Raw genomic sequence first — 58,956 nt, forward strand, 5'->3', positions numbered from 1 at the left:
GATAGCTGATTTCACATGTCAACCTGACAGGGCCCCAGTGCCGAGATTAAAATTACTCTGGTGTGCGTGTGAGGGTGTTCCCAGGAGAGATGAGTCTTAGAGCCGGTGGGCTGGGCCCTCCCGTGTGGGTGGGTATCACTCACCGCCCCCCACCAAGGCCTGGACAGAACAAAAGCGAGGCAGAGGGCACCCTCACGAGAAACGTGTATGCACACGTGTCCTAACACGCCAAGAGAGGGTGCAACTCCCACCGGCGGTCCACCGCTCACGGGATCAGAGGTTTTCTTTAACACAGGTTCCCTGGCACACACAGCTGCAAACCAAAGACAGTTCTCTCTCCAAGCAAACAGATGAGTGTGGGCTCCCAGAGTCCCCATCAAACCTCTGGTGCCAACACTGGACCAGCTTAATGAAGTTCTGCAACCAAGGTGACAGTCACAAACACCATGTGGGGCAGAGTCATTAACCTGTGAGGGTCCAGGCCGGGGGTGGGAGGGGAGGGCCTGGTGTGGCGTGTATGCGCCCTCACCAATACCCACGGACTCTTCGTTACACTGTATCACCTTAACAGGGCACCTATCTCACGCTCTTACAAACATCTTAGGTAACAAATGTCCAGCCTCAGAGAACTAGGTAGGTTTTCCTTTTGCTTTTATTACAAGCATATAATATCAATTGGCAAAACACTGAATACAAGCTTCACTATCATAAAATCAAAACAGTTAAGCAATATTCCAAAAAAGATTTTAGATAAAAACTAGCCACCAAGAGTACAAAAAATTACACACCAACACAAAGCATAAAAAATGTAAACTTCCAAACTAAACAGTCAAAAACATTTGTCTGCAGCGTCACCTCCACAATCCCCCAGAGCCCCCAATCTCCACACGGGATGCCAGGGTCGGCAAGGGCTCTCGCCCCTGAACGCTGCATCACACGGGAAAAATGGTTTTCTTGCACCCAATGAAGCTGTTGAAATAGACATTTACGCTAATGCTACACACGTTCTAGGGGACACGTAAACTTCAGATGCACCCATGGACGCGGAGACTCACGTGAGCTGGTGAGGGGCCCGGCAGTCCCCAGGAAGGGACAGAATCTCAGTGATGATTTCGGTGTCACTTGAATCGTTTTCTAACCGACTTACCCTAACCTATTCAGTTTGTTTAAATACCAAGGCAGAGGAACACATTGGTTTATCACACTAAGGTCACATGTGATGTGCTGAGTGTAAGTGATTTCCTGAGGAAACAGAGACACTGAACTTCTTGTGATTTATCTGCACTAAATGTGTTTTCAGCGTTCTGAGAGCACATCAAACGTTCGCGTACAAAGTAGAAATCAGCTGGCTTGTTCCCATAATATTCAATCCAATGACACACTTCAAAATCACTGTAAAATCCATCCTGTGGGCTTTGAAGAAAAAACAAACGAATTTCTAAAGACCTCAAATGCCACGAGGAGGCATCAAGGCTGCACGCCCTGGCGGGCTCAGGAGCCTGGGCAGGTAGCACCGTCACATCTGTGGTCGACACAGGGGTGCGTCCCGGGCCACCAGCACGCGGGGTCTGAGGCACGAGGCCAGTCTAGGCCACATGTCACCTTGCGGCCGCTGGCCGGTCACTCACTCTTACCGATGGCCCAGGCCCCTTGCACAGGCCCACGCGCACTCCCAGCAGCAGTGTTTTCATGAGAACGACGACGGAAAAGGAAAACCAAAGAGCTGAACGTACATGTTCTGAGAGTCTGCCTACACTGCCTCAATTCAGCAGAACAGACGCTACGGACAATGCAACGTAAGTCTAGTGAATGCGCGCTGCAGCCTGTTGCACAGAAGCGTAAACTGCTCCTCATCCACGTACAACAACACACACAAATGAAACGCTACTCAAAGTAAAAAGAAGAAGCTTGCCAAACACCTCACAACTTTATCTTATATGCCTGTAAATAAAGCTGGACCACTGAAACCAAACAATTGGATGGGAAAATATGATAGAAGGCTTAAAATAGAATAAATAATTTTATAAAGTTAAGTTTTCTTCTTTTTAACCCCCCAAATCTTAAATTCAATATTATATATTCTATCTGAATCTTCTATTTTCATGACGCCTGGACCTAGTGAGACCCTGTGCTGCTGACGGGCCCACGCTGCTGATGAGGGTGCCGTTCGGTAACTGACAGCGTTTGTTTTACCAGCATAAATAGCTGTGAAAACTACTTCACAGTAACTCCATCTGTTAAAAAAAAAACAAAACTTAATAGGATCCAATCTCTAACTGATCCTGGCTTTCATGCTGGAAAAGATAAAATCCTGCCTTTGATGTTAAACGGACATGAGAGAAAAGTGAAAGTTTCCCTCTGACGGCGAGGCCCCCAGCTCCGTCCCCATAAGGCTGTGGTCAGACCAGAGGTGGCGGGAACAGGGATCTCCTGTGGTGAAGACGGTCTGCACGAGGACATCTTAGAAAAATGGGTACTTCTGCTGCTGAGGTTTCATCAGGGTGACACGGTTACAAACGTGGGATCAGCAGGTGGTCAGGGCGCAGTGGGGGTGGTGACGCCAGCTCTGACTCATCTCCACCTCTCTGTGTATTAAGTACATCAACTTAGCACCATAGCAAATTCAAGTGATTGCAAAGATAGCTGCAAAGTTATAAATATATACTATGAGATTATACAGCCAGGTCCATTTTAATCTGACCTGTGAATTAATTTTATTTGAATTTGGACGCTCATACTGTTTAATCCTTCCTTACTTTCATCACACAGGAAAATACCTAAATTCTAATGTTACACTTCAACTGCATTGAGAACACATGGTTTTACAGAATGCTTCAGCAGAAATGTGTATTTGAGGTAGACAGGTAATACTTAGTCATACACATCTACTCACTGAACCCTTGAATAGTAACCCTAAAAAATGATCTGGACGAACAGCAAGCTCAGGTAACTGAATAATTCAAACAGTCCCGGGAATAACAGGCTGAAATAAAGAGATGAATTTTGACCAATTCCTAAGAAAAACTTGGTTTTATGCTTTTGAAAGGCCTTATATTAAAACCACTTGGACTGAGTTAATTTGCTTTTCCCATCACTAAGGAGCTGCTTCTGACATTTATAAGTATGAAACAGGAAGCAGAAAAAAACAAACAAACTTGAATGTCGATGAGCCCAACCACCACTGCCAAAGCAAGTTCAAGAAAAATTCTAGTCACCAAGGCGAAGTTCTTCATGGAAAACCCGGCTCTCAAGCCACTGTCAGGACCACCTACCAAATGAAGCGGCCCCAGGACCCCAGGGCCCTGGTGATGCAGGAGGTGACAGAAAGGGAGGAGCCCAAAGGTCAGGCAGAAACCACCGGATGCGGACAGGGACGGCCACGGAGCGGGGACCAGCTTACCGCCCGGAGAAGGCCCGCCTCCTTGTTCCTGTCTTCACACGTTCCAAGTTACTACCTTAAAGGAACAAAAATGGATGTGCTGGCAAAGAGTTTATTCTCCAATTCCACAAAAATATTAACATTTGGGAGGAGAAAGGGCTAACAGAGGGTGTGCTGCGTCTGCCCGCGCTGCAGGTCATTAAGTCACTGGACAGGCAGCCGCAGCCGCACAGGGGCCCGCCCGCCCGCCCTCTGTGGCTCCAGCGTCCCCGCCAACAGCGGCCAGAGTGCCAGCTGCTCCGTGCCCACCTCCGAAGGCGGGCGCGGTGGGACCCGGGGTCTGCACACGTGGGGCTTTGGTGGAGGCACGCCCCCTGGGCACCAGCCCCGCCGCGGACGGGGGCGCCGTCTCGGGAAAGGCCCCCCGCCACCACCATCAATCTCTTCAGCAAAACAAAAACGGGAAAGAATAAGCGGGAAGTAAAACGACGGCACTGAACCACCTGTGCCCTATTTAAGAGAAGCAATTTTTGAGAACAAGAATCGTCCTGCGAACTGTCGTCTTCCGGCCCGCCCTGCTGACCGGGCGGGGCGGCCGCATCGGGGTCAGGGTGCAGCCCCCCAGCCGGGCCGCGGGCCCCCGGGAGTCAGGGCAGCCCTCGGCTTCACGTTCCCTGACGTGGAAAATGAAATACCATGGTTCACTCACGATACTCATGGAAAGCTCTTTTGGTATGCTTTTAAATTAAATTTTTATATATCTTCTAAGTCTTCAGGAAGCTAAAGGCAACATAAATATCGTCATTCACCGTGAAAAGACATTTTGTCAATAACTTAGGAAGGATTCAATAAACGTACAAGTATTTTGGGGGCTTATCGTGAAACCTAATTCATAAACTGAACGGAAGTGACCGAGATTTTCAAGACCTGGACAGCAAGCAAAGGGCACGGGTCGGGATGAAGGCCGTCGCCGCACCCGCCCGCTGGTCGGCGAGCCGGAGCAGAGGTGGCTCCGGCCGCGAGGCGCGTCCCGCCTGCAACCCTGTGCCGGGGCGTCTCGGCGAGTGCGACTCTCATACAGAAGTGATACGTATTCTCTGCTCGGGATCCAGTCCAAACGGCGCCCAGGGCAGCACCCTACGCGTTGGCGGCCCCGCCTGGCTGCGTCCTCACGGGGCCCCCAGGCGGCTGAGTCTTTGCTGTGCCGCGGCTCACAGCAGGTCCATCTTGGGTCTGTAGTGCAGCAGGAGCGGTGCTTTCTGCAAGACAAAGGGGCGAGGGAGCGGCACCGGTGACCCCGAAGGGGACAGGCTGGCGACGGTCCCACACTCGTCAGCGGCCGAGGATGGGCCCCACGCCCGTCCCCACACCTGCTCCTGCCCTTTCTCTCTGTGCCCCACTCGCCCTCAGACCTCGGCTCCAGCTGGGGGTGTCGGCCAGGCTGTCTCTCCCCTGCTCCCAGGCAGCCCCTGAAGATGGGGTCCCACTCATCTGCCTCCTGTTCCAGAGAGAGGCGCTGTGGCTCGAGGGGACGTGTCCTCTGATTGCAGCGGCCACTCCCTCCCAGGGCATCGGTCACCTCAACCAGGAGGGGTGGGGCGAGCCAGGGCCTGGAGGCCACGCCTTCCCCGACCACACAACTCTGAGGCCGATGACTTCAGAACGGCTGCGTTCCCGACAACCCCGTGCCTGGTCTGGTCGTCATTCCTAAGCTCCAGAAAACAAATGTGCCCACAAAAGCAGCTGCTGTTCCGAGCAGACTCTGAAAATCACATACAACGTATCATGTCAAAGTCTCACCTTGAATCTCCACCTTGTGACAACGACGAATTTGAGCGTGTGGTCCTTGCCAAGGATCTCCTCGTTGCATAAAATGTCCAGCTGGCGGGAGAACAAGACCTCGGTTAGCGGGGCCAAGGGCTCGGCGCTCAGGACCCGTGGTCTCTGGTGCCGCAGCAGTCACGCCAGTCGCTGAAGGGCCACCTGCCCTCCTTCTGGGGCAGCACAGGTGGGAAGCAGCGCCTGGAAGGCCCATCCCCCCCAGAGGGCCCAGAGCACCGGGGGGCCTCCGTCCGCACACAACGAGGCAGCGCCCCCGTCACGGGGCTTCGGCGCCCAGACTGCCTTCACTGAAGAGCACGCTGTCCCCCAACATCAGTCCGCTCTTGGTCACGAGTGTCCCTTTCACCTCAGTGGAAAAAGGTAACGGGCTCCACACACAGCTTTCTCGTTCTCAGTTTTAAAAGAGTTTTTAGAGCGGTTTTAGGTTTGCAGCAAAATTTCGCAGAAGGTACAGAGTTCTCATGTATCTCCTGCCCCCACCTCACAGCCTCCTCCACCATCAACATCCCCGATGAAAACGTTCGTTACAACCGATGACCCTCATCACCACCCACAGCCCGTAGTTTACACGAGGGCTCACGCTCCGTGTTGCGCCTGCTGGGGGTCTGGACAAGCGTATGACGACGTGTGTCCCCCATGACAGCATCACACAGAGTAGTTTCCCTGCCCTAAAAATCCTCGGCTCTGCCTGTTCCCCCCTCCCCGGCAACCCCCGGCAACCACTCACCCTTTCACTATCTCCACGGCTTTACCTTTTCCAGAATGTCACAGACTTGGAATCACACAGTGTGTACCCTTCTCCTATTGGCTTCTTTCACTCAGTCATATGCACTGAAGGTTCCTCCACGTCTTTTCGTGGTTTGATAGCTCCTTTCTTTGTAGTGCTGAGTAATATTTCTCTGTCTGGATGGACCACTGTTTATGTATCCGTTCACTTTCTGAAGGACACCTTAGCTGTTTCCAAGTTTTGACAACTATGACGACAGCTGCTATAAACATCTGCGTGCAGGTTTTTGTGTGGACGTAAGTTTTCAGCTGCTCTGGGTAAGTACCAAGGGGCTTGATGGCTGAACCGTATGGTGAGAGGGGGTTTAGTTTTGCGAGAAGCCACCCGGCTGCCTTCCGAAGCGGCTGCAGCGTCCTGCGCTCCCGCCAGCAGCGAGGAGGGTTCCTGCTGCTGAGCATTCGTGTTGCCAGTGCTCTGGATTTTGGCCATTCTGACAGGTGTGGAGTGGGATCTTGTTGTTGTTTTAATTTGCATTTCCCCGATGACAAATGCTGTTGATGGTCTTTTAGTTTTATAAAAGATGGTCTTTTATTTTTATATTTTCTAGTTTTTTCTGGCAGCACCGCACGGCTTGCGGGATCTTAGTTCACGACCAGGGACTGAACCCGGGCCACCTCAGTGAAAGTGCTGAGTCCTAACCACCGGACCACCAGGGAAGTCCCCAGATGGTCTGCTAAACTTCTCCCTCAGGGCAACGGAAGAAGGGTCCGGCATCTGTGTCTCCTGTGGCTGCCATGGAAACACCATAACTTCGGGACGTGTAACTCCAGAAACGCAGCCTCAGAGTTCGGTCTGGGAGCCCACAGGCTCGCACCCTCTGGAGTCTCCAGGGTTCCCTGACCTGTGGCTGCATCCCTCCAACCTCTGCTTCCATCCTCAGGTGGCCCTTCCACTCTGTGTCTCAAAACTCCCTCTACTCTTTTCTCTGTGGGTATCAATAGTTCATTCCTTTTTATTGTTAAAAAAAACTGTGGTAAAATACACATAAAATTTACCATCTTAACCATTTTTAAGTGCACAGCTCATTGGTATTAAATACATTCATAACGTGCAACTGTCACCACATCCATCCACAGACTTTTCATCTTGTAAAACTGTAACTCTGTCCCAATTATAACTTCCCAGCCCCCTGTCCCCAGCCCCTGGAAACCCTGATTCTACCTTCTGTCTTTATGATAATGACTCTAGGGACCTTGTATAGTGGAATCAGACAGTATTTGTCCTTTTGTGACCAGCTTATTTCATTTAGCATAGTGTCCTCAAGGTTCATCCATGCTGTAGCAGGTGTCAGAATTTCCTTCCTGTTTAAGGCTGAATGTTCTATTGTATGGACGGACCACATTTTGTTCATGTATCACCCACTGATGGACACTTGGGTTGCTTCCACCTTTTGCCTACTGTCCATGATGCTGCTACGAACATGGTACAAGTATCTCCTTGGGATCCTGTTTTCAATTCTTTGGGGTATTACCCAGAAGTGGAATTGTTGGTGCTCATGGTAGTTCTATGTTTAATTTTTTGAGAAACCTCTGTACTGTTTTCCAGAGCGGCTGCACCATTTTACATCCCATCAACAGTGCACAAGGGTTACAATTTCTCCACATCCGACTCACCAGCACTTGTTTACTTACTTTTTTTTTTAATTTTTTAATTTATTATTTATTTATTATTTTTATTTTTGGCTGTGTTGGGTCTTCGTTTCTGTGTGAGGGCTTTCTCCAGTTGCGGCGAGTGGGGGCCACTCCTCATCGCGGTGCGCGGGCCTCTCACTATCGTGGCCTCTCTTGTTGCGGAGCACAGGCTCCAGACGCGCAGGCTCAGTAGCTGTGGCTCACGGGCCCAGTTGCTCCGCGGCATGTGGGATCTTCCCAGACCAGGGCTCGAACCCGTGTCCCCTGCATTGGCAGGCAGATTCTCAACCACTGCGCCACCAGGGAAGCCCTGTTTACTTACTTTTTACAGTAGCCATCCTTCTGGGCATGGGGTGGGTCTCATTACAGTTCCGATTTGCATTTCCCCTATGATTAGTGATGTTGAGCATGTTTTCATGTGCTTATCAGCCATTCGTATACCTTCTTTGGAGAAATGTCTACTCAAGTTGTTTGAGTTTGTGTTGAATTTTAGGAACTGTCTATATATTCTGGATAGTAATTCCTTGTCAGAAATATGACTTGCAAACACTTTCTTCCATTCTGTACAATTTTTTTTTTTTTTTTAATTTCAAGGAAGTCCAAATTGTCTGTTTTTTCTTTTGTTGCCTGTGCCTTGGGTATTCTATCCAAGCAATCACTGCCAAATCCAATGTCATTAAGTTTTGGTCCTATGTTGTCTTTTAAGAGTTTTATTGTTTTAGGTTTTACATTTATATCCCTGATACATTTTGAGTTAATTAAAAATATATATATTTATTTACTTATTTGGCTGCGCTGGGTCTTAGTTGAGGCATGTGGGATCTTCGCTGCGGCACGCAAGTATCTTTAGTTGCGGCATGTGAGATCTAGTTCCCTGACTAGGGATCGAACCCGGGCCCCCTGCATTGGGAACATGGACTCTTAATCACTGGACCACCAGAGAAGTCCCTTGCATTAATTTTTGTATATTGTATTAGGTAAGGGTCAAACTCCATTATTTTGCATGTGGATATCCAGTTTTCTCAGCACCAATTGTTGAAAAGACTGTCCTTTCCCCCACTGAAGGGTCTTGGCACCCTTGTCAAAAGTCAGTTGACCACATATGTGAGGGTTTATTTTTGAGCTCTCTATTCTGCTCCATTAGTCTGTTTGTCTTTATGCCAACACCACACTGTTTTGATTAGTGTTATCTTTATAGTAAGTTCTGAGTCCTCCAGTTTGGCTCTTTTTCAAGACTGCTTTGGCTATTTGGGTCCCTTGAGAGTCCATAAAAAATTTAGAATGGATTTTTTTTTTTTCTGTAAGAAACATCTTTGTGATTTTGATAGGAATTGCATTGAATCTGTAGATTACTTGGGTAATATTGACATTTTAACAATATTAAGTCTTCCAATCCATGAATGTGGGATGTGTTTCCACGTGCTTGTCTTTCTTACAGCAATTTTCGTAACTTTCATTGTACAAGTCTTTCACCTCCTTGGTTAATTCCTAAGTATTTTATTCTTTATGATGCCATAATAAGTGAAATGAGTTTTGTCATTTCCTTTTCAGATTGTTCATTGCTCATGTACAAAAATGCATCTGATTTTTTTTAACATCTTTATTGGAGTATAATTGCTTTACAATGGTGTGTTAGTTTCTGCTTTATAACAAAGTGAATCAGCTATACGTATACATATATCCCCATATCTCCTCCCTCTTGCGTCTCCCTCCCACCCTCCCTACCCCACCCCTCTAGGTGGTCACAAAGCACTGAGCTGATCTCCCTGTGCTATGAGACTGTTTCCCACTAGCTATCTATTTTACATTTGGTAGTATATATATGTCCATGCCACTCTCTCACTTTGTGCCAGCTTACCCTTCCCCCTCCCCGTGTCCTCAAGTCCATTCTCTACGTCTGTGTCTTTATTCCTGTCCTGCCCCTAGGTTCATCAGAACCATTTTTTTTTTTAAGATTCCATCTATATGTGTTAGCATATGGTATTTGTTTTTCTCTTTCTGACTTACTTCACTCTGTATGACAGACTCTAGGTCCATCCACCTCACTACAAATAACTCAATTTCGTTTCTTTTTATGGCTGAATAATATTCCATGGTATATATGTGCCACATCTTCTTTATCCATTCATCTGTCGATGGACACTTAGGTTGCTTCTATGTCCTGGCTATTATAAATAGTGCTGCAGTGAACATTGTGGTACATGACTCACTCTGAAGTATCGCTTTCTCAGGGTATATGCCCAGTAGTGGGATTGCTGGGTCATACTAATTTTTTAAGGCACCTCCGTACTGTTCTCCGTAGTGGCTGCATCAATTTACATTCCCACCAACAGTGCGAGAGGGTTCCCTTTTCTCCACACCCTCTCCAGCATTTACTGTTTGTAGATTTTTTGATCATGGCCATTCTGACCAGTGTGAGGTGATACCTCATTGTAGTTTTGATTTGCATTTCTCTAATGATTAGTGATGTTGGGCATCCTTTCATGTATTTGTTGGCAATCTGTATATCTTCTTTGGAGAAATGTCTATTTAGGTCTTCTGTCCATTTTTGGATTGGTTTGTTTGTTTTTTTGATACTGAGCTAATGCATCTGATTTTTCCATTGACTTTGTATTCTGCTACCTTGCTGAATTAATTTGTTAGTTCTGACAGGTTTTTTTTCATGTCTCTGTGTGTGGAATTTTTAGGGTTTTCTACATATAAAATCATATCATCTGCAAACAGAGATAATGTTTTAAATTCTTCTTTTCCAATTTGGATGTGTTTTATTTCTTTTTCTTGTCTAATTTTTCTGGCTAGGATTCCCAGTATTATGTTGACTAGAAAGGGTAAAAGTGGACATCCTTGGCTTGTTCCTTATCTTAGAGAAAAAGCTTTTACTTGTTCACCACTGAGTATGATATTCATAACAGGTTTTTCATATATGGATTTTATTTTACTTTCATATATGGCTACTATTTCTAGTTTGTTCAGTGTGTTTATCATGAAAGGGTATTGAATTTTGTCAAATGCTTTTTCTGCATCAATTGAGATGATCGTGTGGTTTTTCCTTCACTCTGTTGATGTGGCATATTATATTAATCAATTTTCATATGTTGAACCATCCTTGCATTCCAGAAATAAATCCCACTTGGGCATGGTGTGTAAAACCTCTTAACATACTGAATTCTGTTTGTTAGCATTTTGTTGAGGATATTTGCATCAATGTGCATATGGGATATTGGTCTGTAGTTTTCTTTTCTTGTAGTGTCTTTATTTGGCTTTGTTATCAGGGTTATGCTGGCCTCGTGAAATGAGTTGGGAAGCGCTCCCTCCTCTTCGACCTTTTGGAAAAGTTTGAGAAGGATGGGTATTAATTCTTTAAATGTTTGGTAGAATTCAGTGAAGCCATAAGGTCCAGGGCTTTTCTTTGTTGGGAGATTTTTGATTAGTGATTCAATCTTCTTATTAGTTATAAGTCTATTCAGATTTTCCATGTCTTTATGATTTAGTTTTGATAGGCTTTGTGTTTCTAGGTATTTGTCCATTTCATGTGCTTATCCAATTTGTTGGCATACAATTGTTCATAGTGCTCTCTTATAATCTATTTCTGAAGAATCAGTAGTGATGTTCCTACTTCCATTTCAGATTACATAATTTGAGTCTTCTTTCTTAGTTCATCTAAAAGTTTGTCAACATTGCTGACCTTTTTGAAGAACCATTGATTTTCTCTATTGTTTTTCTATTCCCTATTTTGTTTATTTCTGTTCTAATCTTTATTATTCTCTTCCTTCTGCTAGCTTTGGGTTTAGCTTACTCTTCTTTTTCTAGTTCCTTAAGTTGTAAATTTAGGTTGTTGATTTGAGATCTTCCTTGTCTTTAACGTAAGTGTTTATAGCTATAAATCTCCCCCTTAGCACTGCTTTCACTGTATCCCATTAGTTTTGGTATGTTGTGTTTTTGTTTTCATTCTTCTCTAAGTATTTTCTAATCTCTCTTTGATTTCTTCTTTGATCTGTTGGTTGTTTGAAACTGTGTTGCTTAATTTCCACAATTCTGTGAATTTTCCAGTTTTCCTTTGGTTATTGATTTCTAACTCCATGCCATTGTGGTCTGAGAAGATACTTTGTATAATATGTATCTTTTAAAATCTATTGAGACAATTTGTGTCTGCCCTTCTCTTATAAGGACACTTGTTATTGAATGTAGGGCCCACCTGGATAATAAAGGATGGTCTCTTCATCCCAAGATTCTTTATATGTCTGCAAAAATCTTTTTTTCAACTAAAGTCATATTCACATGTTCTGGGGGTTAGAAGTAGACATATCTTTTGGCTGGGTCACCACTTAACCTACACCACTTAACATACTACAGTCTGCCTTCTGACCCAACAAAATCCACATCCATCCCACATGCAAAACACATTCACCTAACCCCAACATCTCCGAGAGACCCAATCTACTCGAGCATCAACTCCAAATCCCCAAATCTCATCTACACACCATCAGCTCAAAGTCCCTGATCTTATCTTCTAAATCACAGGAATCAGGTATGGGTGAGACTCTGGGTATGATGCCTCCTGGGGCAAATTCCTTTCCAGCTGTGGATCTGCGAAACTAGAAAACACATTATCTGCTTTCCAAATACAAGGCTGGGGCAGGACAGATATTCCTAGTCCAAAAGGGAGACACATTAGAAGGCATAAGGGATCACTAGTCTCAATAAAGTTTGAAATCCAGCAGGGAAAATTCCATGAGGTTTCAAGACCTGAGAACACGTCACTGTGGGTCAAGGTTCTGCTCTCTGGGCCCGTGATGGCTTCACCCTCTGGGCCCCAGGCTCTGCCTTGGAGTCATTCTTCCTTTTTCTTTAGGGGTAGCTCACCTTGGCAGCTGAGCAGCTCTATCAGCCTCTTTCCCGCGTGCAGAATTTTGGAAGTCTGATAGCCTTCTCTCATTTCTTCCTGTCTCTGTCCCCTTCAGCACGAGTTGGTGGTGTTTCTGCTGATAGCACATTCTTAGAAACCCTGTGAGTCTCCCATGTGTGTCAGAGGTCCAGGCTCTGCAGATCTTTCCTGGATAACTCCTCTCTATTCCTCCCATGAGATGGCTGAGCCACCATGAGTCAAACAACTAATCCCTTTAGCAAAAGGCTGAACAGCTACACACTTGGCCTTCTCTCCAGAGCATGTTTTTCTAACAGTCAAACTCCTAATATTACCATCTTTTTGCCATCTGGATAGGCTGTGAATTTTCCAAATCATCAAGTGCTGGTTTCTTTTTGCTTAGCAGTTCCTTCCTGAATTCATCTCTCTCCTCTGACATTTTATTACAGGCAGCAAGAAGAAACCAGACCACGTCTTCAGCACTTCGCTTGAAAACGTCCTCAGCTAAATATCCGTGTTCATCACTTCCAAGTTCTGTTTTCCACACACCGTAGAACACAACTCAGCCAGTTTTCTGCCACTGTGTAGCTAGAATCACTTTTCTTACCATTTCCAATACTATGCTCCTTCTTCCCTTCTGAGCTCTCGTCAGTAGCATCTTTAATATTCCTATTTCTACCAACACTCTGTTTGTGTAACATGTACCTTCAAAGATGACGGGTGCTTTCTCTACCACGCTCCTCGCTTCCTTCTGGGCTATCACCAAAGTCACCTTTAATGACCATATTCATACCAACAGTCTCTTCAAGGCAGTTAGGGTTTTTAAAAATCATGTTTCTCAAAATTCTTCCAACCTTCCAACCTGTGGCACCGCCACATTTTTAGGTATTTGCTACAGCAGCACTCCACTTCCTGGTATTGAAATCTGTTTTGGTTTCCCACGGCAGGTATGCCAATGTACCACAAACCTGGTGGCTTAAAACAACAGGTACTTATTTTCTCACAGATGTGGAGGCCAGAAGTTCAAAATCAAGGTGCCGGCCGGGCTGTGCTCAGTCTGGAGGCTCCAGGGGAGGATCCTTCCTGCCTCTTCCAGCTTCTGGGGGCTCCAGGCATCCATTGGCTTGTGGCCGCATCGCCCCCATCTCTCGTCTCTGTCCTCACACCATCTTCTCCTCTGTGCGTGTCTCGAATTTCCCTCTGCCTCACTTTTGTGAGGGCACATGTCACTGAATTTAGGGGCAACCCAGATAATCCAGGATTATTTCATCTCAAGATCCTTAACTTCAGTATATCTGAAAACACCCTTTTTCTGGCAAAGACCATGCTTACAGGTTACGGGGTTGGCTGTGGACACACGTCTTTGCGGGGCCACGTCCAACCCACTGTTCTCTACAGCCCACCTCAGAAGTCAGCCTCGTTTCTCCATCCTTACCACACTACCCTGGCCCGTCTCTCCTGGGACTTCTGCCACAGACTCCCCTCAACTGGCCACTCCTGCTTCCGTCTCGGAACCCCAGCAGCCCACCTGCCTCACAGCCTCAGGGCTGTTCTCATCACAAGCCCCCGGCTTAAGGCCCCCCAGGGCCTCCTCTGACACTTGCTGGTACACAGCCAGCTCCTGCTGACAGCTTATGTCTGAGCAGAAGTGAACGCCCTCGGGAGGGTTCCCCAACGACCCCTAAGCTGATGTGCTCTCTCACCCCTCTGTGCATCGCCCTGCTCTGCACCACTAGGGCACACGTTTTACTTTATTCTCAGCATTTATCGGAACTGGGAAGTATCTTCTCTATCTACCCACCCGTCCTATCCATCCCCATACACCCATCTATCCGTTTGTGAAACTGAAGAGCAGAACTTCTCTTTGTGGTGAAAATATTTAACATATCTTGGGCTTCCCTGGTGGCACAGTGGTTAAGAATCCGCCTGCCAATGCAGGAAACACGGGTTCGAGCCCTGGTCCGGGAAGATCCCACATGCCGCGGAGCAACTAAGCCCGTGCGCCGCAACTACTGAGCCTGCGCTCTAGAGCCCGCAAGCCACAACTACTGAGCCCACGTGCCGCAACTACTGAAGCCCGCGCGCCTAGAGCCCGTGCTCCGCAGCAAGAGAAGCCATCGCGGTGAGAAGCCCGCGTGCGACAACAAAGACCCAACACAGCCAAAAATAAACAAATTAATTAAAAAGAAAAAAAAAAAAGAAAATATTTAACATATCTTGTTGTAGCCCCCTTGGCATTTCCTCTTCTCTTAACAGTGGCTTCCCGTGTTTGTGGGCTCTGGGCCTCCACTGTCTTCACCGCTATTTACTATCACACTATCTGGGGGTAGGCAAAACAAATTCAGATTTTTTTTTCTGATTGAAAATGTCCAAACAGAACCGTAAAAAGCAAACAAACCCAAAGAACTTCAGAAGTATCACTTTTACAAATAAGAAGTGACTCGTTATAGTTTCTATTTACCTCGTTGAAAGACGAGAGGTTGAGTTTTTTGGCAATGAACTTCTTTAGGTGCAGGACTGTGGCCTGGGCTGAGCAGCGGATCCATTTCCGTTTCAAGCCCCGCAGTTTGCTGCTGTTGCATTCCAGACAGATGCTCACCTTCAAGAGAAAGGACACAGCTGGGCAAGCTCATCAAGGGGGATCCTACTGGGCTACTCACTGGAGGCTTTCTTAGATATCTACTGATTCCATTAAATCTAAGAATGCTGACTTTTTTGAAATCATAAATCCGTTTTGACCTAAACACCGTAGAAAAAGAATTTTACTTTAATCATTTTACATACACTGTGTTAAAATCTGTTTACTATTTGCCATTTTGTGAAATAAAAATCTAACACTATTAATTCTGTCTTATTAGCACAGTACTTTAAAGTAAACCCGAGAATTATTTATTTATTGTGGCAGTATGTGCTGGCCTCAGAGTTAAACCGACAAAGACTGGAATCCTGTTCTAAAAGCTTCTGGCCGATGGGACACACACGCGTCTCCCCAGAGGCTGTGCTAAGTGCTCTGCAGAATGACAAGGAAAGACACGCCACACACATGGCAGGCACCACGGACCCTTCACCGAGGAAGGCCTACAAAGGAGGCACATTACGCTCAGCCTTGGAGAAGACAGCAAACTCACTAGAGAACAGAGCACTCTGAGCAAAGGCACAAAGTCTGAAGCTCACAGTTCTATTCTGGAAGATCAAGAGTTCAGTGGGATTAGAGTACTCAGTGTGTGACAAGGAACTTCAAGAGAACAAACTAAGTAAAAGTGATTCTAGGATCAGGTGGTGCCTGGCAGATGCAGAAGGGAATCTGCTGAGGAGGGACAGCCCTGGCCACAGTTGAGAAAGTCCCACCTTTAGACACCTCACCTCACCCCACTCATGGGCAAGTAATTCTCTAGCAACAGCCACAAAAAATGGCACAAGCAGACCCCAAAAATTCAGACAAAAGAATTAACAAAGGAATTAACTGAAATATGTATGTCTAAAATTACTAGAGGTACGAAAGAAGGAATTAAAAACATAACACACTAAGAATTAAGAACAGGCAGGTATAAAAGATAACCAAATGTAACTTCTAAAAATAAAAAACCTATTCACTTAAATTAAAAATTCAATGGATGGTCAAATCACAGATTAGTCTCAGCTGAAGGCAGGTCAATTTTCTGAAAGATCAATTTGAACAAATTATCCAAAAGAAGTATAGAGACAAAGATATCAATTAAAATAAGAAAACAAAAGAAAGGTAAGAGACGTGAAGACAGATCAAAGAGTCTAACAGACACATCACAAGAGTTCCAGAGGATAGAAGAGAAAATAAGGGAAAGGCAAAATTTGAGAAATAATGACTAAGGATCCCCCCAAACGATGAAAGACATAAGTCCTCAAATTCAGGAAGCAAAAGAACCCAAAACAAAGGAAGTAAGAGGAAACCTGCACCCAGACAGACATGGCGACCCCTCAGAACACAGTGGGCCAAGGCCCAGGGCAACCACAGAGGTGGGCCCACAGGCAGGGTTGGCGCTCACGCCACTGAGCCCAGACACTGAGCCGACAGGAAGGAAGAGCTAAATTATCATTCAGAGTGGAAATGAATAAAGTCATCTGCAAACGAAAACAGAACATAAGTAGGAGAAGATGTAGCTCAGGAAGAAAAAGGCTGAAGTGGACAGACGGGCTGGGGTTTAGGAGGTGCCCAGGCAGCAGGCAAGCTCTGGTGCTGTTTAGGAGGGACAGGAAGAGACTCATTAATTCTGGACTTTTAAAAAATTCATTTTAGAATTTCATTGGCACTAAAATAATAAAAATAGGACATATAACCTGCTAATCAGAGGCAAAAAAGAGATTAAATAAAATTTATTAATTCTACAGAAGAGACTCAAGGGAGGGGGCATAAAAAATATAAATGGAAAGCACAAACTAAAGCAGAAATAAACCCAACTTTACTAGCAATCGTGGTAAATGTAAAATAACTTGCCAGTTAAATAAATTTTCTGATTTGATTTTTAAAAAACCCCCAGCTCTCTGCTGTAAAAAGTGTCACATTTAAGAAAGATGTTAAAAAAACTGAAATATCAGGCAAATATCAGCCAAAAAGAAAACAGACAGACCTGTATTATTACATAAAACAAATTTCTTCATAAGAAAAAATGCCCTAAGGATGGGAAACATTTCTAAAATTGAATGCACCTAGTAACAAACTTAAGTTGACAGAATGATGAGAACTAAAGTCCCCAACGCAGCGGGGATTTCAGAGTCTCTGTCAGGGATGCTGAATTCTGCCGGCCTCAGGCACATGGACCAGATGGGCGTCTGTGTCCAGGCCCAAAGCAACAGGCACAAGACCCCGGCAGCAACCAACCGCACACAGAACCCTAAACTCAGCACCGGTAGCCGCGTGTGCATGGGCAGGGCCGCCGGCTGCACTCCTGCACCCCAGCCGGAGAGGCCTCGTGCCCATCAGAGGTGCTGACCAGGTAAAGAGGGCACAGGCTCCCCAAGTATGGGCGTGTCACCCGACGAGGAGGCTCAGTTTGTGTGAACGCAGGAGCGACCACAGAGTGGGACCTACGTGGGGGAACTCAGGACTGTGACACGTTTAAACCTTTCACACAGTGTTAACCTCTGGACTGTATGAATGTATTACCTATTTAAACGCACCAAGATAAAGCATGTTTGTAACTTTTGAATCGCTTCACTGCGGTATAATGTACACGTATCTGCTTTAAGTATACCATTCAGTAATTTTTAGTAAATTTAGAGAGCTGGGCAGCCATCACCACCATCCAGTCTGAGGTCAGTCCCATCAGCTCAAAGACTCTCGGAGCCTTGGCGGTCAACCCCACCCCACCCCAGGCGGCCACCCCTTGGCCTGTGTCTGTGGACCGGCCTCTCCTGGACGGGCTATAGATGGGATCATACAAGACGCAGTCTTCCCGTCTGACTTTCCTCACACAGTAAAGCTGTGTGAGACTCAGGTGCACGGCAGCACCTTGCACCGCTGACCAGTTCCCACTTCTCCACATCCCCGTCAACGCTTCTTAGTGGCTGTCTTTTTGACTGTAGCCATCCTGGTGAGTGTAAAATGCTACTTCATTATGCTTTTAATTGGAATTTCCCTAATGACTAAAGTTGTTGAACATCATTTCACGTGACTATTAACCATTTGTAATTCTTCTTTGGTGAAATGTCTACTGAAATCTTTTGCCAATTTCTTAATTGGATTGTTTATCTTCTTATTGAGTTGTAAGAGTTATATATTATAGATACAAGTCCTTTTCAGAAATGTGATTTGCCAATATTTTCTCCCAGTCTGTGGCCTTTTAAAATTTTCTTACTAGAGTCTTTTGAAAAGCAGCAATTCTTTTTTTTTTCTTTTTTTGGTGGCACTGCCATTAGTCCCGACCAGGGACTGAACATGGGCCCTCGGCAGTGAGAGAGCGGAGTCCGAACCATCGGACCACAGGGAAGTCCCCAGAGCAGCAGTTCTTTTTTTTCTTTTCTCGAAGTGCTGCTTGCTTTCATGTTCTATTTGTCTTATTCTCTGGCCCCACCATGCGGCATGCAGGATGTTAGCTCCCTGATCAGGGATCAAACCCACACACCCTGCAGTGGAAGTGTGGAGTCCTAACCACTGGACTGCCAGGCAAGTCCCAAGAGCAGCAGTTCTTAACTTGATGAAGTCAATTTATCAATTTTATTTCCTGAGTTGTGTTCTTGGTTTTGGATCTGAGAACTACAGGCCTAACCCAAGGCGCTAAACAGTTTCTCTCATGTTTTCCTATAAAAGTTTTCAAGTTTTAGCTCTTATATATATTTTTTAATCAATGTATTTATTTTATTTTATTTATTTCATCTTTGGCTGCGTTGGGTCCTGGCTGCAGTGCGCGGGCTTCTCGTTGCGGTGGCTCCCGTTGCGCAGCACGGGCTCCAGGCGCGTGGGCTTCAGCAGCCGCGGCAAGGGGCCTCAGCAGCTGTGGCTCGCGGGCTCTAGAGCGCAGGCTCAGTAGTCGTGGCGCACGGGCCCAGCTGCTCTGTGGCATGTGGGATCCTCCCGGACTAGGGCTCGAACCCGTGTGCCCTGCATTGGCAGGCAGATTCCTAACCACTGCGCCACCAGGGAAGCCCTAGCTTTTATACTTTGAGTTAACTTTCGTATGTGGTGTGAGGCAAGGCACAAATGAACCTTTCTCCAACTGTCCCAGCACCATTTGAAGAAGACACTATCCTTTCCCCAGTGAAGGGCAGTGGCACCTGTGCTGAAAACCAAATGACCCTAAATCTAAGGGCTTATTTCTAGACTCCAGAATTGGTTCTATTGACTTAAAAGTCTACCTTAACGCCTATAACAAACGTCTTGATTACTGTACCTTTTTAGTAAGATTTGATGTTCTAAATTTTCAATGCATGCTTTAAAAAATAACTAGTGGGTCAAAAAGAAATCACAATGAACATTTCAAAATATTTAGAACCAAATAGTATAATGGAAACTATATGAATATTCAACTCAAGAAATGAGAGAAAGAACACGAGGGAATGCAGAAAACAGCAGAAGGAAGGAACGACTGGCAGAAGAGAACGTGGTTCAGCCTCTGGCAACGACGACCAAGAAAGCGGGAGGCATGCTGTGACGCCAGGGAGAGAGACGGAGAAATAGGGGCACAGGTGGCAAGGCCCGAAGACAAGCAAAGAATTCTAGGAACCGTTTCATGCCCCAAACGTTGAAAACCTAAGTCCAAGCAGAAAGTTTCCTAGAAAAAATATAACTGATCAAATGAACTAAAAAAGAAACAGAAGATGTGAGTAGGATTAAAATCATTAAGGAAATTTAATTTGTACTGATAGTTAAAAATCTTCCTACCCCTCTCCAAAAGAATTAACCAAGATCTGATGGCTTTATATAGGAAGTTTAACCGAAACATTCAACAAAACTGATGCTCTTAATCTCATACAAACTTTCCTAGAGAATAAAAATGGGAAAAGAGAGCCTATCCCCAGCTCTGAGACTTACTACCTTGATACCAAAACTAAACAAATGCACATGAAAAAGGTGTAGGCCAATTCCTGCAAAATGATTGAGAAAAGGTCAAAACACCCAACACACAGGTCCATGAACACAACAAGCGATCTGCATGTAAAGGAACCCAGAGAGCCGCAGCCCCTCCCCAGGAGCTGGAGATGGTCAGGAAACAGACCTGCAGAACCAGGGAGTCTGGCATGGGCAGCGTGGGGAGGACGTGCTCGGGGAGCCTGGCGCCAGCACCCAGGAGTCCGCGAGGGTTGGAGTATTCAGAACATCAGACAGAACAGTGAAATCCTCATCCTGCGGCGTGTGCTACGCACGCGACACAGGACACACTGCCGGTCCTACAGCTGTTCCGTGTCACACGGCACCTCCAGGAAGCGGCTACATGACGCACCTCAAAAAACCTCAAAAGTATAATTTTACCTGAGAAAAGGGAGCTGCACAGAGACACCTGTTCTCGGGCTCTGTGGTTTGTGGCTACGTCATAAACGTGAAGATTCAGGACCCTGCTCGGTAAACAGTCTCTGTAGAGCCCAGCAAGTCCCGCGGTTGCTTCCTAACCCATCCCGGGCTGAGCGCTCGGCGCCCTGTGCCACGCGCCTGGCCCTTCCCTCCCTGGCAGGCCCCGCTCCCCGGCCTCGTCTGACCACCCTGCTCCAGGCCCGGCCCACCCTCTCCCCTCCTCTGCTCCCCACGCCTGGAGCCCCTGGCGCGCCCCCGCCCCATGGCCCCGAGGGTCCCGACCCCAGGGCGCCTCAGCCCCACGGGGCGGGGGTCCTCGCGGGCAGCGCGTGGCACGTCCTGGGGGAGGGCAGGCCGGGCGCCGACCGACCGGGCGCCCCCCTCCTGGCGGCAGGACACCTGATTCCCAAGGGAGCCGCGGGGCGGGCGGCAGGGACACTGCCGAACAGGCGGCTGAACAGACCCCCTTTGAGCCCCACCGTGGACAAAGCCCCCGGAAGGACAGAGTGTCCTGCAAGGAACAGGACCGGGACAGCCAGGAGCAGATAAGCCGACAGGGTCCTGATGCCAGAGAGGAGGCGGGGTGACGGCAGCAGGTGGGGGGGGCGACCCCACCCTCGAAACTGCCTGTGTAATCAACAGCAACCCACCCCCCGCACAGGCTGAGGAGGAAGGAGCTGGCCCTGCCCGGCGGGCCTGCAGCTGCCCTGGAGGATGGAGGGGGCAGACTCTCGGGAGGAGCGTCCTGGAACTAAAGTAACAACAGAACAACTTATTTGAAAAAGAGAAGAACAGCTGTGAAGGGGTCTGAAGTTGAAGCCCGGGGGCTCAGGGTCCCAGAAGGCAGCGCGGAGAGCAGGGTGCCCGAGTGGGAGGAGAAGGTGGGACGCCAGACACAGGATGGTAGCAGAGACGGGCTCCCGAAACCCTGACCCCCAGGACAGAGATCCCGCCAAGCTCCGAACGGGGGCAACAGCGCGCTCCTGAGGAAGGGGACGTCGGAGGAAACGAACGCCCGGGTTACCGGGAGCCACCTGGTGACAGCACGCGGCTCAGAGCAGTGACAGACCAGGTGCGCGGCGCTCGGCCTGGCACTGACTCTCGCCCCACAGCGACGCAGCGGGGCCCGCCCCCCGGGCAGGCTGCTGGCTCTTGAAAGCAACTGATCAGAGAGACAAATCTTCGGCATGTTCGGGGTAAAAAAGAAAAGGGAAAAATTAGGAACGATAAACACAGACGCTGGAGGTTAAAAACTGACGGAGCAGGGGTTGAGCGAGAGGGCCCTCCCTGTGCCTGGAGGGGCCGGGCCGGCGGCTCTGACCCCAGATCCCGGCGGGGCCTCCAAGCCCAACAAGAGGTAACTCGTCAGAGCCCAGGAGAGGGGACACGCGGGCCCCAGAGGGGTGCCCTTCACCCCAGTGTTTATTCTTCTCTCCATTCACGTGAAACGTATCTGAGCACACCCAGCATTCCACACAGACGTGCTTCTACTCCTGTGATGCTCGTAGCAATGTTTTAACAACACAGAAGCATATAAACTGGAAAATTAAGGTTCCGTGATTCCATTCTTATACCCAAACCACACTATTTAATTATGTCTTTAATAAATATAAGTGTACACATACACACGTTTTACTTATTAAATATATATATACTGACTAGAATATATATATATATAGATAGCTAGATAAAAGCAGACCTTGCTTTATTGTGCTTCGCAGATACTGTGTTTTTTATGAACTGAAGGTTTGTGGCAGCCCTGCGTTGTCAGATGATGATTACCAATTTTTAGCAATAAAATATCTTTTAATTAAGCAATGTACGTTGCTTTTTAGACATGACGAAACTGCACACTAAATATACTACCGCACAGTGGAAACGTAACTTTTATATGCACTGGGAAACCCCCAAAATCCACAACCTGTTTTATTACAGTGGTCTGGCACCGAACCACAGTGTCTCCCGAGGTGTCTGTCTGTGTAAACACGTGTGTGGGTAGCTATGCTACATATATTCCCTGATACAGCCAATACCCCTACGTTTTCATGGCCATTCCCGAGCTTTTCCTCTCCCACGTGAGGCTCAGAAGCAGCTGGTTAAATTCCTATTTATAATAAATGGTTAAAATCACAACCACTGAGATTAATCTGGGGAGAACTCACATCTTAACATCAACCTTCCATCCAGAAACATCCAACTCTTCAGCTTTCTCTTATGTTCTTCCATAAGAAGAACGTGTCTTTGTTTCAGCCTCACACATTTCTCGTTAGGCGGCCTCAGCGTTTTTATTAGTTATGTGAACAAGGCCGCCCACAGCGTCTGAGTATGACACACTGGTCCCATCACCCAAACGAGCAGTTTCCCTGCGCTGTCCGAGGTGCCACGTCACAAGACGAGTAATCTGAGAGCCATGGCACGCCCGGCTCACGTTCTCCCATCTCCTAACTGTTCGGGCTGGATCCCCCAACTCATGCTGAGTGACAGCTGAGAAGGGACATTTTCTTGTTCTGACACTAATGAGACAACTCGGTTCCATCATCAAGTGTGACGACGGCCGTAGCTATCGAGTCAAGGTACTCCAATAAAAAGATCCATAGACATGGATACGGGATTTTATCAAACTCTTATAGCAGCACTGTGATGATTTAGTTTTCCTTTTCTAATCTGATAAGGTAGTAAGTGACATATGAATAGCGCCCTCAAGGTTACATTCTCACCTTATTTTGCATGGAAGATGCCTGCCCCACATTCTCCACACGACAACCCGGGGTTGGGGTCGGGGGGAGCTGAAGATACCCACGGGGGGTGGAGGCTGAACTTTAAACTTTTTATACCTAAAATGTTCTACAGTGAGTATGCGTTACTTTGGCAATTAAAAAAAGAAGGAAATGGGAACTCCCTGGCAGTCCAGTGGTTAGGATTTGGTGCTCTCCCTGCCAAAGGCCCGGGTTCGATCCCTGGTCTGGTCGGGGAACTAAGATCCCGCAAGCCACGTGGCACGGCCAAAAAAAAGGAAAAAAGGTAAGCAAAGGAAGGAACTGGAAGGAAAAACTAAGAAAGCTGCCGACACTGTAACGTGTGCACTGCCTGCTGCGCTCGGCCTGCTCCTCTGTCAACGAGAAAGCGCCCGCGCGAGGCTGGGGGCCGAGGCCGCGCCCACCTGCTCGTCGCTCCTGTGGTAGTCGCCGTCCTCCTCCTGCTTCTCCTCGGCCGCTTCTTTGTTCGAACTGTCATCCGCTTTGGTTTCTCCTTTTAGCAAAAACAGAAAATACCGGGTCATGAATCCAAAGTGTTAAACCATTGTTTTTTAACTCTACCGTACACTCGAACGCTACAAAAACCCACGGTATTAAGAGTTTGCACACGTGAGAGTCGGGGGAGCGCTGCTCTCCACGGTGCTTTACGTGCTGCGCCCTCGGGGCCAGCGGCACGTGCCCGGGCAGAGGCGCCCCGCCAGCCCAGCACCACCGACGCCTCGCGCCTCAACTACGCCAGGCAGCGAGCCATCCCCGAACTCTCACTGTTCCAGCACGGCTGTAAACGTTAAGACCCCACCTAGGGAAAGGCGGGATTCCTGGCTCCCTAGCTGCCTCTTGGCCTCGCCTCCCCGGGGGCCCCGAGCTCACACAGTCTGCAGCCCCCGCGTCCCCAGGCCGACAGCCAAGCCTCTCCCTCCTGCTCACGTTGTTAGAAATGCACACGGCGGACTAAAGGGGCTTCGGAATCTGTGTGGTCCACGGCGTCAAAGATTCAAATAAGTTGTTATGATATGTACAGATTCTAAAGCACCATTAATTTTACGTCAAAGCCAAAGTGGAGTTTGGCCATTCTGCAAGAAAACAGACAAAGCCGGGAGAAGAGCCCTGGGAGGCCGGCCGTCCGCATGCCCGTGCTCCCTCCACACCCCACCTCCAGGCACCTTCGGGTACCCCCTCAGGCTTCCTCTCACTGGCCCACCACGTAACCCCTCGGTCAGAGACCACATTTCTCAGCACCACCTGCTACTGTCAGCACCAAGTGACGCTGACACCTGCCCACACCTCTGTCAAGAACCTGTGTGGCGGGAGGGGGGAGTGGGAGGGACACAAGGGGCTCTTAGCAAAAGGTCTAGTAAATAAAACCCAGCTCACTCACCATTTCGATGGGAATCTAGGTGCTGTTTTGCAGAACAGGTCTCCCCCTTGACGTCTCCAGGCACTTCCAGGCCTAATTTGTGGTAGAATTCCCTCTGTTTTCTCATTTCCGCTATTAAAAATTAATACATAATCCTTAATCTTAAGTAGGCAGTGGATCACATTAAAATTCTGCTCACAAATATCACATGAAGAAAACTGAAGGTTTGGATTAAAAGTCTGAAGGCTTCTACTCGTGAGAAAATAACAACTGTGGACTGTGCCCCCTCAAATTTTGGAGCAGCTGCCAGCTGTGGGCCGTGGGCCGCGTCCCGGGTTGGGGCCTGAGCCCCCCGAGTGGAGGTGCTGCTGGTTCTCTGGACGCGCGTTCACAGCCCCGCGGGCCCCCCCCAGGCAGGGCTGCCGTCCCCACCCCTGCTGTGGCCGCCCGTAGGCGTGCCCGACGGGGGGAAACCAGTACCCTTGGTGTCTGCGGCTGGTGGTCACAGCTCGCTGAGTCCTGGAGGCACGGAGCCGCCCACCACAGGGGAAGGGTCCCTACTGAACGGGGGCGACGGGCACCACGCGGCCTCCTGCCCTGGCCGTCGGCCTCCAGCCACTGAGTGGGGACAGGGCCGGGCGGCGAGAGGACAGCTGGTGCAGGCTGGACCCTCGCACGTTCCTGGGAAGGGCCGACTCTGTGACACAAGGTAGCTACTGACATACAGCTCACGTGCACGTAACGAAGCAGCGGTCACTGCCCAGCGCCACACGGGACGTAGCAAAGGAAATTTAAACCCAAGCTGCTCAAACCAATAACGTATAAGTCACGCTGTGAAAAATATTTATGTGCAGGTGACCAAGGAAAGCTCAGTGGCACTTTTCGCCTGCACGTCTGTCTCGCATAAACACCGCGAGCTCCGCGAGGGCCGGGAACATGCCTTGGTCACGTCCTGGACCCACACAGACATTCCAAAATATCTGATTGTGCAGCAAAAAACAAAAGTGTGAGGCAGCGGACTCGGACGGAAAGAGGGAGGCCTCTCAGAACTGAACTGATGGGCGCAGGCCAGCCCAGAGCCGGCGGCGTTGGAACCAAAGACGGCGAAACCACGAGTCTGGAAAGTCTGGGATCAGCTTGAAAGCAAACATTTCCCTTAAACAGTCACATAAATGCCGGCAGAGGAATGGAGGTCTGAAACGCACCGCTGGTGGTGGGAGCCCGTTCCTATCTGTCCTTCAGGGAGGGCGGGGTCTGCAGGTAACAGCCCCACTGGTCAACGCAAAGAGGGACTCCTCACCTGACGGGTGACAGGATGCAGCTTCACACACGGGCAGACACTGCACCTGGAACGCAGGGAGGGTCTGTGGCCGCCCCGCGTCAAGCGAGTCTGTCGGCACCTTTTTCCAACAGCATCTGCTCCCTTTGGGTCTCTGGGTCCCGTTTTGGTAATTCTCGCAATATGTCAAACTTTTCCATTATTGTTTTATTTGTTATGGTCTCTGTTATCAGTGATCTTCGATGTTACTACTTTAATTGTTACTTTTATTTTGTATTTTTAATGAAAAGATGTATATTGTTTTTTAGACATAATGCTATTGCACATTTAATAGACCACAGTACAGTGTAAACATAACTTTTTTATATGCACTTTTATATAATTGTGCGATTCACTTTACTGCGATATTCGCTTTACTGCGACGGTCTGAAACTGAACCTGTGGTATTTCCAAGGTCTGCCTGTACCTGGTTTTAATTTCCATTTCTTTAATTTTCACCTATAAGAATGAAAAAGGATTGAAAAATAACAATACTCAATGTCAGATATACAGAGGTGTAGAAATGTCAATTGGGATAACTTTTCAGGAAAGTACCTCGGCATATATATAAAAAATATTTAAAAACTTAACTGCTGACCCAAAAGTCCCTACTGCTAGTAATCTATCCCAAGGAAATAACCAGGTAAGGGCATAAGGAGATAAAACCTTATTTGCAACACTGAAGTATCAGAAACAACCTAAATGCTAAGTGTCTGACAATGTGGGCTGGGCCAATCAGAAGAGCTGACCCCCTGGGGCTTCTCTGGTGGCACAGTGGTTGAGAATCCCCCTCCCCGGGGCTTCCCTGGTGGCGCAGTGGTTGAGAATCCGCCTGCCAATGCAGGGGACGTGGGTTCGAGCCCTGGTCCGGGAGGATCCCACATGCCGCGGAGCAACTAAGCCCGTGCGTCACAACTACTGAGCCTGCACTCTACAGCTCGCAAGCCACAACTACGGAGCCCGAGTACCACAACTACTGAAGCCCGCACACCTAGAGCCCGTGCTCCACAACAAGAGAAGCCACTGCAATGAGAAGCCCCCGCTCGCCACAACTAGAGAAAGCCCACGCACAGCAACGAAGACCCAATGCAGCCAAAATTTAAATAAATAAAATGAAATTTATTAAAAAAAAAAAAAGAAGAGCTGACTCCCCGCCAGCCTCATTCCGTCCCAGCAGACATTTCCAGACAGGGCCACAGAGCCTCAGAACCCTTCTCAACACCACACTGGAGATACCACCACCATCCACTACTGACAGCTGACATGCAAGATAAATCTAACTTATCTGCTACGCTGGGGTAAGAGAGTGGGCCATTTACTCAGTGGATACTTTGCAGCCAATAGGAAAGATGACAGAGATCATATTTATGGATGCGGGGCAGCTCTACAACAAACTGTTATGAGAACATTATAGACAGAACATGACCCCATTTTTGGGTGAAAGTTATGATAGTGGTATGACTAGGACGCCGTGAGTTCCGGGGAGGGAGGAAAGGCTTATAAAAAGTAACACTGCCCTGGGCACATGTATTTCACTGCACCATAAACCTCGGGATCATCACAACAGATGCAGAAGAAGCATCTGATGGAATCCAACATCCACCCGACACACAGCGGCCGCGCCTGATGAAGGGCATGCGGGAGCCTGCAGCTGACCTCAGGCTTGCGGGTCAGAGACTGAACACCTCCCCAGGATCAGGAACAGGAAGGATCCCACATCACAGAGTTCTAGCCCAGGGCTGGCAGACGCTGCTGTGAAGGACAGACAGTAAATATTTGGGGCTCTGTAAGCTAAACATCAAAACTGAGATATTTTATCAGTACTTACATAACAGAAGAGAGAACAGAATTTTTATTGAGGAAACTGAAATAGACATATATTCAATACAATATGTACATAGGCATACATATCGGGTGCATTGCTGCCATTATTATTTTGAACAAACTGTTATCTATTACATAAATGAAGAATAAGAAAATTAAGCGTCTTCGTTTTGCTTTCACTTATTTCTTCTTTGATGCTCTTCCTTTCCTTAGTAGATCTGAGTTTCCGACTTTATCATTTTCCTTCTTTCTAAAAGAACTTCTTTTAACAACATTTCTAGAAGGCAGGTTTACTGGCAACAAATTCTCCCAATTTCTCTTTGTCTGAGAAAGTCTTTATTTCTCCTCACTTCTGGAGGGTAATTTCTCAGGGTACAGAATCCTGGGCTGCTGGTTTTTCTCTCAACACTGTAAATATCTCACTTCACTCTTTGCTTGCATGGTTTCTAAGGAGAGGTCAGATGTAATTCTTATCTCAGTTCCCCTGTAGGTAAAGTGTCCCCCTCCCCCCCCACTCCCTCAGCTCCTTTGGGATTTTTTTCTTTATCTTTGATTTTCTCTAAGTTGAAACCGACATGCCCAGGTGTAGTTTTTCCAGCATTTGTCCTGCTGGGTGTTCTCTGGGCTTCCTGGATCTGTGGTTTGGTGTCTGACATCGATTTGGGGAAATTCTCAGTTAAAATGTTTCAGTATTTCTTCTGTTCTTCTCTGTCTTTTCCTTCTGGATTCCCCATTATGTTACACCTTCTAACCCCACAGGCCTTAGATGTTTTGTTCTGTTCTTTTCAGCCTTTTCTCTTTGCTTTTGGGTTTTCAGGGACTCTGTTGAGATGTCCTCTCACTCAGAGGTTCCTTCCTCAGCCGTGTCCAGTCTAATCAGCCCATCAAAGGCAACCTTCATTTCTGCTGCAGGGCTCTGATCTCTGGCGTTTCTTTTTGGTTCTTCCTTAGGATTTCCACCTCTCTGCTCACATTCCCCATATGTCCTGCATGCTGTCTACTTTATCATTAGAGCCCTCAGCACATTGACCACAGTTGTCTTAAGTCCCGGTCTGATAATTCCAACATCCCTGCCACGTCTGGTTCTGATACGTGTTCTGTCTCTTCAGATTCTGTTTTTTGCCTTTTAGTATGACTCACAGTATTTTTCTTGTTAGCTGGACATGATACTGGGTAAAAGGTACTGCTGTAAATAGGCCTCAGTGCTGTGGTGGTGAGGTGTCGGGGAGGGGACATCCTACAGCCTTGGTGAGGGTTGTCCTTGGTGAGCTTGGGCCTCTCGACTGTGAACTTCGCTTGTGCTTCTCGGGTTTTCCTCCCCACTCGGGTGGGACAAGGTGGCTGGAGTTGGGTCTTTCCTGCCCCCAGGCCAGTTTTGCTCTGATAATAGTCCAGCAGACAACGTTGTGGTAACTGGGTCCCCGGAGGTCAGGTCTTCCTCAGACGTACACGGGGCTCGGGGCACTTCTTTCCCCTCCCCTGCTGGGGGAACCTGGTCGAGTTCCTGGAGGCGAACCTCACAGCGTCGCGAGGCCCGCTGTGACAGCCCCCGGGCAGGTCTCAACTCTTGGACTTGTCCACCAGGAGCCTCAGCGACCCCTCAGTCACAGGTCAGGCTCTCCTGCCCAGGCTCTGCTTCCTGGGCGTTTCCAGTCCCGAGTCTGCGGCAGGCAGCCGTGTGCCCCCACGTCCGTGGTCAGTCCCCCATGTCGGGGGCAGCGGCTGGCCCTGCACCTTCCTCTCTTACAATCTAAGAACTGCTGATTGTTCAGTGCGTTCTGCCTGTTACTTGTCGTTGGGACGAGTGGAGACTTCTAAGCTCCTTACGTGAGGCACCAGAAACGTGAAGTCACCAAGTTAAAAACACAGTAGTAATAACTGAGCATGGAATTTGCAGTGCAGGCCACTAACGAGAAGAACGGACGCCTGTCGGGGCGGGGGGATAACATTTGTTTAGTGGGGTAAAAAGTGAGTGTCGCTTATCGTCAAAATTGACTGCTCATGTTCATCTGTAATGAGATCTTACATATTTCACCTTGAAAATGTCTTTGCACACAGAAATACTGACCTCAGTCCAGAGCAGTCATCACTCAGAAGGCGTTGAGGGAATTCCATTAGATTCTTCTCTTGGGACTTGCCTGTGTTCTGCAGACTGACCACTTCCCAGTGGAGATCAGGTGGATGGCCCTCGACTGCACAGGTATATGGATTCTGAAGCACGGAAGCTGCTTCCCCTGCACCAGGCCCCCGACTCCACCAGGGCTGTTTGCTGGCGCTCAGCAAACAGGTCTGCTGTGAGTCCGGGGGTGGTCTCCGCCCCCCCTGAGCCGCCGACAGCCCGGGGCGTCTGCACGGCAGCTGGATGGGGCTTGTGATTCGAGAGACGTTAGTTGTTGGAAACTTCCCACGTTGTAGGTTTTGCATTTCAGTATTGCTCTACCTTATGACATTAGGCTGGATTCATCAAGAAACATTATCAGGTCTTTAACAAAAGCAAATTTCCAAAGCCATTCGGTTTGACGTTGTTAAAGGTGTTTCTTTTCATTCAGAAAAATTTCAATCTGCCCTTAGCTCAAAAAAAAACCCCCCAAAAAACAAAAAAACACACACACCAAAAAACTACCACTGCCAAGGCATCAAAATATTGTGTGGCTGTGATAAGGAAAGTCGGGATATTCAGGTTTTAATTCTGACAAAAATTCACGCAAACGATTACATCCAAAAGCGTGAATGAATTCCACCGTGGACACCACTGGTTCAGAACATACGAAAGATCCAAGTATTTTCTGCCAAGTATCTACGGATGAGTATCGTGATGAGCTTTCATTTAAAACCTAACGTTTTCACAAGTTTAGTTAATTTGTTCAACCAAGTATTTCCCTGACCCCCACACACGTTCACCAACACGGCTGTAACACATCTCAACAGAGCCCGCTTCAGGTTGTACTGAATTAGCATTTTCTCAACTTCCTGGAAAACCCTCTCTCCTGCGGCTGTGCCCCGTAGACTCTGCGCAGAGGCCCATCCGCCCGTCACATCAAACGCACCCAATAAGCACCGCGCAGACTCGGAGACTCCAGAGCCAGGGAAAAGCCCTCAAACCGCCCGCCTCGCTTCTCAGGGTCGGTGCTGCTCCTAGCTGTCCGCTCCCTGAGCGACGGCTCGCGCAGCGGCTGCTGCCCTCAAACAAGCTCGCTTCCTCCGGACAGACTTCCTCAGCTGCCGCAATCAAACAACATTTAATCAACTTACCATCAGTAAGTGATTTTCCTTGCGTGACCAACAAATGAGCCAATCAGAAACTTACTCTGATTGCAGCCTTATAGGTTATTCTTATTTTTGTGAAGAACTCCTGCTATGATGAGACATTCCATTTTAAATTTTCAATTCTTTCTAAACGTTGCTTTCCCCTGAGTGTTCAGTCTGATGCCTACACGTATCATAACTTTTTATTTTAACACAGATGTAGGGTCACCGCAAGATAAACAGGATGCTTCCCTGGCTGACAGTGACAATCCAAGGACAAAACCATCCACCCGTCACCATGGCTGAAAAGCTGGACGCTTCTCCCCTTGTTCTGACGTGGCGGGTGCTGGTAATGCAGCCTCCACGGCGTCTGTGCCGACGGGGCGGGTCCATCTGCCGCAGATGCTTCCCCCGCCGTCGAGTGTGAGACAAACGTGCGTCCCTGAATGAGCGGGGCTGTGTTCCAGCGAACTATCCATGGATGGTGACATCGCAACGCAAAACTTGCACGTCACAAAATATTCTTCTTCGATTTTTTCCAACTATTTAAAAATGTGGAGACTTCCCTGGTGGTCCAGTGGTTAACAATCCGCCTTCCAATGCAGGGAACACGGGTTCGAGCCCTGGTCCGGGAACTAAGATCCCACATGCCGCAGGGAAACTAAGCCCGCGCTCCGTAACAAAGAGCCCGTGCGTGGCAAAACACAACGAGGACCCAGCACAGTGGGGAAAAAAAAATAAAAGAAAAAAGTGAAAAACACTGTTGGCTCAGGAGCTGCATATGACAGGCAGGGGCTGGATCTGGTCGGTGGCTGGGGTTTGCCGGTCCTCCTCCGGCCAGCGCGGAGAGGCAAGAGAAAGAAATGCAGATGCAGATGCTTGGCGGAGCAACCCTACTTCCAGAATAAAGCCCACAGACATACTCACCCACGTCCACAAAGTTTGTAAGAGAACGTTCACTGCGCCCCCTCCCCTAGGTTAAAGCAAAAGATGAGACCCACATGAGTGTCAGTCAGGAGAGGACCCTGGACGAACAGGAGGAACCCCAGCAGCCACGGTCGAGACCCTGGAGAGGAGCAGCTGCGGCCGAGCAAGGGGGTGTGACACACAAAATAGGTCACTGCATAAAGTTTACAGATAAAGACGCTGCCTCGGGGAAAACAGGCTTTTTTAAATTATAAAAACAAAAAGAAACAACAAACAACTGAAAAACTCATTTTCCACCTAAAAGGCTTCATCTACAAGGGAAAAGAAAAATAGTCTACCGGCCACCTGCGGGATCCAGAAAGCCAAGCCGCTTTTTATTTCCCAAAATTCGTGAGAGGACAGATGCCAGAAGTGAAGCCCGCTGCCACGGGGTGGGGCAGCTCGAAGGGGCTGCAGAGCGCAGAGCAGGAGGGCGTCCTCCAGACACCGCCAGGCCCCCAGGGTCACTGCTCTGTCTCAGCACCACACGTCATGGTGAAATGTGCTCTAGATTCTCTGGAGGACCAGGAAGAGGGCCCATCTGAGAAATCAGCTTTACAACACTGGCACAAAACCAGAGAAACTGCAGACAGCCCACCTTCAGAAAACAGCCCGCTGCTACGGACTTGGACACTACAGTGATCTTTTAAAGAGCAACGAAGGACTGAAAGTCTGAGAAAACAGGGGAATGGATTATTTGCCTACCCAGAAAATACCCTGGACTGAGGGCAGAGCTCAGGCTGCCTTGGGCATTAGTGTGAACTTGGGGAATTCTGGACTCTCTCCAATTCTTCCACTTCAGGGCGGTGTTCACGGCTCCACGCTGCCTGTGGAGAGGACGAGGGGACGCATGCACAGGACAGACTCGGCAGGGGTCAGCAGTCTTACACCTGCCCTCTCCCCTCACAAGCCAGAGCTCCACTAAGAACGCGTCACCGTGCTCCCCACGCGCCGACTGCTGGCCTGAGACACCACCGCCCCCAGGGGTGAGCCCAGACCCTGCAGACCGGCTCTAGGGAGCCAAGGGGCCAGTGCCCGCCAGCCACAGATCGGGGAGGCTTTGAACTTCAAAAAGGACAGTAAGTGCAATAACGTGAGAACAACAGACGCTCAAAGCCATCTGATCGTGACCGGAGGGGCCGGGAGACCAGCTCATTTTCTGTAAACAAATGAAGGAAAACGTCACGCATTTGCTCTGCTGTTCTGTACAGAGTGGATCTCGGGAAACCAAGTCAGGGAGCGCGTCCTGATGGAGGCCTCCCCGCCATCAGTGGAGGCGGGTGATGGAACAGGGGGCGCGGTCTGGGTGCCTCCAGGCCTCACGGGCTCTGCGGGGCCTGGCTGCCAGGACCGCATCTGCGAGAGCCCCGTCCGGACCGAGGGACACTGGAAGGTGCCAGAGTCCGACGGGGCCTCTTGGTCCCACCCACACACAGGAACGTGGAGACAGGCGGGGCGGTGGGGGGGGGGCCTGCGTGGACCCTGGACCAACTAAACCCCGAGAGACGGGAACGCCTCACCCACTAGTACCTGACGCTAATAAGGAATCAGCACTGTCGTCTCGGTTTACAAAGGTGCTGTAGCTCCGTGTTTTAAGAAAAATCCTTCTCTTTGGGGAACAAATGGCAACGTTTCCAGATGAAACAACAGGAAGGGTGGGGGAAGGAGAGGAACAGGTTTCACCACAAGCTGACAACTCCTGACTCTGGATCATAAATACATCGAGTTCTTTATGAGATCTTGACTTTTGTACGCTGAAAATATCCTATAATGATTTTTAACGGTGTCAGCATTTTATTTTCCTGCGTTCTTTGCCTTTCCCCAGCACTAGAAAACCCTTCAAATATGCAAATATGATTCTTTTTATCTACATTTACTCGAGAAATTTAAACTCTTCTTTTATGAATGAATTCTATGAACAATGAAAGAAGACTTTAACAATATCACTCCCTAGGTTGTGTCTTAAAGATCAGACGTGACATCCACTGACCTAACAGAATAAGCCTGTACTTGAAATTATAACCCTCTTGTGAAACACAACAGTGAGAAAACACTGCCCAAATGAATTGCTAACGTATCTTATCTTTGAAAGAAAGTTGTGCCTAGGTTTTATCAGCTGGCACTGCTTCACCAGCCACTGCCCACACTGAACAGATTTCTGAGGCCTGTGTCCCCACCACCCCCCCCCACCCGCAATCACTGCCCCTCAACAAGGGCAGGACAGTCTCAGTGTTCAGAATTGCAGAAAAGTTTTAAAAAGAACAGCCGTTTCCACTTTCAGGATATTTGTACCACACGATATTTCTTCTCAACTCTCACAGATTTGACTTCAACTGCAGTTAAACTTTACTGACACAGAGTTCCTGGCTTCACCTCCGGGCGGCACGAGTGAGAGGTCACCCTGCACCTCCTGAGCGAAGCGGGAGGTGTGAGTGACGATGGATGAAACCGGCCAGCACATGGCCGTGAGCTCAGAGCAGGGTCGAGCGAGACGTCCAAAGCCAGGACCCCGGAGAGAAAAGCCCCTCAAAGGCCGTGCTGCGGACGCAGGGGTCCAGGTGGATGTTCTGACACTTACCTTCTTGGAGGCCTGGGACCAATTTGTAAACAATATCTTGCATGGTTCTGTCATGACTGGCAAAAAGAACAGAACAGGTGGGTTAGCCAGAAGCATCAATTCTCTAATTCTCGAACGTTTTCCATTTAACGATAATAAGCTCCACAATCACAAATTTGGAGTTTTGGTTGAATTTTGCTTCTAGTTTGCACTTCAAAACAAGTCTGTGCTAGCAAAAGTTGACATATGGCCGGAAGGAACCCGTTGCTGAATTTGGGCTCTAGATGCTTGTGAACATTTCAGATGAGGAGGAGGACACAGGCAAGGTCCTTCGGTGACCAGCTCCCTCTGCCCCTGGGCTTCTCAAGTCCTAACAGGTATCAGGCAGCCTGGGCTGTGCCAGACCAAAGGGAGTTTCTCACACTTTCCTGACCAGGGTCCGCGACAAGAACTACCTTTCACACTCCCATGTACGTGAACGTGTGGCGCGCGCGCACACACAGAAGCATAAAACACAGCTGGCCTCCAGCAGGCACGACACCCTCCGTATTTCCTACTAAAGCCACCAGCTTCTTAGAAAGCTCGTCCGACCCACAAGGACAGGACGCTGGGTAGAACCGCTGCCACACGGCTTGACATCCGGGCCGGCTGGTTCCTCGCTCTTAACCAGAGAGCGGCCTCTCCCGCCCACGACACACCTCAACTCGGGGGTGAAAGTGCAGCCGGCCCCCTCCTTCAGCCCCGCCCCTCCTGGCAGGGCCCCCACCTGCCCCGGGCCCCAGGCCAGCGCCTCGGCGGAACGGCACCGACGGGGCGGGCCGGCCGAGCTGAGCGGGGCCTGAGGCGGCGCCGCTTACCCGATGTACTGCAGAGGGTGGCTCTGGTGGATGACGATCCTGCACGTGGGGCACGTGTTGTTCTCCTCCAGGTACTTCACCAGGCAGCTCCGGCAGACTGCAGGGAGCGCGCACGTCAGGGGGATATGCGCGCGCGCGTCAGAGGGGACGGGAGCGCGCACGGCAGGGAGCGCGTCGCAGGGGTCTCCGCTCCTCCCGGCGGGGCTCCCCGAGGCCACGACGGGACACTGGTGACAGGCCCGCCGCCCGGGTCCACCACCACGGAGCGCGTCAGCTGCCCCTGGACAGAGCTGAGGCCCAGAAACAGGAGGGGAAACGGGAGGAGCAGCTGAGGGGGCCGCAGACGCGCCTTCTCGTCCTGTCACAGGGGCTCCGCCACAGGGGCGAATAGTTACATTCTAGAAGTTAGCCTGAAAGATCACCGGAATTTCTTTGTACGACAAAATTAGATAAAATTCGCTGAATATAACATAAAATACTGCCAGCCAATATCTAAAAATACAATTAACTTTAAAATAAAAATTCTATCAAAACTGGCAAATATTTTATTTTCTAAACTGAAAAATACAGGATCAAAACTCGTCAGTGTTAGAGGATTCGCTGTACTTTAGGAAGTGCGCCTCGGCATCCTGGGCCGGCCTCACAAGAGGACCCAGCCTCCAGGTGAAGGCTGCAGCCTGCTGGCAGGGGCAGGGGCGGCGGGGCGTAAAGAAAGGCGCGCCCAGCTCAGCGCCAACCCGGAGTCCAGACCTCCCGACAGGCCACTGGCCCGAGGGGCAGACGAGCAGACTTCTCTGTCTACAGAGTTTAAGGAAATCATTTGCAACCGGCAAAAATAAGCATTTCTGCCCCCTAGAAGCGAATATTCTGTCATACCACACGTCATGGTTTAGTTGTTATATCGAAATACCTAAATTTTCCTGTTTTTATTTGGCTTTCTTAAATGACATCTCTACTGAAATTACCCAGTGTTTTGACTTCAGACAATTTTTCTCATTTATCTTCAAGATCTCCTTTATTCCTGCTGCCGTGTCCTGCCCTGTACTTGAGCTAAAAGCTTTTGGTCAAAAAAGCCCAAGTATTAAAGAGCACACAGAATATTCCGCACATACATGTGTGCAGATGCTTGGTCAGACACCGCCCCCCCCCCCCCACCACGGCTGTCTAAGGCCACGTTCTAGAATATTCCACACATGTGTGCAGTCACCGCCCCCCCCCCACCCCCGGCTAAGGCCACATTCTAGACTATTCCGCACATACACGTGTGCAGACACTCGGTCACCGTGGTCGCGTCGATGAGATACCCGCTGCATAGGCGGCAGGTGATGTGGGCGTTTATGTCCCAGAGTTTAATCTTTCTGGTCAACATCTTTGGCTTCTGCAAGAAAAAAACACGTATTAACTAATACATGAAATGGTGTGATGTGTCATCAAAGGTTCGGGTTCAGCGGAAATCGAGCTACAGTCTGTGTGTCCAGGAGGAGCTCAGCGTGAGCAGGGCTGAGGCCAGGTCCCCGCCCTGCGGCCCTGCTTCCACCACGAGACAGGCAACCACCCAGCCGCCCCGGGAGGACTGGATCATCCTGCCCCCAGGGCAGCACTGGGCCGCAGACGTGCTGCCGCTTCTCCCCCTTCCGGGCGCCCGGGCCCTCTCTTCCTGCCCAGAACCCCGCGAGGCCGGCTGGCGAGGTGGCGCAAAGCAGGGGAGGTTTGTGGAGCAGCGGGAGGAGAGGCCAGGGGGCAGGCGGGCCGAGCTGAGTCTGGGTCCGGGCAGAAGAAAACGTGGTCTCTCTGGAGCTCTGGTTCCTCCGTAAAGCTGACCACACGGGAGCAGCTAAGGCCCCCCCACCCTGGGAAGCACAGCCCACAACACGGCATCGTAAAAGTCCAAGCGTCTGTGCACTGAAGTGTGGACGCGTCGTCTCTGCCGCGGTGGGCGGGTGCCCTCCAGAGCTGTGGTGGCTCTGACTGGCTCTCCTGCCAGACCGCAGGCGCACGAGGGCAGGGTCTTGTCATCTGACCTAATACAATGCTGTGCAGCAGGGGAAACAGTCCCCAAGGTACCACGTCCTACCCAAAACCTGTGTGTCACCTCACATGGCAAAAGGCCCCTGAGGCGGGAGATGGCCCTGGAAGCCCCAGGGGGACCTCGGGTCACCGGAGGGCCCTTACGAGGGAGCAGGAGGCTCGCAGGCGACAGAAGCTGCCTGTGGGCTGGGAACGGGGGGGCGCTTCTGGGGGATGGAAGGAGCCTCTCCGGGAGGAGCAGCCCTGCCCACACCTGGACTTCAGCCCCGTGAGACCCGTTCTGGACTCTGGCCTGCAGCGCTGGCAGGTGAGACGCCCATGTGGCTGCAGCCGCTAGATTGCTGGGGACTCCCTGCAGTACAAGCAGGAGGCTCGCCGGATGCTGACGCCCTGCAGGGTCCCGGAATTTTCAAGACAAGCGTCACTAAGAGCACTCCGCAGAGAGAGACAGAAACACGCTCCGGGAGATGGAGGGGCTCCGCATCCGCGGGGGCGGCAGGCCGGACAGTGCCGCCTCGCCCAGCGGCCACAGCGCACGTGGCGCACGGGCTCCCGCGGCTCAACACTGTTTGAGGGAAGGCAGAGGGAAGGAGACGGCTGGGTGGGCGGACAGGCCGAGCGGGACCCGGAGGGGCGGGGCCCCCTGGAGACTAAATCGTCAGCTGCGCTGAAACCCAGCAGAATCGCGTGTCAGCGCAGGTGACGCAACCAGCAAGGCTGCCAGGCTCAGCTCACCTATAACACGGGAGAGCCTCTAAACCAGCAAGAACGCCCTACGACTTTCATAGAAAGTAAGACGTGAGGCAGACACTCGTGGTTCGCACCCAAGTCTCTCCTCTCCCCTCGGTCACAGGCGTGAGCCAACACGTGGTCCCCGCGAGAGACACTTCTCCCTTGGCCCCTGCAGTGGGTTCTGAGCTGTCAGGAGAGACTAAAAGGGGTGGTTCTCACAGGGGCTCCACGGGCCAACCCACGGGAAACGAGCCCACGTCTGCAAGGCCCACTCGCTCTGGTGTCATGGTCACCACGTGCTGTGCCAGGCCCGGCCTGACCACTCGGACCCACTAGGACCGGCTCCGTGAAGAAGGGCCCACACGCCTCGTGGAGCAGGAAGTAATGGGAAATAACCTACAAGAAGAGAAACCCTAGTCATTCCCAAGGGAAGCAAGGCAGAGACGGGAGAGAGCTGACCGGGCAACGTCCCCGCTGGACGCCGAGGCCCAGGCTGTGCCGTCCACCACCGGCCCGACCGAGCCCAGCACTGTGCCCTCGGCTCACTGGGCGCTGTTTACACACTGGACATGTTCACACACGTCACCAACCCAACAGCCAGACCAAAACCAAAACCAGCTCCGAAGTCACACAGACCAGGGGTTGGGGTCAGTGTGAACTCATGTTTAGTGGCAACCAGGCAAAACAGACACACAGATGTGTCTGCACACGAGTGTGGACTCACCCACTCACTCCCAGCTCTGTCTGCTGGGAGCGCCCGGGAGTGACCACTCCGGGGCAGCCCTAGGACCCGGCGTGTCCACACCACGTCTGCCGCAAGGGGCCAGTGCTGCCTGGACACGCAGCCAGCTCCGGGCTGGGCAAGGAGCATAGCAGGACCTGGGGTCCCCCTGTGCTCAGACAGGGGACATCTACCATCACTGCTTACTACAGCAGGATAACACAGAAGCCCATGAGGCTACACAGACAGACAGACAAGGGACACCCTTCCTCACAGAATGTGAGCTGATGAACGGAAGGAGGGCTGCAAGGTCATCACCCAAGGACAACTGCAGTGACCACTCGCTTAGGAATCCTCGGTAGGTGGTCAGCAGCAGCGAGACTTCGCCAAGGAAGTGAAGGTTCATAAAGGCTCCAAGCGTCTCCCCACCAAACACTCATCAGCCCCAAGGGAGGGCGGGACCCTCGGGGGAGAAACCCCTAGAGGTCCCCGACTGGGTGACCAGGTGACACCCAGGTAAGGACCGGCCAGCCGTCACGTGGAGAAGGACACAGCACCCCTGGCAGGACTCCTGCCAGAGGGCCCCCCACCCCGAGTCCCCAGGGGAGAGGTCACTCTGCAATGCCATCAGGGTCGTAAAAGCTAAGGCCAGACAGGGGGCCAGGCTGTCCAGGCGCAGCGCCCGCCAAGGGGCCTGGGCAGCCAGCTCTGCCCACACGGGGCCTCCATGCCGGCCTCAGGCGCACAAGCAGCTGCCGTCGCGAGAGGCCAACGCTCACGGTCACCACCGCCGCGGCACGGTCCCCAGGCTGCCCTGCACAGTACCCGACACCCAACACCAGACACCAGGTGGGCGCCCATCCGGACAGAGAAGGAGGGTGGCTCGAGGCTCTGGGTCCTGTGCTCCCCCGCCAACTGCGGGGCCCAGGCGGCAGCTGGGACACTTCCTGGGACAGCAGGCCCGCCCGGAGAAGGCCGCGTCTCCCACCTCCTCGCGAGGCTGTCTGTCCCCTCCTGCTGCCTCTGCATCGGACGCTTCCGGCTACGGGTGCGACGCGGTCACTCCTCGTCCGCCGTGCCCTCTGCGCTCTGGCTCGTCACGTCTGTGCCTGCCTTGTGTCTCTCGCTGTCTTTCCATTTTCTAGCACAGAAACGGCACCTGCTATTCAATTTCATGTCATTTATGTGATGCACACAGCCCTGTAATTACAGTTTTGCTAGAAGTTTTAGATGAGTCCCACGTAGCAAACAGTGGAACAGAGTTGATCAGAAATGTTAATCAAGAGAAAACTTGAGTATATATAAATAATTGTGCCCTAATCTGCTCGGGAGCTGCCACACATTAAATTTTAAAGGAGTTACAAGGCACTGACTTTTTCTATGGCTACAACAGACTCATAAGGTGTAATTCATGGTAAATTTAATCAATCCACATGCACTGAAAAAAGAGGAAGATCAAAGTTTACACTGCATTTACCTGTACACACAGCCGGATCGTCCGCTACATTTTTGAAGCCTGTGGAGACACACGGGACGAGGCGTCACCCACACGTGCCGTCCACACAGAGCCTGGCTCCCCGGACCAGCAGCTTCGGCTGCTCAGGCAAACGGTCTCTTCCTTTACCTGCTTAAAACAACCAAAAGAAAAACAAGCCTGGTTGACAGTAAGGCACGGACCACGGAGACATGGGCAGGTCTTGGTGGCAGCCTGGTGGCACTGAGGCCCAGGGGCTGCTGGGAGGTGGGGGCATGCAGGGGCTGCACCACGTGCTTTGGGGACCAAGAAGGCAGGTCAAGGGCCCAGGAAAGCTCCTGGGGAGGCGGTGGGCTTCAGGGTGACCTAGTGGGAGGCTGGGTGGGCCTCAGGGACGCCGGGGAGAGCGAACCGTGTTATTTAATTTCTGTGATGCTTTTCGCATCTCACGCCCTGTGAAGCTGTCCCCCGGGCCGCTCACTCAGTGACCCGAAATGAGGACGCCCACAGGCTCGAGCCGGGCTCTGGGCCACCACGGACAACAGACAGACCAGCGCGTGGGGGTGGAGCAGGCCCATGCAGGCTTGCGTGGGGCCTTGGGGCCTCAGCCAGGTGCGCACAGGCGAGCACAGGTGCGGGGCTAGGAGGAGCGGCAGGCCAGCCAAGGGGCAGCGGAAGGGCGGCAGTGAATCGGTAGCACAAGGCCCCTGGAAGGACCTGGCCTCAGCTCGGGGCAACGGGAGCTGCGGGACCAGAGAGCCCAGTTGCTCTCGGAGCTCTGAGGGGTGGGGTGGCTGGGCGTCCAGAACCTCGGTGGACCCCCCCCTCGTCTGCCCGTGCTCCCTCTCCTCATGGAAGCCCAAGGTCTCCCCACCCATCAGGGGGGCAAGGGGGCAGGGCCCGGGGGCTGCTCCCTTCTGAAAAGCAGGGGTGGAAAGCGCCAGGGCCCCGATACCACGAGAGGCACCTGTGGCTTAACAACAGTGGTTAAATGCCACCTGGAGACAAGGGGCCTGATACTCAAGTGATTCATATCACACCCAACTTATATCACTTTTACTCTCCAAGTTTTCCCACAATTGCATGTTTTAGTAACTAGTCTTTAAAGCTCAATTAACTTTTACAAGAAAAAGGAAGAAAGGGAGGGAGGAAGTGGGTCAGTTATTCAGGGAGATTAAAAGGCACTTGCAAGAGAACAAAGAGGAGCCCCGAACGTGGGTGTAGACCAGACCCCTGTGAGGGTGGAAACTGCTCCATCTACCGTCCACACAGCGGCCACTGAGCCCCTGAACTCTGGCCAAGTCTGAATGCAGCACCTCAGTGTACGCAGTTTGATTTAATCTCGGTGTGGCCAGCTACACAGTTATAGATGCTTGACATGAGTTCTTAGACATCAGTGAACAAAAAAGACACAACTCCCTAGAGCCCACATTCTCATGGAGGAAGACAGACAGTAAGTAATAAATGCCACGAACAGGTACATTATTTAGATGTCAAAGGTGACAAACACGACAAACCAGAGCAGGGAGAGGGGGTCGGGAAAACAGGGTGGTCGGGAACATTTCACTGAGAAGGTGACATCTGAGTAATAATATAATATTATGAACAACTTTATGCCAATCGAGTTGAAAGTTCATAAGAAATGGATAAATTCCTAGAAAAATAACTCAGCAGAATTAAGGCAAGTGGAACAGAACCTGCAGAGTTCTAAGGAAGCTGACCCAGGCCGGTTCTACCAAACCTGTGGGAGCCCCCATCCCACACAGACCCGCCCAGAGAATCCAGGAGACAGTGTTTCCCGACTCTTGTGTGAGGCCTACACAACACACACTGGAGCGGAACAGGGGGACAGACCAAGTGACAATCGTGACACCTCCTCCAGGGTGTGCAGGAGGGCCACCCCAGAATACGAGGGGCTCGTGTAAGAAACGGATGGAATTTATGACAAAAGCTAAAAGGAGGGAAATGATAAGATCTTCCCAAAGACGCACAGAAATCATTTGATGAAACTCATTATCCATTCATGATTTTCAAACAACTCTCAGCAATTAAGAATAGAAGTAACTGTCCACACCTGATAAAAGCTCTCCATTTAAGAGCCACTAACACACGTATCCACTCGAAGGTTTATGCCTGACGTTCACAGCTCTCTTTCCGGCAGCCGCCCGTGGGGAGCAGCGCGGCTGAGTGTCCCGTGTCCTCTGGACGCGGTCTACGGCAGCAAGTCAGCACCCCTGGGGGGCTCGTGACTGGACAGACGCTCCAGGACACCAACGCTCCAGGAGGCCTGGCCTCCCCCGAGGGGCCCCGACACTGCCAGGCGGCCTCTTTCCACCTCCCCACTCCCCCTGCACCCCCGCAGCACCCGCTTTCCAAGGGGACCCTGCTCCCTCCTCCCTGGGGGTAGAACGTCAGCTTCCAAACCCCCTTCTCTGGTCTCCAGGCTGATCCAGACCCCACTCTGCTTCTCAAGGGCTCTGACGGTCCCAGCAAGCCCTTCTCATTCCAGAACCTTCCATGCCTCCCTCCCGACAGGACCCGCTCGACAGGACCCACCCACCTGCTCAGCCCTCTCCCTCCCGTCTTCCGTGCCCCACCCCACAGATCTGCTCTCGACAAGTTCCCGGGACGAGGACAGCGCCAACGCCCCCACCCTGCAGCCCGGCTGACCCCTCCCATGTGGCCCCTGACACGGGGGAAGCAGCAGGTCATGGAGACCGACCCCAGCCCGACACTGCAGAAGGGCCAGGCCGCGCTCCCCACACCTCTCGGGCTCACCCCGATGCCGGGGGCATTCGCGCCCGCGAGAAGAGGCCCTGCCTTCCTGTGCGCTCGCCTCCGGATCTCTGCCCTGGCCAGGCCCCTGCCCACCCTGTCTGCAACGCCCCCGCCCCTGACTCCACAGCATGTTTAAGGGGTCTTCCCTGCACTGCTACCCTTGTGTTACACCTACGTTATCCCTTTTCATCCTCTAGGGAGATGCACCGGGTTTGTTTTGCAGCATAAACGCATTTTCTAATCACAATCTGGAATTCTTTACTGAATGTAGTTAAGGAGAAAGCCCTACAGTCCTAACCACCCCACGTTCACTGCTGCTCCTAGCGTAACAGTGCACTTCCCTCCAATACCTGTAACGCACACACACCCGCATCCTCACTCAAACGCACCCTCAGACCCTTGCGACGCACGAATAAAATGCGAGGGTGCGCTGGCGCCCAGCACTGTGCAGAGTCCGGGGTCTCCGACTGCGGCCGTGGCCACGTGTGGCCGGGGGCCCCCTCGGCCCCTCCCGGAGGCGCCGGCCTCAGCCAGTCCCACCCCCTTCCCCTCAGGACCCCCGGAGGAAGAACTGCCGCCCCACACAAGCCCACCCCGGTCATGCTTCCTGCCGTTCACGTATCTTACGAGAACCTTAACGTTTTCTATTTATTTGGAGGTTCGTGTTGCTAAGTTGTACTTTCCTAGGAAACGGGTCATCAAATTTATTGGCACAGAACTGCTCACAGTAGCCTGTAAACTCATTAAACAGCTGCCCCGCAGAACGTCTGCCAAATAACGACGGCACGTACTTTAAAGGACCGCCGGGGCCCTGGCTCTGGAAGCTGTGTGCACGGGGCAGGCCGCTGTCCTGAGTCCCGCGAGCGGCCGCGTGGGCAGCGGCTCCCTCCTTCTGTCTGAGCGGCGCCTGCCCTGACGCTCGGCCCCTCGCCCACAGCGGGCAGCCTGCCTGTGTCCCTCGGGGCTGTGGGGGCGAGGCGCTGTGTGGACGGCCGTTCTGGGGACACGCCCACCGTGGAGGCCGCCTGTGCCCCGGGGTCCGTTCTCCCAGCCGCGCCCCGCCACCACGGCCTCCGCGGCCTTCCGCACCCGCGGCCCTGCCCTGGAAGGCGCTGCGGCTCCTGGCTGCACGGCCCCCTCAACCACTGGCGCCGCCGACCCCTTCTCCAGAGCAGCCTGAGCAGCCTGAGCAACACAAAGCAGACACAGCCCCCTGAACAAACCAACCGAAGGAGCCCGAGCGCCGACAAGGGGGGCCCTCCCTCCACGTCCCGCCGTGTCCACGTCGGTGTCCACGGCGGCTCCATTGCCCTTGGCCTTGCCCACCCCTCGGCTGTGTGCGTGCCGCTCCCTGGCAGCCTGGCACTCCATCCTCAGGGCGGCCACCAGAGACCCCAAGACTCCTGGAGAGGCCACCCAAGCCCCAGTCTGAACCCGCGCTGTCCTGTCCCCATGCTGTCACCACCCTCAGTGTCTGTGCCCGGTGCCCCCGGCAGCGCCGAGGCCGTGTCCTCCCCACGGGCACCACGTCCAGCAGGGCGCCCGCCCCAGAGCCGGTGCCCAGGAAGGAAGCCCTGTCCCGTCAGCTGGCACCCAAGCACTCTGGGAACCCTACTCCTCATTTCACACAGAAATCACCAAACTGCCAGCCTCTGCTCCCCGCCGACACCCTCTTCTCAAGACGAGGCGCTCCGAGCCGAGGCTGTGCTCAGCTCCCCCCTGACTGCACCCAGCGGAGCTGGACAGGCCACCCCGGTGCCCCGGGCGGGCACATGAGAGGAGCCCCGCTCTGTCGGGTCCCCCGAGGCCCTCTCCCCCCGGCCGGCCTGCCCCCACGGCCTCACTGCTCTCCCTGCAGCCCCGGCGACCTCGCTCGCGCGCCCACCACCCGAGCGCTGCCCGGTCCTGCTCACCAGGCGAGCCCACACCCATGACGGTGCCTGGCACACAGCGGGTCGCGGGACTCACACTCTGGCAGCAGCACCGGGTCTGCGCGAGGCCTGAAAGGTGGACGGCCTCGCAGGGCTCTGCACCCACACCTGCCCCGCTCCCGTGCCGTCCACGTCGGGCCGCACTGACCCCAACACGGCTCGAGGGGTCCCCGGTGTGAAATCCTGCAGAGGCTCAGGGAAAGCTACGGCCTCCGGTGGCCCACGAGGCCCCAAGGCCACCTTCCTTCACGACGACCACGGTGGACCCCCTTGGGGGTCTAGAACACTCTAAGTGCAGTCCCGCCTCGGGGTCCTCACATTACTGTACTCTCTGCCGGGACGTTCTCTCTCCGACGGCCACATGGCCCCTCCATCACCCCCAGCAAGCCTCTGCTCCGGTGCCACCTCCCTAGCGAGCATTCTGAGACCACCTGTTTAAGGTCCACGCGCACGCACACAGGACTCTGAGCTACCCCCCCAACCTATAACTTACTGATTCTGCTTTTACCCACCTCCCTAGACTACAGAGTCAGCCCTGTGACCGGCAACATTGAAAATTCAACAGAAGGACTGTATGATAGAGTTGAGAAAATCCTGGGACCTCCCTGGTGGTCCAGCGGGGAAGACTCCGCACTCCCAACACAGGGGGCCCGGGTTCGATCCCTGGTCAGGGAACTAGATCCCACGTGCCACAACTAAGAGTTCGTGTGCTGCAACGAAAGATCCCGCGTGCAGCAAGCAACAAAGATCCCGCGCAGCCAAATAAATAAATCAATAAATACATATTTTTTAAAAAGTTGAGAAAATCCTTCCAAAGGGTAGAAAAGACAGGAAAGAGAAGAGATGCAACATCCAACTAACAGGTGTTTCAGAAAAAGAAAACAGAGAAGGAGCTTTGACGTCCAGTCTCATGTTTTACTTCTCAAGCTGGGTAATGAGTACCCGTGTATTCCTGTGTCATCCGCTACGCTCGTTTACAGGCAATATTTCATGACTTGGAAAAAATGATTCGAGTATTTCCCCAGCTGGAAGAATCAGACGGCAAGGGACCAAGTGCCGACCCACATCCAACCAGGTCCCCGCACCTGAAGCCATCAAGGGCACCAGGAAGGATCCTAAAGGTTCCGGGGAAAGGAGGCGCCCCACGCGGGGCAGGAGTCAGCCAGCACCAGACCGTCGCCTGCATCACCGAACTCTACGAGGCAAAGCGGTGACTCTTTCCAAGGTCCAAGGAAAGACAACTTTAAGGTAGATTCTACATCCAGCCAAACTACCGACCGAGTGCGAACTTTCAGAGGTCTCAGGAAACGTGCTCAAGCACTGCTTCAAAAACGCCCTTGAGCACGTGTTACGTGCCCACAGGTGCTCACAGGTCAGCACGGGTGCAGCGACGAGCAGGCTGGGCCGTTCTGACCGGGACCGAGGACAGCCATGCGGAGGGACGTCGCAACTTTGACCCTGGGGGGCAGGGCACCGTGCAGACAGGGCGAGGGAGCCCGCACGCCCAGCACCAGGCCTCTAGACAGGACGGGGGTGAAGACAGGGGGCCAGGGAGGGTGCGGGGATCAGGCCCAACCCTCGAGAACCTGGACCAGGACAGTAACGTCAGACAAAGTGAGGCCAAAGGGAAGGTGCAGTTAGAACGTAGCCTGAAACAGGCTGTATTTACATAATCACATTGATTTCCCACTCTGATCTAAGCTTTGGAGAAGCACGAAAAATGCCGCGAAAGGACTGGGGACCCCAAGTGTCCACTGGCAGGCAGCTGGCGGCGGACGCTACTCCACAGCAGACACGGGGCGCCTTCATGAAAACACCACGGGCGGAACCACGGACCTGGGCCGGGATCCCCACAGGGTCTCAGAACCGCGCGGCAACTCGACTCCTCGTCACCCCCCACGTCCCACGTCTGAACTAGAACAGCTGCGCCTGCTGGCACGTCCGCCCTGTGGTGCTATGGGGCGGGCACAGCGCCCACCTCGCTGGTTCACAGCTGCACCTGGTGGGTCACACCAGACAGGTGACCCAGGGGATGAGACTCTGCGGAACCTTGGAAGGGAGGGGCAAGTGTGTTTTGCATGTGGGGGATATGAATTTTAGGGGGGCCAGAGGGGAGACTATGGTAGGCAGAATTCTGAGAGGCCCCAAGATTCTGGGCCCTGGTGTACACACACCTCTGGCCTTACTATCCCACGTACTGCTGTAAAGGGGTTTTTGAAGATGTAATTGAGGCCTCAAGTCAGCTGACCTTAAAATACGGCGAGTATCCAGTGGCCTGACCAAATTGCATGGTCTTTCAAAGCAGAGTTTTCTCCAGCTGGAGGCAGAAGAGAAGGTCAGAGGGATGAGTCCTGCTGACCTGGCAGAAAGCAACATGGTCTGTCAACTGCCCATGGCCCCCCGGGCAAAAAACGGGGGGGCCTCTAGGAGCTGAGGGCAGTCCCCAGCCGTGAGTCCCAGACAAGAGCTGCAGCTTGGCCCCCACACTGACTTCAGCCTCTGGGGCCCTGAGCGGAGGAGTCAGCCACACCCGGCTGGACTCCTGACCACGGAACCGTGACTAATAGCTGGGTGTCCTTTTAAGCCACTAAGTTTGCGGCAATTCGCTTTCCAGCAATAGAAAACGAAGACAATAGTGTTTAGAGAAATGGACGACGCTGGCACAAGTCCCAAGCGTGTAAAATACAGAGTCGCCACCAACTCTGGAAATATTCTCATTAGGCAAGTACTCTCCCAATTCGAGAGACCAGAATCAGGTTAATAAACACATGGAAGCAGCGGGAGTCCCCTGGTATGGACTAAATTGTGCCCCCAAAATTCATGTGTTGAAGCCCTAACCCCATCTCCAAACATGGGGCCTTCGGGAGGTTGAGATTCAGGACAGTGGCGCCAGGATGGGATTGGTGCCCTGCGAGGAAGGGATCGGCAGGCTCCCTGTGTGCCTGGGCGGACACAGCAAGAAGGCGCGTCTGCAGGCCAGGATGCGGGTCCTCACCGGGAACCAAGCCCACTGGCAGCACCTTGAGCTTGGACCCCGGCCTCCAGGACTGTGAGAAATAAATGCCTGCTGTTTAAACCACCCTGTGAAGGACTTCCCTGGTGGCCTAGTGGTTAAGAATCCATCTGCCAATGCAGGGGACATGGGTTTGAGCCCTGGTCCGGGAAGATCCCACATGCCGCAGAGCAACTAAGCCCGTGCGCTGCAACTACTGAGCCTGTGCTCTAGAGCCCGCGAGCCATGACTACTGAGCCTGTGTGCCATGACTACTGAGCCTGCGCTCTAGAGCCCATGTGCCACAACTACTGAGCCCGTGCGCCACAACTACTGAAGCCCACGCACAGCAACGAAGAGCCAATGCAGCCAAAAATAAATAAATAAATAAATAAAAACAACAGAAACCAGCCGGTGACACTCTGTCCCGCAGCCACGCTGAGGCATGCTCTCCGGGCCCCTTCAGTGAAAGGCCAGGGAAACCCGTCTGCCTCCAGCAGCTCCCAGCTCCAGCGTGCAGAAGGCAGTTTCTCTGTGATAGCATAAGCCCTATTTCCTGTAACAAGTTCAAAAAATTCTACCCACTAAACCTTTTACATATATATATATATTTTTTTTTAAAATAAATTTATTTATTTATGTTTGGCTGCGCTGGGTCTTCATTGCTGTGCGTGGGCTTTCTCTAGTTGTGGCGAGCGGGGGCTACTCTTTGTTGTGGTGTGTGAGCTTCTCATTGCAGTGGCTTCTCTTGTTGCGGAGCATGGGCTCTAGGCACGTGGGCTTCAATCGTTGCAGCACATGGGCTCAGTAGTTGTGGCACGCGGGCTCTTGAGCACAGGCTCAGTAGTTGTGGTGCACAGTCTCAGAAGTTGTGGTGCACGGGCTCAGTAGTTGTGGCACGCGGGCTCTAGAGCGCAGGCTCTGTAGTTGTGGCACACGGGCTTAGTTGCTCCACGGCATGTGGGATCTTCCTGAACCAGGGCTCGAACCCGCGTCCCCTGCGTTGGCAGGTGGATTCTTAACCACTGCGCCACCAGGGAAGCCCTAAACCTTTTATAACGTCTGCTAAAAGCAACAAAGCCGACTGGAGTGGGACTCACCACCATGTACCCGCAAGAAGTGATGCAGTGGCTCCAGGACACCTCCCCGTCAGACACAGATGGAGGCGGCTGATGGATTCACCCTCGTGCAAGAGCGAGGGCAGCTCTCCAGGATGAAGGCACGACTCCCCTGGGCTCCCAACAGTCTCTGCTCCCTGGAGACTCAGCCCAGCCCACAGGGCCCTGGGAACCGAGGCACAAAAAGTGGGACCAGCAGCGCTGACCGAGTGGTGCCACAACCTGATGGCACGGCACGAAGCACAACAGTGCCTGAGAAGCCAGCTCAACCCAGAGCCTGGCCCAGCCTCCGTCTCACCCCCTTTAGTCTACGGAGTAAACAGGACAACAGACAAAGGTGGACGACACCGTAAGTGAAGAATCAGAAAAACTCAGATGTGACAGATGGCCTGGAAAAGTCGATGCTGTAGGGGGAAAGTGGGGAGCCTGAAATGAAAGACACTACAGGGGGCATGACCCCCAGTGCCCCACGGGGAACTGCGCCTGGTTCAGGGAAAACGCCCTGGAAGACACTGTTGAGACAACCGGGGAGAGTTGAAAATAGACAGGAAATTAGCCAGTATGTGGAGTAAGTGTCTACTTCTCAGGTGTGGTCATGACATTACAGTCGTGTGCAGACCATCCTCTTACTAGGACCTCCGTGCTCTGAATTACCTAAGGAACATGGCAGCTGGTTTGCAGCTACTTTCAGATGATTCAGCGATAAATATGTATTTAAAAAAAGAGATAAGCAAATGTGGCAAAACATACGTAATTGCTGGATCTAGGGGAAGGGTAGAAGAGTGCTCATTGTCTAATTCTTTTGGTTTTTCTCCACTGTGTTTTTTTTCTCAAAAACTTCAGTAAAAAAGAGTAAATTACTTGAAAAAAAAAGAAGAGGCTAACCCTTCTCTGCTCCTCACCACCTGTGACCGTGCCCTGTGCCTGCACTTCCTCACCAGGCAAATGCGGGTGAGCAGAGAGCATCCTGCGGTGACTTTAAGATCGAAGGTGTTGGGACTTCCCTGATGGTCCAGTGGGTTAGACTCCGCGCTCCCAATGCAGAGGGCCCAGGTTCAATCCCTGGTCAGGAAACTAGATCCCACATGTCACAACTAAAAGATCCCACATGCCGCAATTAAGACCCGGCACAGCCAAATAAATAAATAAATATTTAAAAAAAAAAAAGATTGAAGGTGTTAATACACAGAACACCTTCAGAACAGGGCCACAAAAGGGAACAACAAGGTCAGCTTTTAGTTATTCTTCATTGAGCACCTATTACAGGCCAGGCCCTGCTAAGAATCAGCAAATATAGCAGCTGACACGACCCCCACAAGACCCACATAGGTCAAGAGGTCTGTGGACAGCTTTCTACTGTTTGCTTATTTCGTGTTAAACAACTGGAATTTGCTGTTAGTGTAGCAAAGTCCAGCAAATATTGATGCATTTGCCCAAAAAAAAAAAAAAAAAATTCCAGTTAACCTCAACTCTCTAAATTCACCTAAGCATTAGAAGTTCTCTTCAAAAAAAACCCACTCAACCTAACAATTGGTTTTTAAGGACAATATTTTCTAGTGAGTTTTAGTTCTTCTCAATGAAGGGTTTTGCTTAATTCAATGGACAATTCTGAAGCAATGCTCCCACCTTAACCCTCTCATCACATGTTAAGTGTTTCATTATTGTCGTCTGGGCCTTCATATAATTCAGTGCTGTAGGGAGAAACATGCAGATTAGAAAAGACAATCTAGTTATTTTTATTTTTTAAATTATTTTTAAATAAATAAATAAATTTATTTATTTATGGCTGCATTGGGTCTCTTGCTGCACGCAGGCTTTCTCTACTTGCGGCGAGCAGGGGCTACTCGTCATTGATGTGCATGGGCTTCTCGTTGCAGTGGCTTCTCTTGTTGCACAGCACGGGCTCTAGGCACGCGGGCATCAGTAGTTGTGGCCGGCGGGCTCAGCAGTCGTGGCTCGCGGGCTCTAGAGCACAGCCTCAGTAGTTGTGGCGCACGGGCTTAGCTGCTCTGCAGCATGTGGGATCTTCCCGGACCAGGGCTCGAACCCGTGTCCCCTGCACTGGCAGGCAGATTCTTAACCACTGTGCCACCAGGGAAGTCCCTCTAGTTATTTTTAAAAACCTCACTTTTTAAAATTCAATGAAAAACTATCAACTTGTAGAACTGAAGAACAGTTCCATTTTTTGACACACAATGAATTGTGCAGCATTTTTGCAATAGTGACAGCAAATATCAGAAAGGTAGTAAGAAACTGTCCCCAAACCTCAACATACTTCAATAGAGAAGAAAATTACATTTTCAGTCTCAAATTCGATTCTGACCATTAACCAAATAAAGCTCCAATGAAGTAACAAATCCTGCCATTTAGTAGATTAAAGAGTAACAGTACAGACAAAAACAAACCTTGCTTTATAATCCAAATCAAACAACCCAAACAAATAATTCCAATCACTGGCAAAGGGCCCTGCCTCACCCCAGCAGGGTGGAAACCTGGCAGGTCCACAGAGCAGGGTGGCAGGAGGGGACACCTCCCTCCGTGTGGTGACAAGTTCTCGAGGGAGCCTCCCTTGCGGGCCCTGCATGGGTGCCCTTCACAGCCCTGTGCTGCAGCCCCAGCCCAAGCACCACAAAGTCCAAGCACCGGGGAGGAGAGGCCACAGGGCTGAGCACAGAGGCCCCTGAACACCGGTTCCTGGAGCATCCTTCCCTACAAAGGTCAAATGAAAACAGTTTGGGATCTCACATCTTAAAAACGTCTTACAAATGTCAGTTGATCATTTCTGGAGGAAAATAATTGGCAGGAATAAAATGAAGCTCTAGAAACAACTAAAATCACTGTACTTGAAGCTTCCAAGAACTCTATATCACCGACACATACACACCTACGATTTAATTGTATGTGGGAAGCGGGGGAGCCTACGGTTTGCTACAGCTGTTCTAAGTTAGTTCCTAAAAATCTTTCTGATTTGTAATTTCTCTCCTGTCACGCGTAAGCTCCGGCGTCATCACATCATCACAATGGTGACATCAGAGCAACCTGTGTAACTAAAGAGACAGCTGAGCTGCCGCAACCCTGGGCTGAGCACACGGCTCTCCGCACTTCTGTGCACTCACCTGCAGGGCACTTCTCAGGCACAGGCCCCTCAGGAGCTAACAACACCTGATCCACGCCAGGCATCAGGATGGCCCAGGGGCCCCCGCCCCCTCCCAGGAAGCACACCCTCGTGGAGTGCCTCCCCCCTCAAGCGTGGGCTGGGCCTGGTGACTAGGTTCTAACAAAGGATATGGCAAAAGGCATGGGATATCACTGCCAAGATGAGGTCATGAAGACTGCGGCCTCCTGCTTGCTCCCTTGTCCTGTCGCCGGCCCTCGAGCTGCCCCACGGATGTCTCCAGCCAGCAGCCTGGAAGCAAATCCTCCCCAGCGGAACCTCCAGACAAGACCACAGCGCCGGTGGGCACCCTGACGGCAGCCCTGTGAGACCCTGGGCCCGAGGACCCAGCTAAGCTGTGCCTGGACTCCTGATCCACAGACACTGTGACATAATAACTGGTATCGTTTTAAGGCACTACATTTCGGGGTAATTTACGGGACAGTAATATATAAATACAACCATCCAGCACTGTCACACCTTCAGAAATCCAAAAATGGGAAAATAAAGAGCCTAACCAAACCTGAATGCCCAGTTTTACAAGTCTTTTCCAAAGCTTCACAAAGCAAATTAAGTTTTTTAAAAAGTAAAAAAGTACATGTTAAAAACAAAAAACCCACAGGGACTTCCCTGGTGGTCCAGTAGTTAAGAATCCGCCTTCCAATGCAGGGGACGCCGGTTCGATCCCTGTCGGGGAACTAAGATCCCACATGCCGTGGGGCAACTAAGCCCACGCGAGCCCTAGAGCCCACGGGCCACAACTAGGCAGAAGACGGCGCACCGCAATGAAAGATCCCGCGTGCCGCAACTAAGACATGCCGCAACTAAGACCCGACGCAGCCAAATAAATTTAAAAACAAACAAACAAAAAAACACACACACACAGAAAAAGTAAGCATTGAGTAACAGGGTCCCAAGTGTGGTTACATTTGACAAATAAAAATAGGCTGGACTATTCAGGGGCTCCATTCGCTTAAGCTTAGTTACAATGAAGTGTTACACTGAAAATGCAAAGCGGTTTTCTCCTAAGTAATCAAGAAGTGAAGTTATGGCACAAAATGAAATACTGAACTGACCAGTTCAAGCATCTCCCTTGGGAATTTTAGACTCGTGCCTCACCCTAACGCAGGTCGACCTTTCTGAAAGCACTCCCGCCTTTCGTCCATGCAATGAATGTGCTGCACGCCCACCCCATGCCAGGGAGCCAGTGCCTGCCTGGGCTTTCCATCCTCTCAAACTCCGCCAACATTATCCTACTGGACACACTCTGGAGCCCTTCCCCAGCCAAAGGGCAGCACTTCTCCATCCCCACTTCCAAATTAAAGGACAACACGGGCAAGATCTAGATGAAGTCTGCTTCCAAGGTTTCAGAGAAGCAAAGTTCCCATCCCAAGGTCCTTTCCTGGAGTGGGGAAGGTGCCTGACGGCTCACCTGACACGCACTGGGCCGAATGGCCCCAAACCCTTCCCTCAGCCCACACTCCCAGCTTGGACCCCACCCCTCCAGGAAATTCCTGGACACAGAAAACACCTCCAGACCTTGAGAATGGGGCTCTTTTGGTCACACCACTGGAGGGAGGGGAGGGCAGGAGTGGTTGAAGGTGCCTGACACTGACCACAGGGCCCAGGTAAGGAAAGGATGGCAGCCCTGGAGCAGGGACGGGAGAACAGGGTAGGGGACAGCTTTCTGGGTCTGGGGAGGGGCAAAGCACTGGCCTGGGGCATGGAGCCAGTGTGGACTAGGAACCACCGCCCCCCCCCACCCCCCCCCCCCCCCCCGCCACGCTTGAGTCCCCAGAGCTGGGAGGATGGGCCTCAACCCTGCCTACCCCCAGGGCCCAGCCCAGGCAGCACCTGCTGAAGGTCAGAAGGTTTGTGAGGCCGAGGTGCTCAGGGGCCTCACGGAGAGGGCTGGCTTGCACCTGTGGGGCTCAGGTGACCAGGATCCCTGATGCTCCAGAGCCTTTATAGAAGCTGGGTCCAGTTGAGTGGGCTGGGTAGATTCTGGGCACCTCTGGAACCTGCCCCAGGGCCCAACTGCCTGGGGGTCCAGCCTGGGGTCCCAGCACTCCTTACATACCACCCTTGAGGTCTGAGTGCTTCTCAGTGACTCATTCAAGAGCCTTGGCCTCCCTGGGGACCTGTCTCCAAGTTCCAGCTCTTATCACGGTTGTGGCCCTCTCTGAGAGCCAGCCTTCTTCACGGCTGCCCCAACATCCGACTCTCCTACATGACCTACCTGGGTCATCCCTGGAGCCTGTCACAAGGCAAGAGCCCTCCACATGGCACAGTCCCAGGGTCATGGCCTCCTGGGAAAGAGGGGCTGTCCCAGGGTCCCAGAGGTGCTCAAAGGATGGTTCCAGAATTCTGCTCCTACTGGGGGCCAGGCCTGGGGTCCAGACCTCCCCAGGTGACCCATCCTAAGGTCCAGGCCTCCTCAGTGACTTGTCCCAGTGTCCCAGCTGTTCCTGGGTCCTGGCCCTGCTCGGTGACCTGTCTCGGGTCCAGCTCTCTCTGATTCCTGCTGAGTCTTAAGGTTCCAGCCCTCCTCTGTGACCCATAGTGAGGCTGGACCCTCCTCCATGACCCATATCAGGGTTGGGCTCTCCCAGGTGATCTGTCTCAGGGTACAGTGAGTGCTTCCTAGTCCTTTTCTTGGTGGGTCCCGGGGTCCAGCCCTCCCCGGTGACCCGTCCTGGGGTCTGGTCCTCCATGGTCCCTCCGCGGTGGCCCTTCCTGGGGTCCGGTCCTCCCTGGTCACTCCGCGGTGTCCCGTCCTGGGGTCCGGTCCTCCCTGGCCCCTCCGCGGTGACCCGTCCTGGGGTCCGGTCCTCCCTGGTCCCTCCCCGGTGACCCGTCCTGGGGTCTGGTCCTCTCTGGTCCCTCCCCGGTGACCCGTCCTGGGGTCCAGTCCTCCTTGGTCCCTCCCCGAAGACCCGTCCCGGGGTCGGGCCCTCCCCGGAGTCCCGGCCTCGCCGAACGGAGTCGGGGATCCGCAGGCCGGGCCGACGAGGGCGCAGGGGCGCGGGCCGGGGTTCGGAGCCTTCCGGGCCCGGACACGGGCCGAGGCCGCGGCCTGTGTAGCGAGCGCCGCGGGCCGGGCCGGGCGGGGCGCGGACTCACTGACCTGCCGTCTCAGCTTCGGGCGAGCGGGGCGCACGCGGGGGCCGCGCCGGGAGAGGGAGGGGGCGCCGCTCCCTCCGGGTCCCCCCCAAGAGCAGGAGAAAAAAACCCGTCCGGAGTTTAAAACAAAGAGGCGGAAATGCCCGAGCAGAGCCGAGCGCAGAGTCGGGGGCGCCGCTCTTGGAGCATGCGCGTTGCGCGGACCGGCTCCCACCCGGCAGCCGGGGCAGGGGCGGGGCCTGGAGTCGGTGGGTCCCGGGGCGGGGGCCAGGGCGTGGTCAGAGGGCGCAGGCGCGTCCGGGCTGGGCTCGGCCCTGGGACCTGGAGAGGTGAGGGGGCCGGGGGCGGGAACCTAGGAGGGGGCGTGGTCAGGAGGTGTGGGTGGGGACAGAGGGCGGGGTCAGAGGGAGAGGGACCTGGAGAGCCCCGGGGCCGGGCTCTGCGCGGAGACCCGTGACGGGTCGGGGAGGCGGGGCCAGAGATGGGGCGGGGCCTCGAGGAGGTGTCAGGCGATCCCTGGCCTGGGGGCGGGGCCGAGGCGGGGCCGGGGCGTGGTCGGCTGGCGCCGCGCCAGGAGGGGGAGCGGCTTGCGGAACCCTGGAACCTGCAGGCAGCTGGCGCTCCGGGACCAGGGGTTTCCTCCGAGGGAGGCGGTCTTGCTCTTGCATTCCTGTTCTTTCTGGGAACTAGCACCAGGCAGGAGCGGGGGCGCCTCAGACAGGGACCCTGCCTCCCGGGCTCCCGGACAGTAGGCAACAAGGCTGACCCCACAACTCGTCCCTGTTTCCGGCTTTCCGCAGGCCCCGCCCTGGAGCTGTAAGCTGTGACCGTGACGTCCACGCCCTCGTGGGGTCCGCACTGCGAGGGGGGGCGGGAATAACAGAGGAGAACGTAAATGCGGTGTCCTGTGGGAAACAAGCCGGGTGGGGGAGGCAGTGGGTGTCCGGAGTTGGTTACATAGAGTGAATGGGCACGGAAGGGACACAGGGAGCGAGCCCTTCAAGTGTCTGGGGATGGGGCCGGTTCACAGGCAGGAAGTCCAGCCAGCCTCAGGCCCCGAAGTAGGAGGGGGGTGTGGAGGATGCTTTCCAGAGACCAGTCCAAAAGCTAGAGGGCACAGAGAGGCTGGAGATGAGGTCAGATGCGAGGTGCCTGGGCTGAGCAGAGGGCTGTGGGCACGGGGCTGGGCTCCCGCTGCCCTGTGTCTGGGGGGGGGGGGGCGAGGCTGGAGCAGGAGGAAGTGCAGGGGTGCCAGGGCGCTACACCTGGTGGTGCCCTGGAGGGCGGGAAGGGTGGGACTGCTGAGAAGAAGAGGCGGGGTGGGCAGCTGCTGACCATCTGGGGAGGTGATGTCGCTAGACCCCCAACTGGGACTGCTGTGAGGCTGGGGGCTGCAGGAGTGCAGCGTGAGCTTGTAGTGTCTGGAGGTGATGAGATGGTCAAGGGAGCTAGTGAGGGATGGGGGACCGAGCCCCCTGCAGCCCTCCCAGTGGAGAAACCCAGGAGTCCAGGAGGAGCCGGTGAGAAAGACCCAGAGGGAGCAGACTGAGGAGGAGGACCCCAGGGGTGAGTGATGTCCATTTGGCTGCTGGAGGGATGAGGGTTGTGAGGCCCCTCCGGGGCCATGGCCAGTGCAGTGTGGATGCATTGTTGGGGTGAAAACAGATTGCTCAAAGGAGGAGGGCAAATATAGACAACTTTTCAAGGTTGTAGATGGAAGCCACAAACAGGGCTCGGAGGCCAGGAGGAGAAGACAGTTTGCTATTTGGGCTGGAGCCCTGTTTGCCTCAGTGGTCATCACTGGGTGCAGGGGGAGAATGACCGCGCTGCATGAGCCGAGGGCCCCACCTAGGACTGGGGGCTGGATGCAGGGGGCAGTTGGCAGCACTTCATGTTGGGGGGAGGGGAAGACCCTGATGCATGGTCTCTTCTAGCTGCTTCTGTTTTCCAGTAAAGTGGGAGCTCAGTTGACCCAGATCGGAAGTGGAGGCCCAGGGGACAGCAGAGTGGGAGCAGCCCTAGGCTGAGGGCAAAGTGACCCCAGGAAGTCGCCTGACAGCCCTCTGACACCGTGGCCACCTGTCTGCAAATACGGCAGAGCCAGGAGCAAGTGTGTGAGGCATGGCAACAGTTCCAAATTTGTTCCAGGCCTGGGATCTCTTGCTGAGGATGCAGACCAGACATCTGGGCTGCCCGCCTGTTCTCCCAGGTGACCTCATTGGTGACAACACCCCAGACCTTGACCCTGAACTCTGGGCTCCGCTGTCCAGCTGCCTGGCCACATCTCTGCTGGGATATCTTTAGGGAACTCAGGCTCTGATGTCAGAAGGTCAACCCCTGGCCTTCCCACAGCCCCCATCGCAGGGCTCCTTTCTGCCTGCTGAGCCGAGGCACCAGGGTCCTTCCCTCCATGCTCACGTGGGCTGTCAGTAGACCCCTCAGAATCTGCCACAGCACCCCCCCACCCCAGCCCTGGCCCAAGGCCAAGCAACTCCCCCAGTTGGAGTATCACCTCAGGACTGGCCTTCTGCTTCTTTCCTTGGGCCCCAAATCTATTCTTAACATGAAATAGTAACTCTCATAACACATTAGCCAAGGAATGTCCCTCCTCTGCCCGAAACCGTCCAGGGGCCTCACTCAGAGCAAAAGCACAAGAGTGGAGGTCAAGGGGGCCCAAGGACACCTGGGATGATGGAAATGTGTGTTTTGTTGATGGTGGTGATAAGCTCCTGAGTGTGTACATGGGTCAGAACTCACTGAAGTGTACAGGTTACCTTGTGTGGCTATACCCCAATAGGGCAGAACAAAAAGAAGGAACCAGAAACCAGGTCACAAACAGTGAGAGGTGACCCCCCCCCATGCCCACGCCTCCCCTTTCCCCAGAGGGTGAGCGGCCCTCGCTCCTCTGCCTCTAGCCACGCCCTGGGGGCGCCCATACCCCACACCCGCTCGGGGCCTCCTCCCTGCCCCTCTCCTGACGGACCTGTCCCCTTCCCCTCTGGTGGGCCATTCCGGCGCGGCTGCCCATCTGAACAGCAGAACAGAACAAACAGGCTCTCTCGACCGAGGGCTTCTCTGCTCGTCTTTGTATACAGCGCGACTCCTCAGAAGTGCTGTCTACACTCGCCCACCCCAATTTCCCTCCCTGTTTTATTTCTTAACCCTGCCCCAGCTCTGGCCTGGCCTCCATGGCCCTCCTGGACATGCCGGGCCCTCGCACCTCACGGCCACGGCTGAGCTGCTCCCAGGCCTGGGTGGTGCTCCCTGGCCGCCCACATGGCTCCTCCCGCCCTCAGGCCTGTGCTCAGATATCTCCTGAGGCCTCCCTTGACCGACCTGGCAACAAACCCCAGCGCTTGACCACTTACCTTGTTGGCAAGACTCTCATCTCATGTATTGTTGGTGGGAACAGAGGGGAGATGGCCAGTATCCAGCAAAATGACACGGGCATTTATCCTTTGGCCCAGCAATCACCAAGTAGGAATTTATCCCTAAGATACACTGGCAAACATGCAAAAGATCCATGAACAAGGCTACTAA

The 58,956-nt window shown here is 52.3% G+C and overlaps 1 protein-coding gene across 7 annotated transcripts; it reads right to left on the minus strand.

The window, feature by feature from the left end:
• Positions 1 to 536: 536 nt before the first annotated feature.
• PCGF3 (polycomb group ring finger 3) lies at positions 537 to 55,644 on the minus strand. Of its 7 annotated transcripts, none has more exons than XM_036852934.1 (11): positions 55,421 to 55,641; positions 40,324 to 40,362; positions 39,835 to 39,987; positions 36,626 to 36,743; positions 35,366 to 35,462; positions 34,530 to 34,585; positions 24,619 to 24,729; positions 23,645 to 23,733; positions 14,965 to 15,102; positions 5,180 to 5,260; positions 538 to 4,638 (listed from the first exon to the last, which is right to left on the minus strand). In XM_036852934.1, exons 4-11 carry the CDS (start codon positions 36,732 to 36,734, stop codon positions 4,591 to 4,593), a joined length of 729 nt encoding a protein of 242 aa, XP_036708829.1. In that variant the 5' UTR covers positions 36,735 to 36,743; positions 39,835 to 39,987; positions 40,324 to 40,362; positions 55,421 to 55,641; the 3' UTR covers positions 538 to 4,590. The 7 variants fall into 7 exon arrangements, with proteins under 7 accessions (XP_036708832.1, XP_036708829.1, XP_036708825.1 ...); XM_036852930.1 differs by having other exon boundaries at positions 40,324 to 40,470; XM_036852932.1 differs by having other exon boundaries at positions 39,835 to 40,005; positions 40,324 to 40,470.
• Between the last annotated feature and the right edge of the window lie 3,312 nt (positions 55,645 to 58,956).

Source organism: Balaenoptera musculus, chromosome 5 (genome assembly GCF_009873245.2).
Source record: "Balaenoptera musculus isolate JJ_BM4_2016_0621 chromosome 5, mBalMus1.pri.v3, whole genome shotgun sequence".
Taxonomy (NCBI): Eukaryota; Metazoa; Chordata; class Mammalia; order Artiodactyla; family Balaenopteridae; genus Balaenoptera; species Balaenoptera musculus.

Excerpts from the sequence above, each read along its gene's own strand:
- PCGF3 (XM_036852937.1), bottom strand. The coding sequence starts at position 36,734 with ATGTTGACCAGAAAGATTAAACTCTGGGACATAAACGCCCACATCACC. Across the intron at positions 24,730-34,529 it reads GGTCCCAGGCCTCCAAGAAG|CGGAAATGAGAAAACAGAGG; the intron begins GTAAGTGTCAGA and ends AATTTTTAATAG. Across the intron at positions 5,261-14,964 it reads ACCTCTCGTCTTTCAACGAG|CTGGACATTTTATGCAACGA; the intron begins GTAAATAGAAAC and ends TTCTCCCGCCAG.